Source organism: Euphorbia lathyris, chromosome 1 (assembly GCF_963576675.1).
Source record: "Euphorbia lathyris chromosome 1, ddEupLath1.1, whole genome shotgun sequence".
NCBI classification, from domain to species: Eukaryota; Viridiplantae; Streptophyta; class Magnoliopsida; order Malpighiales; family Euphorbiaceae; genus Euphorbia; species Euphorbia lathyris.
Genome location: NC_088910.1, coordinates 75,727,198 through 75,799,286, shown reverse-complemented (window position 1 = coordinate 75,799,286; position 72,089 = coordinate 75,727,198). Strand labels below are relative to the sequence as shown.

Below are 72,089 nucleotides of genomic sequence, written 5' to 3'. Positions count from 1 at the left end.
CGAAGCACCGCAGCTCGAACTCTGTCGTCAAAATTCTCCGGATCCACCCTTGGGCGACCCCTCCACGGAGATCTGCTTGGAGAAGATGATGAACTAGATCCCGAAGATGGATCTGAGGGTGATTGTCCACCACGTCCGCCTCTGTTTCCACGTCCGCCACCTCCTCCATCTCCACCTCCTCCGTCCGGGGGAGCCTGACCGTTACCCCCTCTAGAGCCTCCTGAAGGAATATGCCCATCATCCCCGTGATGTGGTGGTGGTGGCCCGCTTGGTTGTGGCGTATCTACTGGCCTTTTGCTCTGCCTACGTCCAGTAGGTGGGGGTGATCTGCCTTTGCGGGAGGATCTCGGCCTTCGGGGCGAGGGCGATTCGGACCGCCTATTTTTCTCTTTTCTACGCTTTTTGTGTCTTCGCCCTTCCGATCCGCCTAAGGAGAGATTTGACCATGGCCGTCTTAGGATATCCGATCCGCCCAGATTGATCCCATGGCTGGTAGATCCGCCAGCAAGAGTTTGATTGTTCCTTTGACTCCCTCCTGCGCCAGCAGGGAATAACTCTCGATTGATCGGTCGCTCTCCCAACGCCGCCATGGTAGTTACCATGGATTCTGTATTATGGGCTTGGAGAAATGAAGAATTGTGGGCGTTTGGTCCAAGAGTCATCTGGGGCCAAGAAGATATCATAGACGAAGACGGCAAACTCCAAAATGGGGGAATGGTCATGAACGACCGCAGGCGATCACCTGCTTCAGGGCCAAACCTTTCCCCCATAGCTTCTGCACACATGTTGATGAATGCGTCCGGGGGCATACTACTTTCAGCTTGCGTTATGGGAGAATTAGAATCAGTGCGGCCAGCACTAGTTATTAGTGGTGTTTCAACCCCTGAGGAGGGATTATGATCTCCATTTGTCATATTTTTTATAACCGTGAATGAAAACCCTTTATTTGTTTAAGGATTCCACGTTCACCGCACCAATTGATGACAAGTAGAGAAATTCTGATCAACTTCCGTCCTTGTGGGGGCGTCGTTGGGTTCGACGGGGGGAAGCTCCGATGCCAAAGTCAGTAAGGTAGAACAAGAGGGCAAACGGAATTGACTAAGGGTAGGGAAAGTGTGTACCTGGATAGCCTGAGACGTAGGCTATATATAGCTAGAAAGTTGTAACCTTCAGTAACTAGAAAGTCACCATTAATGTCCCATTAATGGCGGTTACAAGTTATCCTTAAGCTGGCGGTTAACTAATTGATAGCTCATTAATGGTTGTTAGACAAGGTGCCGAACGGCCTCACCCGGGCGGACCGGGGGGTGGACACCTCATGGCGACGTAAACGGTGATTGGCGCCGAAAGCAACCAATCGTGGAATCAAGCTGCTCGGCAGGACCGGAGCTCGGAGTATGGAAGAGTCGCCACCCACGAATGGGAAAATGAACACCGATCCCTTGCGGGAGACCGGTGAGGGTTCGAGAAACTTAGGTACGAGCCGAGAAGGCTAGCTCCTTTCCGGAGAAAGGCTACTAGGCACCCCGACATCGTCCGGTTATGAACCACCGGCCTCCTACTCAGCGTGTTAGGCGATAACGGACTAATCGCATATTTCTTTAAGTTTGAAATTCATTTGAAACCTTTTCTTTCTCGTTTTGAAAACCGTTTTGAGCATATATTATTGAAAGCCATTTTAGTAAAGAATCACCCATTTACACAAATTCAAAATACATAGGAGAGAGAGGGGGAGAAAAGAGGATTGGTTTATTCACAGTGTGATTTTATGCTTTAGACTATACACTAACTCTAAGCTAATCTCACTCCCCGAAAAACGAGTTTATTTACACGGTTTGTACCTTAATCGTCGTTGGAACGATTTAGGTACGTTTCAAAACCCCATTAATTTACATGACATCGACTCGAATCGCCGTTGGAACGACTTGAGCGTTTGAAAACGTTTGAACAAGAAGTCTTAACCGAAAATGTGATTAAGCATACAAGTTCATTTATTTTTGTACAAATCCATTTGAATAAGAAAACGATTCAAAACTCTATTATTTACAACAACACGATTTTAATTACAAGGTTCGCTTAATCCGTCGTTGGAACGAATTAAGGTTTCAACACGTGATATTTTGGAAATGGTTTAAAAATGACAAGAAAACATTATTTACACTTTAGGAATATCTAGAAAAGCTTTAATTTAAACAAACAAATTAAACTCTCTTTTTTGTGGTTTATTTTCCCTTTTTCACTCAATTATCCTTTATGTAAATAAAATGACAACAAGTAATGAATTAAATCTCAAATTCACCCACATCAAATACATTTGAAAGAGTATATATATAAGTAGGAAAATAGAGTAAATATACATAGATATACATATGTACAAAAAGTGAGTAATAATACCCACTAAAATAAAATAGAGAAAATAATACACATTAATAAGTAAAAAAATAGTGATGAAAATACTACTAGGTATAATATGTTTTTATTCTAACTAAAAACATGTAAAGGAAATGAATAAGGTTCATAAACAAGAAAATAGAATTTAACCCCCAAAATGGTTTATGATGAATATGTATAGAAAATAACCCCTAATAACCCCAAAATAACAAATATGTATAGTTTAAATGAATTAAATGGCAAAATCTATATATATATATACATATAACTTTATTAAACCAAATTAAATGAAAACAATATACAAACACATTGAGTAATATATATACAAAATATTTAAAAATAGCTTGAAAGTAAATATTACATAACTATACCTATATATATAAAGGACCTAATGTCTAAAAGTTGAGAAAGGAGGACCAAGACAACATTTTTTACATTCCAGCAGCTTTACGGACGGAAAATCCGTCGGTAAACAGCATTTAGTGACAGAAAATGGGAAATTACAGACTTAGTCCAACAGTTTCCAGATTTATTCTAAATCTTTAGATTAGATCTATTCTATCGTTTTGGGTCCCCGAACTACTAAAATTGGATCATAGTCTATAACGGAGATCCCTAAAACGACGTTTTATTTTTAAAACATTATTTAGAAATATTTTCAAAAACTTATAATTACAACGTTTTTTAATTCCCGAACTACCTTTGAATCGGATCACAGTTCGTATTGGGATATTAAAACGAGGTTTTTATTTCAAAACAAAACCGTACGTTTATTTAACACGTGACGAAAATTAAATAAATACGGAATAATAAATAAAACGTGATAAATAAAAGACTAAATAAATAAAAAACTATAACATAAAAAAATAAATAAAGAAAAATAAATAAAATAAAACGAGTCTAGTCCTCGGATAATACCTTAAGATCAGTATCTGACAGTCGAAGTCGTTTGATTCCACGAGTTATGATTTTTCGGCGTTTTTTTGTGTTTTCGATAAAATATTCAACTTTGGAAAATTTGGATTTTTTTGGGAAAAAAATATTTTCTCCAAAAAATTAACTCTCTCTCTCTAAAAATGTCTAGAGTGAGAAAGCTCCAAAAATTCTCCTCCCTTTTAATGCATGGGGATCCGTGCCTTATATAGGCACGGATCCCGGAGACTTTGGGCGTCGCCCAAACCTGGTTGGGTGGACGCCCAACTCTCGTTGGGCGCACGCCCAACGGGCGTCGGGCATTCGCCCCACCTACGTTGGGCGCTTGCCCCACGTCGTTGGGCGCTCGTCCAACGGCCATCGGGCGCTCGCGCCCAGCGGACGTCAAGCGTGCGCCCCACGCTGCCGGGCGCGCGTCCAACTGTCGTCGGACGCGCGTCGGCTGCCGCTAGGCGTTCGCACCACGTCGCTGAGCACTCCCGAGCCGTCCACTCGACGACCGCGACTCCCATTAACTTCTTCCTTCTTTATTATATATTTTTGTTTTAAAACTTCCGGAACCAACCACTTTGACCGTCTTATTACAGGTTTTCGTCACAGGTCCTCCGACTCGGTGTCTACAGTTGCCCCTACTTTCCTATTTTGACAGTGATGTGTGTGTTTTGAAAACGTTTTTTGGTAACGCAACACATGCAATGTAAATATATTAAAGTAAAAGACACGTAAAGAGTAGGAGGAAGAATACCTGACCTCTGCGCTGCAAGCTCCAGCATCGTCTTCGATCCTCTCCGTCCTTGCCTTCGAATCGGCTGCTGGCGGATGTTCTCCTTAAGGACCCTAACCTAAATTGACTGCGGGTAAAAAGCTCTTTCTAGCGACCCTAATCTCTAAATCGATTACGGGTAAAAATGGCTCAAAAGCAACCCTGGTCCACGACCGCGGGTAAAATGGCTCAAAAACAACCCTGGTCCACGACCGCGGATAAAATGGCTCAAAAGCAACCCTAGTCCACGACCGCGGGTAAAATGGCTCAAAAGAAACCCTGGCCCACGACCGCGGGTAAGATGGCTCAAAAGCAACCCTGGTCCACGACCGCGGGTAAAATGGCTCAAAAGCAACCCTGGTCCACGACCGCGGGTAAGATGGCTCAATAGCAAAGGGTTCTTTCTAACAATTCTGAATTCTAAAGCGCTATCGTCTGTATCTTTACTGGAGCTATCGTCTCGGGTATTTGAGTTGCTTGATAAGAGCGTCCTTATCTTTTCGTCTGGAACGATTTAGACTAACAATTATTTTTCTGTTGACTGGCACCATGGTTCTGTAAAATTTGGCTGTCATCTAGAGTCATATCTTGATGTTATCGGTCATCGCTTGGCAGAAACGCAGGCTGAAACGGACTGCATATCGGAGGTTTGTGCACCTGGTAATTAATTATTTACTTTTTACCTTTATGTCACATCGTACCTTTTTCGCTATTTACGGGAATGTCATTCCCTTTTCTTATATAAGGTGGTGGGGTTTCATTTCAACCCCACACCTTCTCTCCCTTCTCTCTCTCTCTAACTTCTAATTTGGAGCATTCCCGTGATGGATTTGGATAAATACGATGGCACGAAGGGCATGGATGCGGGTTTTGAGAACCTGACTACAGTGGCCCCTTTTCAGGATCCTGCTTCACATCTGAGCCAGACCCACTCTAACCAGGTAAGTACTCTCCTATTCTCTCGTCCTTTGACTAGACTTCTAGGCTTTAGTAGCCCTACTTTGAACATGATTTGCATGCTAACCTCTAAGTCGTTTTAGAAGACTTTTAGCTAGAAAACACGAATTTCTACGCCCATAAGCAACGTTTTATTTATCTTTTGAAAGAATGTGAATTATATGCATGTGAATAGTAAAAACACGAACAATGCATGTCAACAGTAGAAACGTGAATAGCACATGAATAGTGAAAACGTGAATAGTGCACGTGAATAGTAAAAACGCGAATAGTAAAAACATGAATAGTGCACGTGAATAGTAAAAACGTGAATAGTGCACGTGAATAGTGGAAAAGCCTAAACGACCAAATTAAATGTTAAAATTGGATCAATCTCTTTGCCAACACGCGGGAGAGTGGAACACCAAAGAATAATGAACTAGTCAAATCTTATACAAACGACCCTAAGAACAAAATTTCACCAAATGACGGTCCTAATTGACAAAGAGTCTCTAGGTTAGACTTAAGCATGACCGAAAGAACAACTAGGTTAACAAACCTTTATTAGACATAAGCCTAGGAGCGAGATTTAAACTTACCCGTTCCGTTCCTTCCAGGTCATTGGTATTTCCAGGACCACTAAGGAGATTCATGTCTGGTATGCCATGCTGAGCCTGGCGGCTAAAGCCCAGGTTCGAGAGTTGGGCTTTGAGCCCTTTATCCTGGCGTTGCCTCATGCCAACAGCGTGTGTGATCGATTCGGCCTTCGCGCCTTATGTGAGAGATGGGTAGACTCGACCCACACCTTCCACCTTTCGTTCGGGGAGATGACGATCTCGCCCCGTGACTTCTCCTTGCTGACCGGGTTACGGGGGAGCGGTATCCCGGTTCCCCTCTTCTTCGATATGGTGCGTCCCCGGGTCGACCACGACGAGTTAGCTGCTCTGATTGGACCAGGAGTCTATACGGGGGTCAAGTCCACCCCGGCGAAGTTTATTACCACATCCGGACTATTGAGTCGCAGGGACTCCTGCGGGCTAGACGACACTGATCAGGCTGTTCGCAGCTTTCTTCTATACGCCTTAGGCGAGACGATCTTCCGCTCCAAGAGCGGGACGATACATACGGGTCTTATTCAGGCCTTCCGTGATTTAGACGCAGTGTCGTCTTATGATTGGGCAAGAGCCGGCTTGGCTTTTCTGTACAAGTTTTTGGATCTGACTTGCCGGAAGCGCAAGGACTTCGGTGGTTACACCTTTGCTCTCTTGGTACGTCTTTCATCCTTAACTTGTTTCTTTATTCTTTTCGCGATTTCTGTTAGTAACCTTCGTTCCTGCGAGCAGGTTTGGGCCTATGAGAGGCGGATTCTTCCATGCACGCGTCGGCGCAGGCCGCGGGTGGTTAGGCTTCCACTTATGGCTCAGTGGAGTGATTTTGATTTAGGCGCCGAAGAGAGGCGGACAGTGGCGTGATTCCTAGCGTGGATCGACTCGCGGACCTTGGGGCAGGTGAACATCTTCTACCTACGCTAGATTTTCGTTTGATCAGACCTGACTTTTCTTTTTTTCGTTTTCAGATTCGATTCGGATGGGATGACCTTGACTTTGGTCCTGACTACACGTATGTTACCCGCATCCAGGGGCAGCAGTGTGTACTTACAGGCCCCTGCGTGCGGGCATGGTACTTGGGCGATCGGGGCATTACCGGGGTTAGCTCCTCGCACTGGACACCTGGCGAGATTCCAGTGTCCATGTTTGCAGTGAGGACCATGCCTCTGTCGGACATTCGTCGCGACCTGACCCGCCAGTTTGCCCCTCGAGACGTGTGGGACCACGCAGGGGGTCGTGCTCACTATTTATCGACCTTGTTGACCCCAGCGGATGCTCCAGAGGTTGCAATGGAGGTGGATCCTAGGACGGACGTGTTTTCAGCCGAGGCCGTCGCGGCGGTTTTTGGTAGGAAGGAGCTCCCGGTGAGTGCTTGACCCTTTTCATTCTTTATTTGCGAAGTGGTTAGGGGTACTCATTGTGTCTTCATATGCAGGAGGGTTCTTTGAGGAGTGCCCGGATGTCCGACTTCTTTGATGGTGCTCAGGCTCGAACGCATGCGGGCGAGCCCTCCTATTATGCGGGTGAGTCCTCAGGCACCGCCCGGCCGGAGTGACCCCCCTTAGGCGTACCTATCCCTGACTTTGGGAGGGACTTCTCAACAGTTCACTACGACGAGTCCGGAGTGGCCTATGCCGGTGTTGAGATAGCTCCTCCTGCTTTCACATCGAGGATACCGTTTGATCCCCCGGACGCCCTCCAGACTTTGAAGGAGACGTGCACTGACTACGTGGGGTTGTCCGGTTATCTCAGAGAGCGGCTCCACCTGCGCTGTACCAGTCTCCCGGTGAGTATTCTTATTTTATTTTAGTGTAGTGAAATGTATGCACATATGTATGTATGACTTCTGTTGTTGCCTTGTTTCAATGTTCTTTTTCTTTTTTTTTTACAGAGCGATCTCCATGCAAATGAGCAGAGGAGGAGTGAGTCACAGCGGGATGCCGATGCCAGGGTCGGCCAGGTCTATCGGGAGAGAAATGATCATTGGTCCGGGGTGATGCGAGCGGAGACCGAGGGGCGTCTTGCTGCAGAGGAGAGGGCGCGAGTGGAGACCGCGGGGCACCTTGCCGCCGAGGAGAGACTTCGAGTTGCCGAGGAGGCCTTATCTGCGGAGCGGGCTTCCCGTCTGAGGGACTTTGAGGATTACTGGGATCTTCCTCCTTATTAGGCTCATTATTTATAGCTTTGTAACTTTTTATTAGAATTACCCCGATGTATAGCTTGTGTATAGGGAGAGGGGTGGATAGTATGTAGGCTTTTTATGTGAAAAGAGAGATAAGAAATGTATAACTCATGATTCATATTACGATACATTCAGTAAATTGTAATGATTCCAATCATACTCTTCAAATATATTCATGCCTTTATTTATTTACAAACAATAGAAATACTTAGCCGCTTATACATTATTTCCATAATTGCTCAAGATATAACTACCGTTACCAGGACCCGCCTTTTCGGTTTTCAGATCCCAGCGATTTTTCATCTCTCCTTTTACTATCCCGGAATTTTCAAATGAGTGCCCTTTTGGGTTTTCACCCATTGGGATGTCCCTTATTGTTGCATAGGCCGCCCTTTGCGGGTTTTCAACCTATCGGGAATTCTCGTTTTTTTTTTTTTTACGAAAAGTATTTCTTAAGCCTATCCAGATTGGTAGGTTCAGAGAACTCCATGACGTCCATAGTAGTAAGCTTCACCGCCCCTTTGCTCAGGATCTTCTTCACGAAGAACGGTCCTTCCGAGTTAGGCCTAAACTTGCCCCTAGGGTCGGTGTGCGTCACTCGGATCTGTTTCAGCACCAGGTCTCCTTCTTTGATAGGGTTGGCCTTGACCTTTTTGTTGAAGGCTCGGGCCATCCTTCTCTGATATAACTGCACATGGTAAAGGGCCTCCATCCTTTTCTCGTCCACCAATGCTAACTGCTCACATCGCTTCTTCACCCATTCCGTCTCGGGAATCTCTGCTTCTACTGCGATTCTCAACGATCGCTTTTCAATCTCAATCGGGAGAACGGCTTCCGCACCGTATACCAAGGAGAACGGCGTTGCCCCAGTTGATGTTCTAACTGTCGTGCGATAAGCCCATAAAGCGAGCGGAAGCTGTTCGTGCCAGTTCCGGTGCGATTCTACTGTCTTTACGAGAATCCTTTTAAGGTTCTTATTAGCGCCTCTACTGCGCCATTAGCTTGCGGACGATACGGAGAAGACCTATGATGTTCAATACCGTACTCTTGGAAGAGACTTCTCACCTCTCCCTGAAACTGGACCCCATTATCCGTGATCATGTGATGAGGCACTCTGAACCTGGTGATCAAGTGCTTTTCAATGAACTTCCTCATCTGCGTAGACCCCAACTTGCTAAATGATTCTGCCTCTACCCACTTGGTGAAGTAATCAATAGCGACTGCAATGAATTTGTGCCCGTTCGAAGCATTAGGCCTCACCTCTCCGATGATATCAATGCCCCAAGCCGCAAACGGCCAAATGGGTGCTAACACGTGCAGTTCCATAGCTGGTAAATGATTGTAATCTCCGTGGATTTGACAATCATGGCATTTCTTCGCATATTCGTTACAATCTCTTTCCATGGTGAGCCAATAGAAGCCTTGCCTTATGATTTTCTTTGCTAATACTGCTCCTCCCATATGGGCTCCATAAATTCCCGAGTGTACTGACTCCATTGCCTCACGGGCTTCTCCCTCGTCCAAGCATCTCAGTTGTAAACCATCGGCGTGCCTTTTGTAAAGCAAGTCATTGTGGATGACGAACTGCTGAGCTAACCTTCTAATCACAGCCTGATCCCTAAGTTCTGATTCCGCCGGGTATGTCCCACTTTTCATGAAGTTTACGATATCGAAATACCAAGGCTTTTCATCTGCTCCTAATAGCATCACATCTTCATAGCACGGTTTGTGAGACCTCCTCAACACCAATGGCTTCGAGGCGAGGTTCCGAGGGTTATCCCATACTGACACCAAAGTGGCCAAAGCATCCGTTGCCTGGTTCTGTGCTCGAGGAATGTGATAAAAACGACATTCGCTGAATTTCTACGCCAATCCCTCCAACTGGTCTAGGTATGGACGTAACCTTTCTTCCCTCACTTCCCAGTTTCCCTGCGCTTGTTCGATAATCAGTTTTGAGTCGCCCCAAATTTCAACATATGATGCTCCCAGTGCTACTAATGACTCCAACCCATAGATGCACGCTTCATATTCGGCCATATTATTGGTGAGAAGGAAGGATAGCTTCTTTGCCATTGGGATCCTTTCTCCTTCTGGTGAGATAAGCATCACTCCTACTCCGGCTCCATTTGAGTTAACCGCTCCATCGAAGAACATTTTCCATGGTATAACTTCTATTGCATTCAAGTGCTCATCGGGGAAATCATAATTTATCTCCTCCTCTTCTGCGTTTAGAGGTTGATTGGCCAGAAATTCTGCTACGGCTCTCCCCTTAATGACCTTCTTCGTTACATATTCGATATCAAATTCTGATAAAAGCAACAACCATTGGGCCAGCTTCCCCATTAGAGACGGAGTTTGGTACAGATACTTCACGGGATCCATCCGAGAAATAATGATCACTTTGTAAGATTGAAAATAGTGCCGTAGTTTCTTCGTTAGCCATACTACTGCCACGCACGTCTTTTCGATCATGTTATACTTAAGCTCATATTCCAGGAACTTTTTACTCAGATAATACACTGCGTGCTCCACACCGGTGTCCCCTTCCTGGGCCAGCATTGCCCCAATAGATCGCTCTTCGATTGCTACATAGAGGAGAAGCGGTTTTCCAAGTTTAGGCGGTCTCAGGACTGGTGGATTAGACAAGTAGTTCCGGACCTTCTCTAAGGCTTGCTGACACTTATCATTCCAAATCGTGGGTTGATCTTTCCGTAGCAGCTTAAAGATCGGCTCGCAGATTGCAGTGAGTCTTGCTATGAACCGACTGATATACTGAACCTGCCCCAGAAACCCTCTCACCTCTTTCTCATTCTTTGGTGCCGGCATTTCCCGTATGGCCTTCACTTTGTCGGGATCTACCTCAATTCCCTTATTACCGATTACATAGCCTAAGATTTTCCCCGATGAAACGCTAAAGAAGCACTTCTTCGGGTTCAACCTTAGTTTGAATTTTGCAATTCGGGCCAAAAACTTCTCGAGTGCAACGAAATGCCCTTCTCTCGTCTCCGACTTGACCATCATGTCATCCACATAAACCTCTACTTCCTTGTGTATCATATCATGGAACAATGCCGTAGCCATTTGCTGGTAAGTTGCCACGACGTTTTTCAAACCAAACGGCATCACCCTATAACAGTACGTTCCTCATTCAGTTGTGAACGAGGTTTTTGCTTTGTGTTTCTCGGCCATCTGAACTTGCATGTAACCCATGAAACCGTCCACATTCGTGTGTAAGACGCTCGATACCGCACTGTCGATTAATACGTCGATATGAGGCAACGCAAATTCATCTTTGGGGCACGCCTTGTTAAGATCTCTATAATCGACACACATTCTCACTTTGCCATCCTTCTTCGCGATTGGCACTACATTTGTGACCCAAGGAGGATAGTCGATTACTTCGATGAACCCTGCTTCTAACTGCTTCTTCACTTCTTCTCTAATCTTATCTGCCCATTCCGGCCTCATGCGTCGGAGTTTCTGTTTCACGGGCTTAGCCTCGGGGTATGTTGGAATACGGTGAGTTACGATTGATTGATCGATTCTTGGCATGTCTTCGTATGTCCAAGCAAACACTATTTCGTATTTTTTAATTATTCTCTCAAATTCTTTCCTCTCTTCGATAGTTAATTCTTGAGCAATTTGTATAAGTTTAGGATTTTCATCCGTGCCAAGATTGAAAGTTGACATTTCTATTGTATTGATTTCAAATGTAGGCATGTTATATGAATGAGAATGCATGGAATGATCACGATCAACATCAAGCAAGTAATCAAAATCAGAATTCATTTCATTGATAGTATTGGCGAGTATATCGTCGGATTCAAATAAAGCAGTAATACAATTATCATCGACAGGGTTTTCGGGTTTGTCATAAACTTTGGAGGTACTAGGCTCGTCCACCGCTCCCATAGTTGCTTCAATAGTGACGACCTGCTCCTCAGCATTCAGATCTAACATCATGATCTCCTCGACGAAGCAGCTTGCCTTTCCTTTGCCCCAGTGGGTAACATCATTGAAGATCTCAAAACCTGGCAGAATCTTTCCTTCGGTGCTAGTCCATGACTCGGGAGTCCCCGAATAAACCTTTCCGTGACCCTCATTCACAAAATACTTCTTTAGGCCCACCTTTCCTTCACCGCCTGTGTTGGACGGACCCCCCAGCTCATATCCCAAACCCCTCTGGGTTTTCTGACTCTTGAAATCCGGAAATTCTGGCAACCCTTGATGGTGTGCTCCCAAGCCCATACCGGGGATGAAACCCCTTTTCATCATCTTCACCACATCGGTGGTCATGCTAGACTCGTAGATCCCAGAAACTTGGAATCCGGAGAAAAGCTGAGGCTCAATTCCCAATGTCGCCACCGAACTCAATTTCTCAGCTCTGGTCGTCACTATCTCCTCCCCGAAGGGGAATTTGATCATTTGGTGGAGCGTGGAGGGCACACCTCCTAATTTATGGAACCACGGGCGTCCCAACAACACCGCAAAAGTCACCGGTATATCCAACACCGTGAATTCAGTTTCTTCCTCATACGGCCCCACTTTCAACTTAGCCTTAAAAACTCCTTCAATATGCCTACGGCTATCATCATAAGCTCTGATCACGGTTTCCGAGGCAGTCAGATCTCCTCTTTCTACTCCCAACTTGGACAATAGTTTCAGCGGGCAAACATTAATGGCCGATCCATCATCAACCATCACACAGCTAGTCTTCTTCCCGTTAATTTCGGCTCAGATGTACAAAGGCTTGTTGTGAGCCTTACCCTCCTCCTGGAGATCTTCATCGGTGAAGGTGATTTCAGTCTTCTTCCGGGCCATAATTGCCCCTACTAACGCTGCCGGCTCAGTATCGGTAGAAATAACCAAATTCTGCAGGTCTTTCATCAGATTTTCACGGTGGTACTTGGAATGGCATAGGACTTCCCACACCGTAGACTTAGCTTGTGTTTTCTTTAACTGCTCGAGGACTTGGTCATCTGGCTTGGGAGCCGATCTTTCCCCTATCTCAGTCTCACCCACGGGTGCCTTTCCCTCGGCCACTCGACCTGATCTTGTCATGACAGTAATTTCCGGCTCCTCATCAGATTCATCCCAAATATTGATAGGAATTCTCCGATCAGCATCCTCCTCGTCCGAGGAACTTTCCCAGATGTCCTCAACCATTAGGTCCATCACGTGAGGGACGTTTGAATTTAAATACAAGGGATCTGCCGATCCATATATGGCCCAACCTATTAATTCATCATAGTTTCGGAGAAACACCCTGTTCATTCTCCTTGCCGCTAACAGAATAACGCCTCTCTGTATGCACATGATCTGCACCTTATCGCTCATCGTTTCATGACATAACTCGTAGCGGTACCTCCACCTCCTAACATAATCCACGAATGGTTCCTCGGGGAATTGCCTGATCCTATCCAGATCTTCCAGGGATCCCATCCATGGAACATACATCTCATACCTCGACACAAAAGCATCCCTAAGAGGTATCCAATGACCCATTTCTTCTTCTGATAGGCCTTGGTGCCACAACAAGGCTTCTCCCATGAGAGTTTCCGGGAAATGTTCATGTAGTTCACATTGGGGAAATCCAGCGTCATACATGTGGTTGCGGAACAACCTTGCATGCTCAACGGGATCCCAATATCCGCCATATCTGGGCATTGCCAACACCGCCTCGGGTGTTTCATAAGAGGGTGAGTCCGGGGTTTGCTCTGCAAGCATCCATACTGTGTATTCCTTAATGAACCTTTTGGTCATTGCGGCCCAATCGCACTTAATATGCATCGGGAGAGACATATACCACATCAGCGGCTCCCCCATCAGTGAATTGAAAAACAGACTGGTGATCTCTTCTTCCTTAAAACCCAAAGGCCCCATGGCCGACAAGTAGAAGTGAAGGTGTTCCATCGGATCCTTGTTGCCATTATACTTACTGACCCTCGGTAGCGGACGCTTGATAGGCCCAATCTGCATCGCAAAGCGCTCTACGGTCCTATCCTTAGCTTTCTTGTACTTTTCTAGGAATAGATCAGACAGTCGTTCCCAATCATGATTGTAGGAGTCGGACAACGAGTGGAACCATCCCAAAGGCTCGCCTACTAGCGAATGGTGGAACCACTGAGCAATCTCGTCCACCCCGAAAGATTCAACAAACATATCGTGCATATACTCACGCAAGTGCACATCGGGATCCTCTCCTCCACTAAACAGACTCAATTCTGGCACAATAGTCCGAGACGACCCTTCCCCGGTCTCTTCAGCACTATCTTCATCATACGGTGCTCCACCGTCCAACCCTTCATCCATCGGTTCACCCTCATATTCTTTGCCAATGAAGGACACATATACACCATTTCCTACATTGCTCTTCTCATCGGAGTCCAACAACTCCTCTTTATTTTCCCCGAAGGATTCCACAACTATGCTTTCTTTCAGCCTGAGTCCGATCATGCTCACCCTATGATTAGGCAGTGGATTACGCCTAGTGGAAGGGTTCGCCGACGAAGGATCAGCTATCTTCTTCTCCTCAATCAAATCTTGGATCTCGTGCTTTAACCTCTCACAGTTCTCAATAGTATGCCCATAACTGCTGTGGAATTCGCAGTATCCCCTAGCTTGTATCTGCGGAGAAGGTGGTGCTTTGTTATAAGGAGTGAGGGCTTTCAACAATCCCTTTTTCTGCAATCGTTCGAAAACTTTTGCGTAGGTCTGATCAAATTTGGCAAACCGCCTCTTTTCGATAGAATTAAGATCAAGCACTTTCACTGCGGCAGATTCTACATTCGCACTTGGCCCTCCGGCACTATATCCCGACTTCGTCCACTTGGTATAAGCTTTCTTCGGCTCTCCGTCTCCCTCAACTGTCAAGGCGCAGCTATACATCTGATTGAAATCGGTAAAAGGCATATACCGCAGCTCATTCTTAATATACGGCAATGTGTTACCCACTACCATTCAGATCTAATCCTGCTCAAGCGGCTTTTGCTTCATAACCGCGGCCTTGGCCCTCCATCTTCTCACAAAATCGGAAAAAGATTCCCCGGCCTGTTGCTTAGTGCTCTCTAGCTCCTTCAGAGTAACCTCAAGCATAGTGTTGAAACTATACTGAGCGATGAAGGATTTTGCCAACTCCTTCCAATCTCTCTTCGTCACCATCGGCAACGCATGAAACCATATGAGGGCAGCCCCCTCCAGATAAGTATTAAACAGCCCCAGGACTTGATCCTTAGTCAGGATTGTGTGCTTCATCACAGCAACATACTGATTCATGTGGGCCGTAGGATCCCCAGTTCCATCGAACTTTTTCATGTCAGGGAGCCGAAATTTCAAAGGCAAAGCAGTTGCCGACAAACAATTCTTCAAGTTATAAAAGTCCTGACTTCCGGAGCTTCCCCCACGCAGATCCTGCACCTCCTGAGTGATATGCTGCTTCCACTCCTCTTCCTTAGCTTTCTCTTTCTCAAGCTGTTTCTGGATATAATCCTGATAGTCATCCTCATTCCCGAAGCGGGGACCGGTGTTCACTTCATTCTCAACACGCTTACTACCACTCTTGTTGTCCTTCAATGCCAGCTCAGCTAGCTGGGCCAAAATTGTGGCCAGCTGATCATTGATATTGTTCATAGAGTTTTCCAATTCGGCCACCTTTTCGTCGGTCGTAGACATACTGGCTGAAGACTGAGTATACTCGGACGAAGATGATTCAGAAGCCACAACTGCCGATTCAGAACTGTCAATCTGTAGCTGATCAAACTGCCTGACTAACCGGTTACTCTCGCAAAACCACAACCGCTTAATGATGAAGTCTGCGCGAACGGTCATCCATTAGTATGTATGCATGATTTTATATGCATGATTCGTGGTGTGTGCGTTTATTTATTTACGAATATATAAGATAAGAAGAACAAACGTCAGTCTAATTACATGTATCACAACATCTCTCTTCCACCCTTATTCCTCCACACACTCGATGGTCCAAGCCTCTTTCCTAGGATTTTGGTTTGGGGCTCACATTGCGGTCCAGGGGACGCGTGATGCCGTCGATTATTGCGGAAAAGTAAATCATCCATCAGACAATACAGTTCGTTTTAACGTATCAGAGTTCAGTGACTAAGATATCGACCAAATGGATTGCCCTTTTGAATAACTCGTCTTTTGTCATTTCGCGAGATGCATCAGTTCTGGTTTTGACACCTTTTGAACGTATCTCGGATTTTAGACGTGGTACGAGTTATTCCTCTGGTTCAATCGTTCGTTATTGATAATGACTCGTTCCCTTTTGTTCGTGTGGGTTCATGTCTCGATTTTTGGATTACGACGAGATCTTTTGAATCTATCGAGAGACGTAACCACGTGTTTATTTAGTGATGAAAGCACTTTTTATTTTAAGGAACGGACTCATCACGTAACGTGTTTGTTTTTAGCGTTAAGAATCCGTTTGCTCGTTTTGGCTACATGAAAAAGACGGCGAGTCTTATTCGAGCGCACGATAATCCTTCGGCTATTAACAACTCTTTATTTCTTTCCAATTTACGGGATATACCATTCTAGCGTGGTTATAGAAAATCAACGTTTCGTTGAATCGCATGCTTATTCGAAGCGGCGATATCACCGTTCTTTTTCAGTTAGGCACGAGTCAAGCAAACACGCAGATCGGGCCATACTTCTTGTAGTTTTGGTAACAGTCGAAATGATCGAGCCATTAATCAAACCCACAGTTTCGTCCATATGGCGCAATTATGCGGTTTTAGCTTAATTCGACTTTATGATTTTAAACGGCGTACATACCGGCTTGAGGCACGTATTTAACAGCATTGATTCATTTTCTTTAACTACCCTCGGGATGGATATACATCGTAGATACAGAATGACTTTGGTCGTTTGTTTATTTTTGCTTTTCTTTTATTTTCTTAGTCACTTCCGCGGGCACGTCCATTTCTCTTAGGAACGACACAAGGCATAACGCAAGAGCTCGTCTTTTATTCGGAAGGGACGGGCCACGTTTGCGAAACTCTTTACGTTACAACGGGGTCATTCAAAACAGAAATGTTCTTTGTTTTCGTTTCGTCATAATCTCGTTTTATCCCAACCTATTTAAAGAATGTGAATAACGGCTACCATTAATATAGTCTTTTGAATCGAGATATAACTATCCTTAATACCAAACCAATTCGTATTAATACGTGCTTACATCATAACGCATTTCCTGAACATGTGCCTTCTTCGGGACACGGAAAGGGACCAGGCGGGTCGCACAAGTTCATTCATACGAGATGACTAAGTCGTCTTTAGTTCGAATCGTTTCGATGTTTTGGGGTAGTTTGTATATCGGTTTAAGAGTATATATTAACGTACCGTTTCATTTTCTTTACATATTTTAGGATTTAGACACGTATCATGGCAATTTGAAAACACGAACTGATTCATTCATCACATCAAAAATGGTAACGGGTAATCCTATGGCAACTTCTAAGGCTACTATATGCTGACACGGCTGATCGCGGGACCTCACAGGACCGCACAAATTCGCCCCTAACGAATGGATGGGGACCCTTTGGCGCCTTACTGTAAGGGGGAACTTACACTAGCCTCTTTCAAGCGACGAATGGACTCTCGCTAGAGGTTTCGCGGAAATTACCCAAAAGGTTTGCAATAATGCTTATGAATGCATACGAAAAGAAATAATACGATCCGTCCCCGTTAAGGGCTTAATACACGCCTTCCGGAATCAAATTTCTCGTTTCCCCATCAGAGTCGCCACTTGTTAGACAAGGTGCCGAACGGCCTCGCCCGGGCGGACCGGGGGGTGGACACCTCATGGCGACGTAAACAGTGATTGGCGCCGAAAGCAACCAATCATGGAATCAAGCTGCTCGGCAGGACCGGAGCTCGGAGTATGGAAGAGTCGCCACCCACGAATGGGAAAATGAACACCGATCCCTTGCGGGAGACCGGTGAGGGTTCGGAAACTTAGGTACGAGCCGAGAAGGCTAGCTCCTTTCCGGAGAAAGGCTACTAGGCACCCCGACATCGCTCGGTTATGAACCACCGGCCTCCTACTCAGCGTGTTAGGCGATAACGGACTAATCGCATATTTCTTTAAGTTTGAAATTCATTTGAAACCTTTTCTTTCTCGTTTTGAAAACCGTTTTGAGCATATATTATTGAAAGCCATTTTAGTAAAGAATCACCCATTTACACAAATTCAAAATACATAGGAGAGAGAGGGGGAGAAGAGAGGATTGGTTTATTCACAGTGTGATTTTATGCTTTAGACTATACACTAACTCTAAGCTAATCTCACTCCCCGAAAAACGAGTTTATTTACACGGTTCGTACCTTAATCGCCGTTGGAACGATTTAGGTACGTTTCAAAACCCCGTTAATTTACATGACATTGACTCGAATCGCCGTTGGAACGACTCGAGCGTTTGAAAACGTTTGAACAAGAAGTCTTAACCGAAAACGTGATTAAGCATACAAGTTCATTTATTTTTGTACAAATCCATTTGAATAAGAAAACGATTCAAAACTCTATTATTTACAACAACACGATTTTAATTACAAGGTTCGCTTAATCCGTCGTTGGAACGAATTAAGGTTTCAACACGTGATATTTTGGAAATGGTTTAAAAATGACAAGAAAACGTTATTTACACTTTAGGAATATCTAGAAAAGCTTTAATTTAAACAAATAAATTAAACTCTCTTTTTTGTGGTTTATTTTCCCATTTTTCACTCAATTATCCTTTATGTAAATAAAATGACAACAAGTAATGAATTAAATCTCAAATTCACCCACATCAAATACATTTGAAAGAGTATATATATAAGTAGGAAAATAGAGTAAATATACATAGATATACATGTGTACAAAAAGTGAGTAATAATACCCACTAAAATAAAATAGAGAAAATAATACACATTAATAAGTAAAAAAATAGTGATGAAAATACTACTAGGTATAATATATTTTTATTCTAACTAAAAACATGTAAAGGAAATGAATAAGGTTCATAAAGAAGAAAATAGAATTTAACCCCCAAAATGGTTTATGATGAATATGTATAGAAAATAACCCCTAATAACCCCAAAATAACAAATATGTATAGTTTAAATGAATTAAATGGCAAAATCTATATATATATACATATAACTTTATTAAACCAAATTAAATGAAAACAATATACAAACACATTGAGTAATATATATACAAAATATTTAAAAATAGCTTGAAAGTAAATATTACATAACCATACCTATATATATAAAGGACCTAATGCCTAAAAGTTGAGAAAGGAGGACCAAAACAGTATTTTTTAATTCCAGCAGCTTTACCGACGGAAAATCCGTCGGTAAACAGCCTTTAGTGACAGAAAACGGGAAATTACAGACTTAGTCCAACAGTTTCCAGATTTATTCCAAAGCTTTAGATTAGATCTATTCTATCGTTTTGGGTCCTCGAACTACCAAAATTGGATCATAGTCTATAACGGAGATCTCTAAAACGACGTTTTATTTTTAAAACATTATTTAGAAATATTTTCAAAAACTTATAATTACAACGTTTTTTAATTCCCGAACTACCTTTGAATCGGATCACGGTTCGTATTGGGATATTAAAACGAGGTTTTTATTTCAAAACAAAACCGTACGTTTATTTAACACGTGACGAAAATTAAATAAATACGGAATAATAAATAAAACGTGATAAATAAAGACTAAATAAATAAAAAACTATAACATAAAAAATAAATAAAGAAAAATAAATAAAATAAAACGAGTTTAGTCCTCGGATAATACCTTAAGATCGGTATCTGACAGTCGAAGTCGTTTGATTCCACGAGTTATGATTTTCCGGCGTTTTTTTGTGTTTTCGATAAAATATTCAACTTTGGAAAATTTGGATTTTTTTGGAAAAAAAATATTTTCTCTAAAAAATTAACTTTCTCTCTCTAAAAATGTCTAGAGTGAGAAAGCTCCAAAAATTCTCCTCCCTTTTAATGCATGGGGATCCGTGCCTTATATAGGCACGGATCCCGGGGACTTTGGACGTCGCCCAAAGCAGGTTGGGCGGACGCCCAACTTAGGTTGGGCAAACGCCCAACTTACGTTGGGCGGACGCCCCACCTACGTTGGGCACTTGCCCCACGTCGTTGGGTGCTCGCCCAACGGCCATCGGGCGCTCGCGCCCAGCGGACGTCAAGCGTGCGCCCCGCGCTGCCGGGCGCGCGTCCCACTGTCGTCGGACGCGCGTCGGCTGCCGCTAGGCGTTCGCACCACGTCGCTGCGCACTCGCGAGCCGTCCACTCGACGACCGCGACTCCTATTAACTTCTTCCCTTTTTATTATATATTTTTGTTTTAAAACTTCCGGAACCAACCGCTTCGACCGTCTTGTTACATGTTTTCGTCACAGGTCCTCCGACTCGGTGTCTACAATGGTCTTTATGGCTTGGTCGGCCCAGCTGTTATAATGGCGAATGAGTATTCAAGGAGATTCGCCTCATAGGTTCGCCGGCGGGTCTCCTTTGATGGGTCTTTGGAGATCCGGTGATTCGCCAGTCGGATCTCGTCTATACGCGGCGTTTCCTCAGGCGAATATCCCCTTTAGTCCTTGGGATAATATCTCAATGTTATCAAATGGCATATGCAAAGTCTAGTATAACAAAGTCAGTAGGAAAAATAAATTTATCGACTTTAACTAAAACGTCTTCAATTATACCATATGGTTTCTTAGTGGTTTGATCCGCTAATTGCAAAACCATATTAGTACGTTTGATATCTTATTCTACACCTAACTTTTTGAAAATAGACAATGTCATTAAGTTAATGCCCGCTCCTAAGTCATAAAGACAACTTGGGAATTCGATGTCTCCCAATTTACACGGGATGGTGAAACATTCAGGGTCTTTTAGCTTAGTCGGCAAATGACTTGATACGATTGAACTACAATCTTCAGTTAATGCTATGTATGAAATTCCTTCCCAACTAATTTTCTTAGAAATTAAATCCTTTAAAAATTTACCATAGTTAGGAATTTGCGTTATCGCATCCATAAACGTCAAATTAATGTGCAAATTTTTAAGTTTGTCTAAAAACGTTAAAAGGTTGTTTGTCATAGTCCTTATTTCAGACTTTATGTGGAAAAGGTGGTTTTGGCGAATATGTTTTTGCATTAGCATCAACGGGTGAACTCTTTAAATTTACATTCACTTTTGAGGATTTTGTTGTCAAATCACTTCCCTGCAAAATGCTAGTAGAATTTCCAGGCATTTTCGGACCTAAATAGTGTTTTTTCGACCGAAGAGTTATAGCATTAACCTGCTCTTTAGGATTTTCTTCCGTATGGCTAGGTAGACTTCCCTCTAAAGGACATGTATGAGGGAGCATGCACGAGTGTATGTACCAGTGTTGGAAAGACTGAATAGTTCCCTATTACGATTGGAGTGCATCAAGGTTCCACACTGAGCCCATTTCTTTTTGCCATCGTTATGGATGAACTAACGAGTTCACTTCAAGATGGTATACCATGGTGCATGTTGTTTCCAAATGATATTGTGTTGGTGGATTAGACGAAAGAAGGTGTGGAGAGGGAGTTGGAGCTATGGAGACAAACTTTAGAATCTAGAGGCTTTAAGTTGAGCCGAAGTAAGACAGAATATTTGGAGTGTAAGTTTAGCGACGATAGGAGTAGGGAGATAGGGACAATCACCCTAGATGTTAGAGTTGTTCAGGCCTCGAATTGCTTCTGGTATTTAGAATCTATTATCCAGACGGATGGAGATGTTGCTCATAGGATTAAATCTGGTTGGACAAAGTGGAAGAGTGCTACGAGTTTCCTTTGTGATCCCGACATGCCTAATAAATTAAAGGGAAAATTCTACCGCACGACAATCAGACCAGCATTGTTATATGGTACGGAGTGTTGGGCAGTGAAACACTGTCACATTCATAAGATGTAGGTGGCGGAGATGCATATGTTGAGATGGATGTGTGGTAATACGAGAAAGGATCGGGTGAGTAATGAAATATTTAGGACAATAGTAGGGGGTTACATCTATTGAGAATAAAATGAGGGAAAACCGTCTAAGGTGGTTTGGCCATGTAAGACGAAGAGCGTTTGATGCGCCGGTTAGGAGGACTGAATAGTGGAAAAGGGATGTAGTGGTGAGGGGTAGGGGAAGACTTAAGCAAACTTGGAGAAGGGTGATCGAGAGTGACACGAGTTTACTGGGGATTGAGGAAAATATGGTAGTGGTTAGGACAGAGTGGAGGGGGAGAATTTGTGTCGCTGACACGACTTAATTTCATGATTTTATATGATGGTTTATGTTAGCCGATCCCGAATCATTTCGTGACTAAGGCCATCTCCAACCATTCTCTATAATCTATCTTTAGAGTAAAAGTGTACTCCAATGACACTCTAAAACCTTATTCTATTTTTAGAGTAAGGCTTTTGATACTCTATATATAAAGTATCAAAATGTCTTACTTTATTTTTAGAGTAAGGTTTAATGATTGTTTAAGAATAAAAATATCATTTTATATAATAAATGGTATATGAAATTAATATAATAATAATAAAATATTATTTGTTAATAGAAATATTCTTTTAGGATTATAAATGGAGTAGATGGTTGGAGAAGTGTTACTATATTAACTCTATAATTAAAGATGGAGTAAAAAAAATTAGAATTGAAGTAGGAAAAATAGAGTATATAGTTAAAGATGGTCTGCTTTGTTGTTGTTTATCGTTGTATTGTTTGTTTGTAAGAGCATCTCCAATGGTTAAACCATACGACCACTCAATAGATATGTCACATCATTTTATAAGCCCCACTTAATAAACTTTATTCTATCATATTATCTTTTTCTAAGAGCATCCCTAATGAGGTAAAAAGGTTGTAACTTTGAGCCCAAAAGTTGTAACCAACCACTGTGGCATATGTCACCAAAAATAGTTTGTAACTTAAATTGTTTACAACTGATTATCTTTCTTCCGATTTTAAAGTCCCAAAACCATTTGCACTGCCCATCACGCACAGTGGCGTCTGATTGGCTGCGTCAGGTGCGTGTCTGACACGTGCCAGACACAGCGCGTCAGACGCCTGTGTTTGTGTCTTGGGAAGTGATAAAGTGGGAATCATCCCATACTTCTACGAACCCATCCCTCATCCCATTCTTTATTTTTATATTTCACCTATATACCTATATACCTGCAATATTTCACCTTTATTTTTTTATTTATTCCAGGGAGCAAAAGTTAATTCCATTTAAAGTTCCACAATGCCAATTCCAAAATTCCAACAGTAATATTACCGTTTGATGAAAAAAATTTTAAAAAATCCTTATTGTTTTTTTTACAATCAACAGCTATATATTTGAAATTTGTAAAATTAAACTATAAAAGCAACATAAATCTTCATTTCTTCTTACAAAAAATTTCTACTCTCCCTAACTTTTTCTTTCTTTTATCTTAGTTATCAATGGATAACAATTCTGATTATTTTAGCCAATATTATTCTCAAGTTCCAAATTAAACTAAACTCAACCAACATATTTATTTCAACTAACATATTAAATATAGTCAAACAAACACATTAATGACAACCAAGATATTTACTACATTCAAACAAAGACATTAATTTCAACCAACATATTTACTACATTCAACAAATCCCATTAAATTCAACCAACATATTTACTACATTCAACCATCAAACTTCTTCTATATATTCAATTAGATGTTTTCAGATTTAGACCACAACATTTTACAAAAAAAAAAGAAAAATGTCAAATTCAGATCGTAACAATTTTTACCAAGCGAGAGTAGATGCTATTAGAAATATGTGGGACGAAACAGATGAGCAAATGAAACACGAGTTCTTGCAACAAATAGAAGAACCATCTGCACCACCGCGACGTAGAAAATATATGGATCGAAAACGTGAAGAAGGTGCAGAACGTTTATATAAAGATTACTTTGCTGACAAACCCGTATACAATGACAACTTTTTTCGAAGAAGGTTTCGCATGAGTCGAACAACGACCTCAATGTTTTAAACAGATCACACTTATTTCGTGACAAATTACAAGGAGTAGCCCCAGAAGAGCAATACATTGTCAACAACAAATCATACAAGATGGGATACTACCTGACAGATGGTATATATCCCGACTGGGCTGCATTTGCGAAAAGCTTTCCACATGCGGTTGAACCTAAGAAAATCACTTTCAAACAGAAGCACGAGAGTGCAAGAAAGGATGTTGAACGAGCATTTAGGGTACTACAAGCCCGCTTTGCAATTGTTCGTGGACCAGCTAAGTTTTGGGGCCAAAGTAAATTGCATGATATTATGGAAGCTTGTATTATACTGCATAACATGATTGTCGAAGATGAGCGACACCCCTACTCCAGAACTTATCCTGTAGAAGTATATGAACCAATCGGTATTGAAGACCTTCGACAAGGACCTGCTCCTGATTTTACGGCTTACCTCGCACGGGATTTACAACTCCGTAGTAGAGTCACCCATATGAATCTAAAACTCGATCTAGTTGAACATATATGGCAACATTTCGGAGTCACCGACCTTAATGCATGATTCTCGTAAAAAAATTATGTTATTTTGTCGTATGTAACTCGTATTTTAATCAATTAATGAGACTTATTCCAAGAGTGTTTTTTGATAAATAATTAGGCACATAATAATTTAAATTTATTTCATAATAATTATTTGTTTATTTAATTTTATGAAAATAATATTACGTACTAAATTAATTATTATATTGGATAAATATTTTGGTTGTATTAATAATTAGTATTGGATACGGCTTGTGGTTTGGTTATTTTGAGTTTTGTTTTCTCTCTCTCAGAACTGTCTTCTCTCTCTCAGATCTGTCTTCATTCTATTTCGGATCTATTCTCTCTCTCAGATCGATCTTCTCTCTCTCAGATCTGTCTTCTCTCTCTCAGATCTGTCTTCATTCGATCTCAGATCTATTTTCTCTCTCTCAGATCTGTCTTCTCTTTCTCAAATCTGTCTTCTCTCTCTCTCAGATTCGTCTTCTCTATCTCAGATCTGTCTTCATTCGATCTCATATCTGTTTTCTCTTTCTCAGATCTATCTTATCTCTCTCAGATCTGTCTTCTCTCTCGCAGATCTGATGGCGAAAGACAGACAGAGAGAGAGAGACCTAGGGTTAGGCGGACCTTGGACGGGGGCGGTGATGGCGGCAATTCCGATCTTGGTGAGGCGGATCGGGCGGCTGGGGTAGGGCGAGCGTCGGATCTGGTGCAGGATAGAGTGTCGGCTGGCGGCGTTGTGGCTTCGGCAGGGGATGCAAGGGAGAAGAGGGGGCATGGCGAGCGGGTGAGCGACCGCTCCCGAGAGCGGGGTCGGGGTCTTGACAAGGGTCCGATGGGTTAGATCCGGCAGGATGCGGCGCCGGTTTAGGGGATTGGGGGGCTGGAGGGGCCTGGGATCGTGGGGACAGGGGCGTGGCGCCTGGATCGGTTGCCTTGCTTGCGGATTCGGCTGGGACGCAGGCGGCACCGCTGGAGGGGGATTCATCGGCAGGGAGGTTGGACGAGCGGTGCCCTGTGCCTGGGGCAGTGGTTGCAGGATGTTTGGGGGGTGGGCGCATGGGATCGGGTGACGCGGTTGCCCGCCCCTTGCTCCCCGCGATCCCGGATGGACGGGTGGGCAAGTTGCCGCCTACGAACTGTGCGGCGCCTGTCCTCCATGCCGATGGCGCCGAGCACCGCAGGGGGCCTGCCGATGCTGGGGCTGGGCGTTGGCCTGGTTTTTCCGGCATTATGCCTGGCATTGATTGTCCTATTCCGATCAGTGCTGGGCAGGCTGAGGCTGTATTTGGGGGGCAGGTTGCCTCGAGTCAGAGCCCTTTTGAGGCTGGGCATGATATTCAGGGACAGGGGAACATGGCCTCCCCCAGGACTGCAGTTGGCAATAACGGGATAGGTAAAGGGTCTTGGAAAGACACTGTTATGGGAGTGGTTGAGGAGGAGCTCTGCTTTGAGGAAGTGGAGATGGTAGGGGATTCTGCGGATCTTTTCTGATTCGGACGAGGAGGATGGTGTCCAGGATGATCCTCTTTGTCCGGTTATTAGACTGTCTTCGGAAGAGAAGAGGGAACTCAGAGAGAAGTGGAAGGTGTCTTTGATAGTTAAGGTGTTGGGGAAGAGGATAAGCTTTAATTATTTTGCCCAAAGGATTCAAGCCCAGTGAGCTAGGAAAGGGAAAGTCAGTATTACTGACCTTGAAAATGACTTCTATGTCATCAAGTTTACTAGAGTTGAGGATTACAATACTGTGATCAAGGGGGGCCCATATATTATTTCCAACCACGTTCTGGCTTTACGGCCTTGGGTTCCTAATTTTAATCCCCATGATTCTACTGTTAACAAGATTTTGACTTGGGTTAGGTTTCCGTGCCTTCCCATTGAGTATTACAGTGAGAAATTCCTAAGCAAAATAGGAGGCATGGTTGGGAAGGTCCACCATGTGGATAAGACTACTATTGGTGCCATTAGGGGCAAGTTTGCTAGGGTTTGTGTGGATGTGGATCTTGCGAAACCCTTATTATCTAAGTTCTGTGTTCAGAACAAGGTGTTCTTTATCGAATATGAAGGCTTACATAACATTTGTTATGATTGTGGCATTTATGGTCATTCTCAGGAAGGTTGCCCCAAAAGGGAGAGTGTTTTGAATGAGACTGTTATGGAGAGTGGGAGTATTTCTGTAGGTAACCAAGGGAATGAAGGAAACTTCGATCCTTGGATGGTAGCTAAACGGACTACTCGTCGTAGAACTCAGCCTCCTATTATGCAGAATCTTCCTCCTGATATTATCAAGAAGGGGATTTCCGCTCCTTCTAAGCCTATGGCTGCCCCTAGTGTGAAGGAGAAGCCTATCCCCAAGGCTAGGGAGGAGGCTGGTACCAGCTTAGCTCTTAGGTCTGGCTCTAGGTTTGGTGCCCTATCTATTGAAGACGTTCATGAGCCTGTCCAGGGAGATGAGCTTATGGAACACAGTTTGCCGGGTCTGGAGTCTGTTGTGTCTTCTGAGCTAGTGGTTGATTCTGTTAATCCCCGCTTTGCTTCCAAGAATGAAGCTCAGGGGGCCCCCTGGTTCAGGCGGCCCGAAAGATGAAGGAAACTATTGAGGGTAGTTCTTCTATTCTTACTGGTGGACCTGGAATTGGGAATCCAATGGGGGTTATTAAACCTGGCTTGAAAAAGCCAAAGGGCAAACAAAAAAGCATCCAGAATTCCTTGGCTTTTTCAGAGAAGAGGGGACCTGCGGGTACCTCGGTGAGGCTCTTAGGAGCCCCTAGTAAATACCTGGCTTAGGTAGGTTGGTGCGGTCAGTCTCCTCCTTTCTATGGACTTATTGTGCTGGAATGTTAGAGGTGCGGCTAGTAAGGCTACCCGTATCCATATTAATGACCTAATTAAACAGTTTAACCCCCTCGTGTTTTGCTTTACTGGAAACTAAGATTAGTGGAGAGAAAGCAGATGAGGTGGTTAATAAGTTTAAGAACTGGAGGTGTGTTAGATCGGAGGCTACTGGCCGAGCTGGTGGGATCTGGCTTTTCTAGAGGCCAGATCGGATTCATTTTGATGTTATTAGTATCGATAAGCAGTTCATTCACTGTAAAGTGAGCATTTCTGGTATTACTCCCTTCTTGACTACCCTTGTGTATGCTGATCTGATCTTAGTTAATCGCAAACGGCTGTGGGAGATCCTCTTTTCGATGAGTGGCAGCATCTCTGAGCCCTGGTTTATTGCGGGAGACTTTAATGATATCGGCCTTATGAGTGACCAGAGAGGAGGTTCCAATCATTATGTTAATCGCTGTCTTCACCAAAAAAATAATATGGATTTATGTGGGCTTTCCGACTTGGGGGCTTCGGGTCATAGATTCACTTGGAAACGCAATAGTACCTTTGTTCGTTTGGACAAGGTCTATGCTAATGTGGCTGCCCTGACTTCTTTCCCTGAGTGTTCTGTTTTAAATCTTCCGTTCCATCATTCGGACTGTTAAGCCCAAAATATACCTAAAATATCATTAATATTTACATCAATATTGTTACGAATTTATGTTATTTATATCTATTTAGAGTACTTTTACTTCTGAATATCTTTCTTTCTTGCAAGGTGCCTGAATATTTGGTAAAATCCAAATAGGAACGAAAAAGGATCTAAAACAGAAGAAAAACCCTACAAAAGGAGTCAAAGACGACGTAAATCGAAAGCGCCAAGTCGAGGACACGAACGAAAGCAAGAAGTAAGAAAACCTGCCGGGCCGCGACAGTGGATCCTCAACCCGCGGCCGCGACACGAGTGGTTTAACTATTTCTCCCCTTCGTCCGTCGCTCAGCTCAGTGCTACGTCATTCACGGCCGCGGATTACTATCCTCGGTAAGTGCAGAAAATTTACAAAGAGCATTTTACACATGCTGAAAATCCAAGAAACGCGTTCGTTCAAGTGGATAAAGACGTCCTTTCACAACGGACACGACTCTAAACTAAGGAACACATCACTTCAAACACAACCCTTCAACACCTATAAATAAAGAGTTGATATGGAGAGAAAGGGTTGATATGAAATGTTATAATATAGATATAGAATCAGAGCGTAGAACTTATGTCTAAGTTCTAAGTAAAACATTTCGAAAGTTAGAAGTTCGATTCTGTAAAAAGCAATATGATGTACACACATTGTTTATAGTATAATTACAAACACAGTAGCGTTTAGATTTAGTCTTATTAGTTTACATTTTGGTAGAGGCCGTCCGCATCCCTATAACGAAGATACAACGAGAAGATTGAGTAGAGGATCCGCCCCGGAGTCTGACAAACTCTAACGAAGCCCAAGGGAAGAATTGACAACCTTTCACTTGCAATCGTCAAAATTTTCCATGCTTTCTGTTCTCTGTAAACTTGTTTCAATTCATATTTCATCTAATAAAGTTGGTTCTCTTCAATTCATTTTTAAGTAGCACTTACGGTAACCAATCCACTAAAGTGAGTTCTGGTGTTTTCATTAAAACGTAGTTAAATTCAAAATCATTACAAGGAAACTTTGTTGAACAACCTAAACGAGTTGGTACTTTTAATGTTAAAGATTAGTACCAGGTTGATTAGGGCACGATACTTTGGATTAAGATCGAAAGCAGTTCAAAGCCCAATACATTGAAGGAGCTTATGATATTACATTTTCATAATGTACAAAGTTTAAAGTTGACTTCTTTGCTTAATGTAAATGAATACATTTAATCGTTTTTCTAAAAAGAACTAAATGTTCTTGTTTTGTAAATTCATCCCTAAATCAGAAGACATTTCTAACACTCTACACATTCTACCCTAATTCTTGTTCAATCAATTTCAAAACCAAACCAATTTCAAATAACGTTTATTTATTTTATAAACCTTAAATTGTATTTAAACTGAATTAATATAAGTTTTCGTTAAAAAGCGTTCTCTGTGGGATCGATATCTTTTTATTACTACAAGCGAAGCCGTGCACTTGCGGAAATCGCCCAACAAGTTTTTGGCGCCGTTGCCGGGGAACGCCAAATTTTTAACAAAAATTTATATTATTCGTGTTTTATTTCGAACTTTGGTTTACATATCTATTTATTTATTTTTATAGTTTTTATTTAGTTTTTGAGGATGGTCACTAGGACTAAATCCTCGTTGTTATTTAACGTTTGCAATTAAATGTTTGCAGATAAGAAAATCCAAGTTTTTTCAAAGATAAACTGGAGATTTGATCATCAGTATAAATACACAGAAGGAGTCTACAGAAAAGAAATTCAGTATACAGATACATCAGAGAGGAAAGCAAATTTTTGAAACAGGATGTCAGACGTGACATATGACTTTTCCAGAAAATTTACCTTTTCCCAAACACCTTTATCTCTTTTCTATACACTTAACCCTTCACCAAAATATCATATCTCTTTGTTAAGAAATTTATTCAATTCCTACACATAACCCAAATAATTTCCTTCTTATCATTTCCTTCAACACCTACATTTATCTCTCTAAGAAACAGCCGATCAACTCTTCTCAGACAGATATATCAGAAGTAGGAAGAAATTACCTTATCCTCCAGGAAGGAATTGTATACTTTTAAAATAGTTTTGAAAGTTTCGGTTCATGTGCGTAGTTTTTGTTCAAGGCCAGAACCAGAAGTTCGGACATTCAACCGAAATCACTAGATCCTTAAAATGAGAAAACGTTAAAAAGAAAGCACTTAAAAAAATGCTAAAAAAAGAAAGATAAAAAAAATATAAAAAATCTATTTCCAGGTAAGTTTTCAAACCTTTTGTTGTTTATCTTTAGTCTTATTTGTTGTTTTATTTTCATCTTTACTTGTTTTAAATTTAATTTACATTTGTTTATAATTTATAATTTTTAGTTTTTAAATATGCGTATGTCAAGTTTTAAATCAATAAAATTTATTTAAGTCATGTTCTAAGTTTGTCCAAGCAAAAGGAAGAAAAAAATATATTTCTGAACTTACTAAGAATGTGAATTCTCAGTTGAGAATTTTATTTTCAAAGCCTTAAATGTTTCTGAACTTACAGAGAATCTGAATTCTCAGTTGAGAATTCAGAATTTCAAAATTTCAAGGGAAATGAAGAGAAAATAAAAATTTCTGAACTTACCGAGGATTGAAATCCTCGGCCGCGAATCAGAATTCTCTGTAACTTCAGCGGAAATTTTTTTTATTAAAATTAGCATGCCGCGACCGCGGCTCAGTATCCTCGGTCGCGACACGGTGAATTCCTGCAGAATCAGACCTGTATTCTTCTTTTCCTACAGACACAACTTTTCAGAAACGAAATATTGAGTCTCTTCATCTTTAGGAGGTTTGATTAACACCTTTTCACATCAAAACAACACCTACTTTCATCCTATGATTTTATAACTAAGTTATAGAGGATCAAAGTTCTATTACATTCTTTTCATCTCTGTCATAAATCTCTGATTTTCTTATATCTTTATTAACCAGAAACAAAGTTCAGAGAACTTTGCTTCCTTACCTATTTTCAAACACCATGACTTCTGTTTCAGACAATAAACGTCCTGACTTATCAGCACGCTATGGTTGTTTCTTTCCGGCGTATAATCATGATGAGGGACGCCGTTATTATCAATTTCGATATACAATGCCCGTCGGGATGTTATATATGGACGAGTTCTTGAATGATGAACTCGGAATAAGCGACGATATGAATCGCTATTTAGAGAAATTGGGGTGGACTAAGTTTGCTCATATGAAATTTCCAATAATTAGAGATTGGATTTTGGAATTTCTCTGTTCTGTACGTTTTGTTAACAAACGTCGGATGCGTCTTAGTTTTCGCCACGACGGCAAAACTTACACATTTGGTTACCCAGAGTTACATGCCTGGTTTGGTTTTCCCCTACGGAATACATCCACACATCGTCCTGGCAGAAATATGACGTCTAGAGAAATCTGGCGAATGCTAACTAGTTTTGGCATTTCAATCCCAGCCTCGCCTACAATAAGAGTATCAAATCCAATTCTATGGTTTATTTACATAAATTTTTATGTCACAGTTTGTTTGGACGCACTTCTAGTAGTATGGTCCAAGACACAGACCTGTATTTCTTAGGCGACATCTTCCGAGGCAATACCGTGAATTCATCGAAGATTTTGATGGACGGTCTGGTTGCCGCTTCTAGGTTGAAAGGGAGAGAGTCAACGGGATATGGGAATATAATCTGTGGCATTATACTCGGAGCGAAAGGATTAGTCGATGTTCCGTGGACCGATCCAGAACCCTTTCCATTTCTGGATTATGAATACATGGAAAAAGAGGGTCTGGTTAAAAATGTTTTTAGGATTGGTCCACAATTTCTTTCTGCAGAAGAAAGACAGATCTTCGTGCAGGCGAAGATTGATCGTTATCGGGCCTGGTTAAAAAAGTTTTCAGGATTGGCCCACAATTCAACGGGATGATGTTTTAATTTGCCTTTGTGTTGTTTAGTATTTTTGTTTTCACACAGTATGTAAATAGGTTTGTTTGTTTATAATTGAATTCATATTTGATATTTTATTTTATTTGTTCATGCAATTATAATAAATCCATTTTTTTTATTATTTCGTCTGAGTACCGGTTTTATGTCTGTTTGAATTTTATCAGAGATAATTAATCGATGACGATAATTCTCAGTTTATATTTAACATCTTATGAATCTATTAAATAAGACATTAATAAGTACATGACTAAATTAAATGTAAATGACTAAATTTAGATTCATTTTTACATAATTAAATGCACATAAATGCTTCAATTAATTTTAGTTCAAAACCTTTCATATTTCTAATTTTAACATTCATTAATTAAAGCATTTTCATTTATTTTTTCATTAATAAGGATAAACCTTTGGTTTTCCTTATCATTTAATGTTTTACATTTATGTTCTTAAGTACAGATTACATTGTCCAAGAGTCCAGGATCAAATTTATCAAAGAAATTACACGAATTGGAGTTAATATGCAGAATTGGGTGACCAAAGGGTGATCCGCGGCCGAGAAATAATGGATTCTCGGTAACTTCAGCAAATTCACTCCAAATTCAGACAAAAAATTCGCTGCCATACGCGATTCGTGGCCGCGAATAGTGGATTCTCGGTAACTTCAGCGAATTCCCACAACAATTCAAAGAAAAAATTGGCTGGACAACGCGATCCGCGGCCGCGGATACACATCCACGACCGCGACACGCGTGTTAGAGGCAACTCCAAGTCCGGATTTTTGGCCTATTTTTCAACCTTTTTCCTATTCAACCTCTACTTACACCTTTTCCTATTCCAACTATACTAATTACTCTTCCTATTCCTACTTCACCTATTAAACTTCCTATTCCACCCTATATATACCTATCCCTTACACAAACCTAACATCACCTTAATTCTAATTTTACCCAAATTACACAATCCAAACTCTTCCCAGTACAAATTAATTCCACACCATTTCACCTTTACTTTTACCAAATTTATTGTTTTGGATGCTACGGGTATCGTGGAATTGTTTTCAATCACTTACTCCTCATTATTTTCCAATGTTGGATTATGCCTCATATTTTTACACATTCATTTAGTGGTTACGCCAATGTTGGTTAGTTTAGAAGTTCAATTTTGGTACTACAAGTTCACATGGTAATGGTATTAAAGAGGATGGTAATGAGCAGACCCTTTTTTTTTTTTTTGGGGGGATGACGATATGCATTATGATGATGGAACTGTAGAGCATGCAACGCACAAGAGCATGTTGTTTCCTACACACAAGCACAAAAGTATGGTTAGATGATATCGTTACAAGCATTCCAAAGATGATCCGTGGTGGGCACCAATATCATCCTTTAAGGAGAGAACACACGTCAACCCGACGTCGGTTATTATCATTTTTCCATCGTCAAGGCGTAGTGACCACACCATCTCCACCAGATTCACGTTCACGTAATCAGGTTATATCTAAACTTTTCTTTCCTCCTTTATTTTGTTTTGTTACCATACACCTATTTTATATTATGTTTGGTACACTTTTAATATCTTAATTTGGATACTTTAATTTCATACTTTTTCTTTCTTCATTCGTATGATTTCTTTTCGTACCATTTTTCGTGTTTTATCAATTTTTGCACCAATGAGGACATGGTCCAATTTAAGTGTGGGAGGAGATATATACATATATCATTTTTATACAAACGAATGAATGAATGAATGTATGCAAATGAATGAATGTATGCAACACTCACTTGTTTTCAAAAATATATTGCAACACTTTTAAATATATATATTGCAACAAATGAAAAAACTTAACATTTTTATGAAATATCATTTTTATACATTTATAATTTAATCATAAATTAAAAACATAACTTATGATTATTTTTAGGTTATCATTATCGATAGAAATAATATTTCTATACGGGTAATATCTTTCGAAATCTTTCACAAATCTTCGACACGATTTTAAGTAAAAATTGTCTCGAGTAAATGTATTTAAGTAAAAAATTCTTTATTTTCAATCTCTATTTCATATCATGAAATTCATGATACAATAAATCTTATTTTAAATTTTCAATTAGGTTTATAGGCATTAAATTGAACTAACAATTTTTAGCTCGGTTTTGATTTTGTCTTACATTAACACCAATTGAAGTTTTTAAGGAAACTTTAGCCATAATACATGTTGAATTTTAAGTTAATATAGGATGAATGTGCTAACTTTCTTTTTCCCAATTCATATTAATTAATCAATAAATCGTATTCTTAACTTTTGGCCACGATTGAGACCAACCTTATCACAGTCGAGGTATGAAAGGGAAGAAAAGTTAAGTACCGTTTACTTTTGGCCACGGTTGCGACCACCCTTATCACAATCGAGGTATGGAAGGAACGTTTAAATAAGAAAAATTAAGCGTGTTTAAAGTTTAAAGTAACGATTGCGTCCACCCATGGCATGGTCGGTACCTCTTAAGCGAACACAAAACAAATGCATATAAAGTTACGATCGAGACCACCCTTATCACGGGCGTAACTAAGCAAATAAATTAAACTTAATACTCATATATAATAATTCAAGTTTGGGAAAGGAAATTTGGTGCTTTGAAATGCCTTGAGATGAAAGACTCAATAACATGCGTGCTTACATCGTCCCGAATACTTCAATTTAAACATTGAAATACAAGACGAATGATATATCGTATTTATACTAAGTTAGTTTGATATTTTGCGTATAAATTTGCCATGCGAAGTTAGTCTTTTCGGCTTAACTAATTTAAAAGGTAAACACAAAGATATATGTTTTATTTTCAAAAAAGAGATTAGTTAAAGAATAAGTTCAGTGAAATTTTGCTCGGGACTAGCAAAAGATTAAGTGTGGAGATTTGTTAAGCCCAAAATATACCTAAAATATCATTAATATTTACATCAATATTGTTACGAATTTATGTTATTTATATCTATTTAGAGTACTTTTACTTCGGAATATCTTTCTTTCTTGCAAGGTGCCTGAATATTTGGTAAAATCCAAATAGGAACGAAAAAGGATCTAAAACAGAAGAAAAACCCTACAAAAGGAGTCAAAGACGACGTAAATCGAAAGCGCCAAGTCGAGGACACGAACGAAAGCAAGAAGTAAGAAAACCTGCCGGGCCGCGACAGTGGATCCTCAACCCGCGGCCGCGACACGCGTGGTTTAACTATTTCTCCCCTTCGTCCGTCGCTCAGCTCAGTGCTACGTCATTCACGGTCGCGGATTACTATCCTCGGTAAGTGCATAAAATTTACAAAGAGCATTTTACACATGCTGAAAATCCAAGAAACGCGTTCGTTCAAGTGGATAAAGACGTCCTTTCACAACGGACACGACTCTAAACTAAGGAACACATCACTTCAAACACAACCCTTCAACACCTATAAATAAAGAGTTGATATGGAGAGAAAGGGTTGATATGAAATGTTATAATATAGATATAGAATCAGAGCGTAGAACTTATATCTAAGTTCTAAGTAAAACATTTCGAAAGTTAGAAGTTCGATTCTGTAAAAAGCAATATGATGTACACACATTGTTTATAGTATAATTACAAACACAGTAGCGTTTAGATTCAGTCTTATTAGTTTACATTTTGGTAGCGGCCGTCCGCATCCCTATAACGAAGATACAACGAGAAGATTGAGTAGAGGATCCGCCCCGGAGTCTGACAAACTCTAACGAAGCCCAAGGGAAGAATTGACAACCTTTCACTTGCAATCGTCAAAAGTTTCCATGCTTTCTGTTCTCTGTAAACTTGTTTCAATTCATATTTCATCTAATAAAGTTGGTTCTCTTCAATTCATTTTTAAGTAGCACTTATGGTAACCAATCCACTAAAGTGAGTTCTGGTGTTTTCATTAAAACGTAGTTAAATTCAAAATCATTACAAGGAAACTTTGTTGAACAACCTAAACGAGTTGGTACTTTTAATGTTAAAGATTAGTACCAGGTTGATTAGGGCACGATACTTTGGATTAAGATCGAAAGCAGTTCAAAGCCCAATACATTGAAGGAGCTTATGATATTACATTTTCATAATGTACAAAGTTTAAAGTTGACTTCTTTGCTTAATGTAAATGAATACATTTAATCGTTTTTCTAAAAAGAACTAAATGTTCTTGTTTTGTAAATTCATCCCTAAATCAGAAGACATTTCTAACACTCTACACATTCTACCCTAATTCTTGTTCAATCAATTTCAAAACCAAACCAATTTCAAATAACGTTTATTTATTTTATAAACCTTAAATTGTATTTAAACTGAATTAATATAAGTTTTCGTTAAAAAGCGTTCTCTGTGGGATCGATATCTTTTTATTACTACAAGCGAAACCGTGCACTTGCGGAAATCGCTCAACACGGACCATTGCCCTATTTTGTTTAGACTTTTGAGAGGCAACCGGCCTAGGGGGAAGAGACCGTTCCGGTACCAGCTGGCGTGGGAGTCCCATCCTAAGTTTAAGGAGTTAGTCCAAGATAATTGGAAACCTCGTTCGAATGTCCTGCAATCTTCTAAAGGGTTCAGGAAGAAGGTGCTTGGTTGGGATAAGAATGTCTTTGGGCACATTATTAGAAGAAAGAATAAGTTGTTAAAAAGGATGGAGGGCGTTCAGCGTAGGTTGGATGTGAGGTTTGATCACAGTTTAGATGGCCTCCTTAGAACCCTTCAGAAGGAGCTGGAAGCTGTGCTTAGGCAGGAGGAGCTTCTCTGGTTCTAGAAGTCTAGGAAATCCTGGATTAGGGATAGGGATCGTAATACCAAGTACTTCCATCTGTCTACTATGATCAGGCGGTAGAGGAATAGAATTGAGGCTATCAAAGATTTTGATGGGGAGTGGGTGTATGAAGATGAGGTGATTCGGAATTTGGCTCTGGAGTTCTATAAGGAGCTTTTCAAAGAGGATCCTGTTCAGCTGAAGAGGGCTCACTCTATTGCTACCTTTCCTTTGATCAGTGAGGATATCAGTCAGAGTGCCTTTCTTCCTATTTCCCGAAAAGAGATTGACCATGCCATCTTCAGCATTGGGGCGTCTAAAGCGCCTGGTATTGATGGTCTTCCAGCTGGCTTCTACCACAAGCACTGGGGTGTTGTGAATGAGGGTATCTATGAGTTTATCATAGGTGTGTTCAATGGGTCTAAGGATATTGAGCTGGTTAATAGAACTCTCCTGGTCCTTATTCCTAAAATTGATAAGCCTTCTTCCTTTTTGCATATGAGACCCATCAGTCTTTGTAATGTTCTTTACAAGACGATTACAAAAATTATGGCTAATAGAATCCGTGGCATTCTTCCGGACATCATTTGTCAGAATCAGGGTAGTTTTGTACCCGGTAGACAAATGATGGATAATGTGGTGATTGCCCAAGAAATGGTGCACACTATGAAGATTAGGAAAGGGAAGAAAGACATTGTGGCTCTTAAGCTGGATTTGGAGAAGGCCTATGATCGCATCAACTGGAACTTCCTGATGGAGAGTCTATAGAGAGCTAGGATCCCGGACAGTTGGAGAAATCTTATTAAGGTTTGTATTACTTCTCTTGTGTTTTAGGTTATGGTGAATGGGGATATGTCGGAGGAGTTATCTCCGGGTCGGGGCATCCGTCAAGGTGGTCCTATGAGTCCCATCCTTTTCGTTATTGCTATGGAGAGGCTGTCCCACCTTATTCAAGATGCCATTGATATTGGGAGTTTCCACCCCGTGGCCATCAACAGTTTCTGTCCCCAGGTGACCCACTTATTCTTTGCGGACGATGTCCTTATCTTTCTTGAAGGTAATGAGGAGCAGTTGAGTGTCATTATGGATATTCTGGATTGTTTTTGTTCGGCCTCTAGTCAGAGACTTAATATCCAGAAATCTAGGATGATGTGCTCTAAGAATATGAATCCGAGAATTTGTAAAAGATTAAGTGATTTGTCTGGTATTCCTCTTACTAATTCTCTTGGGAAGTATCTGGGGATTCCTCTCCATAGTGAGAGAGTGTCTAAAGTTTCTTTTAAAGATACTTTGGACAAAGCCAATACGAGGTGTGCCACGTGGAAAGCCAAGACTCTCTCCCTCGCTGGCCGTCTGACTTTAATTTAATCTGTGAATTCCGCTGCTCCCAACCACATCATGCAGGCTTGTCAGCTTCCGAATCCTGTGCTTAATGATCTTGATAAGATTAACCAAAGGTTCCTGTGGGGGGAAGCTGCGGAGGGAAGAAAGATCCACCTGGTGCCTTGGAGTGAGGTTTGTCAGCCCAAAGATTCAGGGGGTTTGGGCATTAGGAGAGCTAAGGATAATAATAAAGTTTTATTAATGAAACTCCTTTGGCATATGTGGCAATGCCCCTCCTCTCTCTGGGTTCGCCTTCTTTGTGGTAAGTATCGAAAAGATAAGATCTTTGGGGGCCCGAAAGAGAGAGTTATCAATTGTTCCTTCCTCTGGAAAGGGCTTAGCGCTGTTTTTGCTGAGTTTTGCTCGGGGGTTGGTCTGGATGTGGGTAACGGTAAGTCCATAAGCTTCTGGTTTGATACCTGGATTGGGGATAAACCTTTAGTGGATGTGTGCACTTCCCCCCCGCCTAGTGATATCCAAAACTGGAGGTTAGCCGATGTGGTGGACTCTGAAGGGGACTGGGTTTGGCCTAAATTTGATTCTTTCTTTAGCCTTGAGACTCTCCTTAGAATTAGAGGAGTGAAGGTGAGTAATCAAGAGGAAGACATGGATAAGCATTGTTGGGCGCTGACTAACAATGGAGTCTGTTGAAACTAGAACAAGGAAATACAAAAATTGACCGAACAAAAAAATGGGCAGAGTCGCGGACTATGTCGATTTCTTTAAGACGTTCGCGGAACTGCCAGAAAGTGCAAGCAGATTAAATTCCGGTCGCCTCCAGGATAAAACAGCCCTCTCGTAATACGAATTCGTATTGCACAGTACGAACCCGATCTATCTACACTCAAATTAATTGCTCAATAGTTTTTCAACAAAAAAAATTGATATTTAGGAATAAACAAAAGAATAAGAACTAGGAAAGCTGAGTTTTTTTTTCTTGCTCTGTGCTGAGTTTCTTTTTTTTCTTGCTCTGTGCCTTATTCGACCAAAGCTCTCATCAATTTATAGTGGATGAGCAGCGAAAACTATAACGGCACATAAAACTCTTTTTGATATATTAAAAAGATATGGTCAAGAGAAGAAGAGCAAAAATAGTGGCTGAAGAATAGGAAATGAGACCAACTCAACCTTGACTGAACCATTAAAACAATTCTTTAATATATCTTCCACCAACAGAAATGAAAAAACGTAATCATGACCTTTTCTTTTCCTTTTTTTTTGTTTTTCAAACATGATCATGACCTATTCTAGTATAATAAAATAATATAAGAATTAAATAATCTAATTCAATGAAACTTAAATATCATTTCTATGTAAATGTCCAAATAAAGATAGTGTGGGCCTTTAACACTAAAACTTAGAAATGATTTTGGTCTCAAAAGAAAAATTCATATAAGGGCCTAGCCCAACAATCCCCCACTTGAATTTTTAAAAATTTATTTATTGAGCATAAACATAAGATTAAGCATAGACAAAGGTATCTTTCGATTTGAACCCTTGCGTAGTGAGTACAATTCAGATTTTACTAAAGTGACTCGTAGTCTTGAACTCTATCTCTGACATTGTACCACGCTATAACCTTTTCAGAGTGTAGTTCTCGTAGCCCGTGCGTTTATGGCCGTGCACGTCTATCCCGGTATAATGAATGCTCTAGAGTTTTGCCCTAAACTCATAGGAAGCGGCCTCACTTCCACATTCATATAGGTGAGTCTATCAAGAGTACTCCTGTAGCTATGTACTTCACTCCAACTGGAGTATAGACTTCATTAAGAGTTTCTATTATCTCAACCTCGAATCGCTTCAGGATATTCATGCTTCAAATTGCATGATCTGACGCATATTACAACACAACTTGTTATTACCCATTGAACCTATTTCTTGGGATCTCCAGTCTATAGGTTGGGTTACCATTGTGTGTAACTCATCACTGTAGGGGCATAAGTCCCATACTCTTTGCCGTATTATGGACTTTCTCTCTAGCTAATCCTTTCGTCAAAGGATCGGCTAAATTCTCTTCTGAGCGTATGTGATCCACTCTAACAGCTCCTTTAGTGAGTAGCTCTCTCACAGTGCTGTGCTTACGACGTATCTGTCGTTTCTTATCGTTGTAATAACGATTCTGAATCTTAGCAATAGCCGCGGTACTATCGCAGTGGATCAATACAGCCGGAATCGGTTTTTCCCATAGGGGAATCTCAGCTAATAGACTTCTCAACCAACTTGCTTCTTCACTAGCCACAGCTAGTGCAATCAGTTCTGATTCCATAGTTGATTGAGCTAGAATAGTCTGTTTTTTTTATTTCCATGAAACTGCACCACCAGCTATATTGAAAATATAGCCACTAGTAGCCTTGGAATCATCTGATAAGGTATTCCAGTCAGCATCACTATATCCTTCAAGGACTGCTGAAAACCTTTGATAATGTAATCCAAGTTTCATGGTTCTTTTAAGGTATCTCATGACCCTTTCTATAGCATTCCAATGCTCCACACTAGGTCTACTAGTAAATCTGTATAGCAATCCTACGACATACGCGATGTCGGGTCTAGTACAATCAGTGGCATAGCGAAGGCTGCCAATTATGCTAGCATACTCTGATTGTCTTACACTGTCTCCAGTGTTCTTAAAAAGTTTTATGCTCGGGTCATAAGGTGTACATGCAGGTTTACAATCAAAGTAGTTATATTTCTTTAGAATCTTCTCAATGTAGTGAGATTGATCTAAAGAAATTCCAGTTTCAGACCTAGTTATCTTTATGCCAAGAATGACGTTCGCTTCTCCTAGATCTTTCATATCAAAGTGTTCACATAGCATAGACTTAACAGCATTCACAACATGAATATTAGATCCAAAAATAAGCAAGTCATCAACATATAGGCATATAATGGTGCAGAGACCATTTTCATATTTATAGTAGATACACTTATCACTTTCATTCACCTTAAAACCATTTGAAATAATCAAGTTATCAAACTTTGCATGCCATTGCTTAGGTGCTTGTTTTAGCCCATATAAGGACTTATCTAACTTACATACCTTATGGGCTTGATCCAAAACTACAAAGCCCTCAGGTTGATCCATATAGACCTCTTCTTCTAATTCACCATTCAAAAACGCAGTTTTAACATCCATTTGGTGCAGCACTGGATTGTGCACCGAAGCAAAAGCAATCAAAACATGTATAGACGTAATCCTAGTGACATGTGAATACGTATCAAAGAAATCAACATTTTCTCTTTGTCTAAAGCCTTTAGCTACAAGGCGAGCCTTAAATTTATCTACTGAACCATCAGGTTTAAGTTTCTTCTTAAGGATCCATTTACAGCCTATTGGTTTACAACCTGGTGGTAAGTCTACTAAGTGCCAAGTTTGGTTTGACTCAAGCGAGTCCATTTCATCATTAATGGCTTCTTGCCATAAATCAGCATCTAATGAGGTTAAGGCTTCTTGTATAGTAAGTGGATCCTCTTCTACTGTGAAAGTATAAAAGTCAGAACCAAAGTCTTTAGATACTCTAGGTCTCTTACTTCTCCTAGGTTCAGATTCCTCAATCTCTTTTTGCACTAAAGGTCTAATAGCAGGTATGCTACTAGATGATGCACCCCCACTATTTCTCAATTTAAAAGGAAACCTATCTTCATAGAAGTCAGCATCATTTGACTCTAAGATGACTTTTGCATTCAAATCATAGAACCTATATGCTTTGCTATTCACAGCATATCCAATAAACACACATTCATAAGCCCTACTAGCAAGTTTGACTCTCTTAGGGTCAGGGATCCTAACATAAGCCAAACAACCCCAAGTTCTAAAATATGATAGGCTAGGTGTTTTATTTTTCAAGATCTCATAAGGGGAGATTTTGCTCCTTGATTTAGGGACCCTATTTAGCACATAGCAAACAGTCAAAAGGATTTCTCCCCACCAATGTGAGGCGGCACCTGAACTAAGCATAATAGCTACTACAGATTCGGTAAGTGTCCTATTTTTCCTTTCAGCCTTTCCATTCATTTCTGGTGAATAAGGTGCTGTGGTTTCATGTATAATGCCATGTGTTTTATAGAAATCAATAAACATGCTAGAACCATATTCTGTGCCTCAATCGCTACGAAGTCTCTTGACTTTCCTATTGTATTGATTTTCTATTTCAACTATGAACAGCTTAAATGTGTCAAACGCTTCACTTTTATTTTTCATAAGATAAACAAAAGTAAAGTCAGAACAATCATCAATGAAGGTTATAAAGTACCGTTTGTCATTTCTAGTCAATTTTCCATCTAATTCACATATATCTGAATGAATTAAATCTAGAGGTTCAGAATCCCTAACGACAGATTTATGAGGTGTTTTTGTGATTTTTGCCTGACTACAATAATCACATTTAAGAAATTCATTCAAATTCAATTTTGGAATTAACCCTAAGTTACTCATATTTTTAATGATTCGCTTATCAACATGACAAAAACGAGCATGCCAAACATTAAAAGTACACAAGGAGTAAACAGAAGCATTCACTTTATTAATCTCAACATTCAACTTAAACATGCCTTCAGTAGCATAACCTTTTCCTACAAATACATTGTTCTTAGTCAAAGTAAATAAATCTGCTCCTATAGTCTGAGTAAAACCAGCCTTGTTGAGAAGATAGCCCGAAACCAAATTTTTTCTCATTTCTGGAGTGTGCATCACATCCTTCAAAGTTAAGGTTTTTCCAGATGTGAAGTTCAATTCCACACTACCAATTCCAGCAACAATAGTGGTATGAGAATCACCCAATAACACTTTCTTATCTTCGGTCACAGCACTGTATGTTTTGAACATACTTCTATCATAGCAAACATGGCGAGAGGCACCAGTGTCTACCCACCACCCATCTGATCCACCTATGAGGTTGATCTCAGAAATCATAGCAACAAAGTTATGTTGCTCTTCAGTCAGGTTAACACTAGGAGTAGTGTTTGGCCTGTTCCTGCACTTACGTGCCATATGACCTGGTTTCCCACAATTAAAGCATAGGAAAGCAGCATCATTTCTAGGTGGTTGTTGCTGTGGCCTAATTTGGTTCCTTTGAAGGTTCCAATTCAAATTAACTCGGGTGTTGCGGTTTTGGATTGGTTTGCGGTTCTGATTCTTAAAATTCTTTTGAGTGGGTTTCAGAACCGCAGTGGACTTTTTAGTGTTATTTGAAACAATAAGCACTTCTTCTTTTAAATCTTGTTTTCGAGCTTCCTCCTCAATTCGGAGGCGTGTAATCAGACTTTCCATCGAAAATTCTTTTGTTTTGTGCCTCAAAACATTTTTAAAATCTTTCCACGAAGGAGGCAATTTGTCAATAATGACAGCAACTTGAAATTGATCATTTAGAGGCATACCTTCCGAAATGATTTCATGTGCTATCTTTTGCAATTCATGAGATTGAATTTCCACCGACTTGTCATCCGTCATTTGAAATTTGAGGTAGCGGCTTACAGCGTACTTTTTCGATCCGGCCTCCTCAGTGTCATACTTCCTCTGTAGAGCTTCCCAAATTTCTTTTGCAGTTTTTTCTTCAGCAGTGTAGTAATCATACAAGTCATCTGTCAGCCCATTGAGGATGTAATTTTTGCACAGAAAGTCAGTTTCTGTCCATTTTTCAGCAGCACGAACAGCAGCACGAACATCTGCCTCGTCACCTTCTTCAGGAACAATTGGTTTTTCAGAAGTCAGAACAGAAGCTACCTTTTTTTGTTGTGAGGTAGAACAACATCTTCTGTCTCCATCTTCGAAAATGAGCTCCTTCAAACCGGAATGGTTTGTTAATCTCAGAAATACCATTTGATTGTTCGGTAGCCATCAGCAGTAATTGAACCGTCTTAAAATTGTTGAAACTAGAACAAGGAAATACAAAAATTGACCGAACAAAAAAATGGGCAGAGTCGCGGACTATGTCGCTTTCTTTAAGACGTTCGCGGAACTGCCAGAAAGTACAAGCAGATTAAATTCCGGTCGCCTCCAGGATAAAACAGCCCTCTCGTAGTACGAATTCGTATTGCACAGTACGAACCCGATCTATCTACACTCAAATTAATTGCTCAATAGTTTTTCAACAAAAAAAAATTGATATTTAGAAATAAATAAAAGAATAAGAACTAGGAAAGCTGAGTTTTTTTTTTCTTGCTCTGTGCTGAGTTTCTTTTTTTTCTTGCTCTGTGCCTTATTCGACCAAAGCTCTCATCAATTTATAGTGGATGAGCAGCGAAAACTACAACGGCACATAAAACTCTTTTTGATATATTAAAAAGATATGGTCAAGAGAAGAAGAGCAAAAATAGTGGCTGAAGAATAGGAAATGAGACCAACTCAACCTTGACTGAACCATTAAAACAATTCTTTAATATATCTTCCACCAACAGAAATGAAAAAACGTAATCATGACCTTTTCTTTTCCTTTTTTTTTTTGTTTTTCAAACATGATCATGACCTATTCTAGTATAATAAAATAATATAAGAATTAAATAATCTAATTCAATGAAACTTAAATATCATTTCTATGTAAATGTCCAAATAAAGATAGTGTGGGCCTTTAACACTAAAACTTAGAAATGATTTTGGTCTCAAAAGAAAAATTCATATAAGGGCCTAGCCCAACAGAGTCTATTCTTGCAAATCTGTCTTTGAAGCTTTTTCCCTTAACAGGACTGATAATCCCTCGGATATTTGGAAGACCATTTGGTCCCTTAAAATCCCCTACCGCATGAGGAGTTTCCTATGGCTGGGCGTTAAAGACATATTACTTACTAACTCAGATAGATACAGAAGGCATTTGGCGACCTCTGGAGCTTGCGGTAGATGTAGAGGCCATGTTGAATCGTTGTGCCACGCTCTTAGGGATTGCCCTAAGAGTGAAGAGGTTTGGAAGAAAATTCTCCCTCATTATACTTTCTCTTCCTTCATGTCCCATTCTGTGAACGACTGGTTCTCAGATGGTATTAGGGGAAAGTTATTGTCTTATATGGAGCATGGGGACATTTTCTTTGCCATTATCTGTCATCAAGTGTGGAAATGGAGGAACGAGGAGATTTTTGATAATAAAGCTATGCTTTTGCCTAACTTAGCTGAGTTCTTCTTGAAGAAACTCTCCTCTATTATTGATAGTTTCAAAGGTGAGTCCCTTGCCAGATCTTCCCCGAGTAGTGATGTCCACCTCGTGAGCTGGAGCAGGCCGAGAGAGGGGGTTGTGAAGCTGAATACTGATGGTTCCTGCCTCAGTAATGGTAAGATTGCTGCCGAAGGTGTTCTTAAGGAAGCGGGAGGCGCCTGGCTTTCTGGGTTTACCCAAAATTTGGGTTTGGGTTCTTCCTTCTCCGCGGAGCTCTGGGGCATTCTCTCTGGGATCCAGCTGGCGATTAGGCTGGGTGTTAAGAGGCTTTCTGTGGAGTCAGATAACTTGGAGGCCATCAATATGATTTTGGGTAGTCATGCCATGGGTCTTCATAGCCGCAACCTTATTAAAGCTATTAAGAGGCTTAACCCCTCATTTGATATCCTTGAGTTCAGCCACATTTTCCGGGAGCAGAACCGTGTTGCAGATCACTTGGCGGCGGCAGGCCATGAGGGGGTGTTAGGTGTTTCTACCCTTACCATTCCCCATATCGCTCTTTCTCTTCTTCTTTTAGAGGATAGGATTGGGGCTAGCTTTCCTAGGCTAATCCCGGTGTAGTTGCTTGTTTTGCTTTGCTTTCATTTCCTTTTCTACCAAAAAAAAATTGTATATTAATTTAGTAAAATATGAAGTGTTTTATGACAAGTGGGGTCCACTAAAAATTGAAGTAAGAAGGTGTTATGGTGGTATGTAACTTTGGGGTGTTATTTGTGATGATATGGAGGCTCAAAGTTACAAACTTTGTAACCAAGGACTAAAGTTGCTCTAATGGTTAAACACTAGAACCATTCAATCATATGGACCCACTATTAAATAACATTTTTTTTATTATTTTCCATACTACTAAACTAAATAATTAATTTTCTCACAAAATGATATATATTTTCTAACAAAATAATTTTTTTATATAAATTAACAATAATTTTAATTTCTAGATCAGTAATAAACGACACAACAATGGAACGATAATTTAAATAATTAATAACAATAATTCAACTCTTACACATTAAATACTACAAAATTAAAAATATTTTTTTATACTAATTTTCTCTTTCAGAATCTTCAAAATGTTGCCAAATATGCTCCACCAAGTCATTTCGAATGTCACTATGTATTTCTCGGTCACGTAATGCCGCATTTCTTTGAAGATATTGTTGGAAATTTTGAATTGAACCTTGATTTACCGTGATAGGAGCTTCTCATTCGTCATCATCCCAATTATTTAAACCTTCTCCTTAATCTTCAACGATCATATTATGCAATATGATGCATGCATACATTATATTACTCAACTTGTCTCGATGCCAAAAACGTGCAGGCCCCCGAACAATTGCCCATCGAGATTGTAACACACCAAATGCTCGTTCGACATCTTTTCTTGCAGCCTCTTGCATTTGTTTGAACTTGATCCTTTTTGCATCTTCCGGAAATGAAAAACTTTTAACAAATGTTGCCCACTCCGAATATATCCCATCAGCTAAATAATATCCTTTCGTATAATTATTGTTATTCACCATGAATTGAATGTGAGGACCAACTCCATTCAAAACATCATTAAATAATGGAGATTGATTAAGTACGTTGATATCATTGTTTGATCCCGCAACTCCAAAAAAAGCATGCCAAATCCATAAATCTGTTGAAGCAACTGCTTCTAGCATTATTGTTGGAGCCCCTTGATCACCTATAGCAAACTGACATTTCCATGCGATTGGACAATTTTTCCACTTCCAATGCATACAATCAATACTACCAAGCATACCGGGAAAACCATGACGCTCCGAATGCAATTGAAGTAGTCATTGAATATCTTCACTATTAGGCCTTCGAAGATATTTTGGTGCAAATATCTTAATAACGCATCGACAAAATTTTTCCAAACACTCAATAGCTGTACTCTCACCGATTCGTATGTACTCATCATATTGATCAGCTGCCGCACCATATGCTAATTGTCGAATAGCTGCAGTACATTCTTGAATGGGAGAAAGACCCCTTTTACCAGTTGCGTCGCATCGAATTTGAAAATATTCTGAATGATTTCGTAGAGCTTCCACAATCCGCATGAATAATTGTTTTCTCATCCTATATCTTCGGCGAAAAATATTTGCAGGATATACTGGTGCATCAGAAAAATAGTCATTGAAAAGACGATCATGACCTGCTTCACGCTCCCGGTTGAGATGCCTCCATTTGTTCCTTTGACGGGTTGATGCTTCATTCATTCTTGCCCACTTTGCCATTATCAGTAACTCTTCCTCGTCGTCTGAATCGTCTAAATATTCATTTAATAAAAATTCTTCAATTTTTTCAAACTCAATTGGATTCATTTAAGTGTATGAATGTAGAATATAGAAATGATAATAGTAATGGTGGTAGTAAAAGAACACTCAATGATGTTTATATAAGCCATGTTGTAACGACTAGTTTTTTGAAAAGTGATAGTATTTAATTAAAGCATTCAATTATTAGTAATTAATTAGGGTAGTTTGATTTAATTGTTTTGAATTGGTAATTAAAATGAGATTTTACATATTTTTTAAAATATTTTTAAAAAATAAAGTATAATTTAAAAATAAAAAATAAAAAAAGCATTACCGTTGGAGAGGGTCGGAAAACCCTCTCCAACAGTAATAAAAGCAAAAAAAATTAAAAAAAATGAAAAAAAAATAATTGAGGGCTCAACTTTTATTGCCAGTTGCTGCTATTTGGCAATAAAAGTGAGCCCATCAACCGATTGATATATCAATCGGTTGATATATATGATTTTCTATCATACTTTCTCTGATGGAAGAGTATGATACAATGAGATATATTAAGTGGTTGAATATAATATATCAACAAATATGTTAAAGTAAGAATCAAATAACAAAAGTCTTTTAAAAAAAAAAAACCCACATAACAAGGTGAAAATAACGAATAACAAATAAATAAAAATTACTAATAATTGTCGCCAAGAGAATCCTTGAGGAGTAAAGGAAAGAAAAGCGAAAACACGTGTAATAATGTAAGAGGGGGGTGAAAAAACGAGTGATGGGGAAGAAGATAGACATAAAAAGCCCTAAAAAAAAAGCAAACGACGGAACACATCCTTAATTCAGCGTCTGTGAAGGATTTTTGTAGCTTTCTCCGCAACTCACAATCTTCCCGTCTGAATCAAATCCCCTTTAGAGTTGAATTTCCGTTTCCTCTTTAGGAAAAGTCTCCGCAAATTATTTATTCCCTTTCTCTCTTCTGACCCTTTCAGATCAATCCGCAATCCTCCAAAACCCTAATCGCTCCTCCCTTCCCTCTGTATCATTAGATCTTTCTCCGATAGCTTGATTCTCTGCAGGTACGGCTTTTTGTTCGCTTTATCCTTATCCCGTATTGCGCATGTTTGTGTTGCTTAGGGTTTCGATTTGTACTTTTCAGCCTGTGAGGTGTTGTGCTTTGATTTTCGCAAGCCCATCTTGATATTTGTGGTTTTAACCTTTTTTTGGGATCGAGGTTCTACGTTATTAGATCCGCGTGTTTAGAGCAATTTAGGTGCTTAATTAGGTTAGACATGTTAGTTTTCCTTGACTATATCAAGGAGAAACCTTTAGCAAGAGAAGAACTTCTATTTTTTCGGTGTATTATGCTATTTTACTTTTGTCTGCTGGTTTTTTCTCTATCTTATTAACTTGACAACTTTCATGGGCTTTTTGTTGAGAAATTTTTGTCCAAATCTGAAAAGGTGTTGTTTAATTGATGGCTTTGTAGCAATTTTTTTTTTGATACTCTTGATTTGATTTTACCCCCTACTGAACACAGTTTAGATAGATTGGTGTACTTGTTATATATATGCGCACATGAAGGTTGATTTCTGATCTGAAGAGATAATGAACAGATTAAGCCGATGATTTATTTGTATTCTGGTGTAAATAATTTACCCTTCCTCCTTTTGTCTTTTGCAGTATTTACAGGTTCTAGACGATTTCTCTTACTTCTACTGCTTCATAATTGATGGCGACATCTGTGGATATGTCTCTTGATGACATAATAAAAAAGAGCAGAGAGAGAGGTAGAGGCCGTGGTAGGGCCCGTCGAGGACGTGGCTTAGCTGGGTCTTTCAATGGTGGAAGAATGCCAGGAGCTGTGCGTAAAGGTCCTCTCTCAGTGAATCCTCGGCCATCACAATACAAAATAGCCAAGGCAAGCTCAAAACTGTTGATGGTATATGCATGTCATTGAGAACCTGAAAATTCTTAAGAAATCCAACTGCAAGAGGATCTCCACTAATGATTTAGAAACACGAAAATACAGTGGATCTGTAACCTTATATATTATTCTCAGTTCTTGGAGAAGCTAATTTCGGCCTCAGCCTATAAAGTATTGCTGGCCCCTGCATGTTTAATTATCCTTGGGATTTTCTAGTACTTGTGGGTTATTTGGGCTATATATTGGGGATTTGCCACAGATCTGATCTCATATAGTATATGCTGAAGTGTTCTTTCGGATATTTATTAAGTAATTATGCTAATCACTAGCATTTAATGAAAAGGGGCTTCATTAGTTGAACTTTCTGGAATAGCGCTTTCACCAGTAGCATAACATCAGTTAACCGTTAGATCCACATGTAACTGGGGCTATATAGTTGTAGTGCTTGATTTGCTGCTTGTTTAGAAGAGGAGTTTGTGATGGATCCTCTTGCTATGTGGAATTTCTTCAATGCGGGATCTCTGTTCTCTCCTAGTTCATGGTGTTTTTGCAAAGGAGCTTCCTTCGCTTAACTTCAGAACTGGAGTTCAAAAGACATACTATAGCACCAGTGTATCACATGCAGTGGGTTGAATTCTTACTCCTGTCTATCATTTGTTAGCGCAGTTTCCTGAAGTCTGCTGCATGGTTGTTTTTTTTACTAAATGACAGTTTTTTAATCTTGTGGGAATCTTGCTGAGATTGATTTTGAAGAATGGTCGTCTTGTTCTGTGGTTATAATCTGATGTGCTCTATTTGCTGTCATCAGCCTCCTCGCAGAATCAGGAATTTGCCTTGGCAGCATGATTTGCTTGAAGATAGTATTAGAGCTGCTGGGATCACTGGAGTAGAAGTTGGTACCAAGATATATGTTTCTAACTTGGATTATGGAGTATCCAATGAAGATATAAGGGTACAACAAAAGCTATATGTTTTCTTCATCCTTAGTGTTATCTTCAATGCATTGCAATGGGTATCTAAAATTCCTCTTGCTCAAATTCAGGAGCTCTTCTCTGAGGTGGGGGATCTGAAACGATATGCTGTTCACTATGATAAAACTGGCCGCTCTAGTGTGAGTTATATGACTGTCAATTTGTATTTAACTGCAAATGTGATATCTTTTTAGTTTGATGGGTTATATCTTCCATGACAAGCCTCCGAAAAATGAGGGCTTTTTTATCATATTAATATGTTTTTACTGGAATGACCGCAAATGTGGAACATGTACCATAAATTATCTATTTATTAGTTGGATTAGCTAAAGAGATTGTTGAATGTACTGCTTATGCAATAGTGATTTTTTTTTTTATTTGAAGGCGTTTATGGCAATTGAGAAGTTCTTAGACGCTTAAGGTGTATTGACTGTTTGGTAGTTTTCTACAACTCAGTAATGCATGATTGACATTTTTTAACACTAATAATTATCCATTTTTGTTGAGTTGTTAAAATAAACATGGGAACATTAAAGAGGGAATTTTCAATTGTAAAGTTGTTGTGTCAACATCTGGAATTTTGCTGCTCTTACCTATTCAAGAGGATTTCATTTTCCTTGAACGTACTGTTTAAAGCATGTTCAGCATGTTTTTGAGTGGGTCTGATGTATGTTTGGTTCCTGTTGAATTAATGTTCTGGTTTTACTGATTTGATTAATTTTAGTTGGTTGTCGTGTGTAGTCCTATTCTTTTTTTATGGTTAGTGATATTTTTGAGAACTAATTTAATGTTTAATGCTTGTTTTACAGGGCTCAGCTGAAGTAGTTTATACAAGAAGAAGTGATGCATTTGCGGCTCTCAAAAAATATAACAATGTTTTATTAGATGGAAAACCCATGAAGCTAGAAGTTGTGGGTGCCACTGCAGAAGTGCCTCTCTCAGCTCGAGTTAATGTAACTGGAGTAAATGGAAGGAGGAAGAGGACAGTAGTTATGACGTATGTGATTCTTTTTTTTGTCTTCTAAATTATGCTATAATTGAGAAGATACATTGTGGGTGCCAATTTTTTCGAACATCAGATATATACTAGTCGAATGTCAAATTGCACTAGATAGATAGAAATTTGTTCATTTTGTCTTCAGCAGCTGTTTGAAATGGTACTCATTGTTACTTGCATGTTTTGAGTTTTTCAGTATCATTTAGATCACTAAATTTTGGTTTATCTTTGAAGTTGTGGTAACAAAAATCGGTATTTAGTACTAACATTTCTTGAAGTATTTGTAAATTTGCTTCTGTACAACTGTGCTTGTGAAGTTATTCTTGGAATATGCACTGTACTTTTCTTTAAAAGCTTGTTGAATTTCATTAACATTTTGCAATATGACTATACAGACCTGGGCAAGGTCGTGGAAGAGGCTCGGCTACTAATAATCGAGGATCTGGGTAAGCCTTCTCTTTTTTAAATGCATTATTGACAAAGAGTATCCTTTATGTACTACTTAGCTTTTGCAGTTGTGCCTGTCTTTCAGAATGGGCTAATATGCCAGTTTGGTGAGCCTGTAGTGAAATGAAATTGTGATTCCTTGAATTTTCTTGTGAAGCTTCTTTTTGAAGGAACTTAGTTCTTACCTTCTTTGTCAATATAAAATGTTCATTGAAAATGGTGTTTGTCTTATTTATATGCTTCTCAGATAGATTGCATATTTTGTTAGGCTGTCATCATATAAAATATGTGATCATACTATGAGGAATGATATTTATTATTTATGTATTATTTTTACCTTGATGCAGTCCAAGCCGTCGTGGGGGTCTGAGAAACGGTGGAGGTTTGAGAAATGAAGGAGGGCGAGGCCGTGGGCGAGGAGGCCGTGGGCGAGGAGGGGGCCGAGGGAAGAAACAGCCGGTTGAGAAGTCAGCAGATGAGCTAGACAAGGAATTAGAGAATTACCATGCTGAAGCAATGCAAACCTAACCTGTGCTTTGTTATCTGAAAAGAAAGATAGTATGGGCTGGGGGTGGTTTTATTTTGTGTAATTTTAGTAACTTCAGATCTGCAGGCTATGTAAATGAAGATGTTGGTTGGTTTCTGGATCTGTTTTGTTATCTTCTCTTAAACTATAATCGACATTTGAGAGTGTTTTTTAGTTAACAATCTGAAGGATTTTAGTCAACAGGGCATTACAAAACGTTGTTAACAATGGCATGCTGATGATATTCGATAGTTAGTTCTTGGCTTTTGTATATGAAGTAGCAGGTGCCTAATCTTAAAGCTGGGAAGGAGAAATTAGTTATATCTGCATTATGGCAATGCTGTTTTTTTCTTGCTTTGTTGAAGGTGGGATTTTATGTTATATTTTAGTTGGAGTCTAAAAAGGTGTGCTTGTTATGATCCATCAGTTAGTTATTTGTGTATGAAGAGTTTGGATTAAAAACCAATTCCAAGTCTCTATTCTCTCCCTCACTACTGATAAATATGGAAAAAGCTGTTTTCATCTCTCTTCCCTTGGGACTTTAGCGAAGATAGTTTACTTCCCATTTTTCAGTCAGTGGATCTGAATTCTTTTTTTTTTTGGTGAAATTCATCTCTCTTCCAGTGGTACTTTAGTTAGGGCTGTAATCGAGCCGAGCCGAGTTTTGGTCTGGCTCGCTATAAAATTAACGAGCTGAGCTCGAGCCGAGCTTTGGCTTGCTCAACGAGCTTGAGCCGAGCTTCGAGCTTGTTTCGAGCCCAAAATCCTTTTTTGGACTTGGTTCATTAAGAAAATTATCTAACCATGAATTATTTGTGAGTAAATTGTTAATTATATTTGTGAAGTTTGCTCGCAAATAACCCTTTAATTGTGTACATGAACAAGCTCACAAGCAAAGTTCGTGAATAAATAAACAAGATGCTTACAAATAGTTCGTCTATTACTCATTTATTATGTTTGTGAACGAACTCATCTAATAGCAAATGAAATAATATTAAGTTTAGATATTTGTGAACTAACATAAAACTATATAGTTTTCTACAAAACTAAAATTTGTTCATAAATGTTCTAATCGAGCCTGCTCGCGAGCTTTCGAGCTGAGCTTTGACCTGCTCAAGCTTGACTTGTTTACGAACCGAGCCAGTAAATCATGTTCATGAACGGCTCGTTTACAAATCGAGCTGAGTCAAGCCGAGTTTTTTTATCGAGCCGATCACCGAGCTGCTCATGAGCGGCTCTGTTCATTTACAACCCTAACTTTAGTGGAGATAGTTTACTTCCCATTTCTCAGCCAGTAGATCTGAATTTCTTCTGGATTTCTTTTTTGGTGAGAATATTTTCATTATTTTTTTATGTACTACAACCCTATCCTTGTAGGTTTGGATGTAATAATAAGTCCAGATTTGAAGATGAATGATTAAATTCATTTAGTAACTTTACTTTGTTTTTCACAAAAACAAAATAAGTTCATCTAATGGTGGTAAAAACAAAGTAAAGTTTACTTTGTCAAAAACAAAGTAAGCATATCCTTAACCCATTATTTTTATCCTATATTCACATTGTTTTTGCTTAAAGTTGTATTTTCAAGTTTTGTAATTTTTTTTTCAAATGGGGATCGACGAAGATCTTAATTTGATATTAAAAAAATGACCGTTAATAATCATTTTCATTTGTTTTTTTTGTAACGGAAAAGTATAGAGAGAGTATCCCAAGTCTAGTCCACTTTGAATTTTTTTATTCTAATTCCAATAACAAAGTTCAAACTAATTTAACCAATGCTCTAGAAAAAATTCCTATGGTAATAGCAAAATTTAAAGTAATTTAAATGAAATGCTCTAGAAATTGGGATGATTTGATAAGCACATCACATCACATCAATGGGTAATCAAAAGAACAACAAAGAGAAAGATGTCACCATTAGATCAAATTAATACTTTGGAGATTACTATGCACGTTTAAATGAGCCATCTCTCAATTAGATAAACCTTAAAAATATAAACAAACATCCAGGTAATGAGGTAAAAAAGCTACAAATGGTGGAAATGTTATTTGTATGAAACCTTACAAGTTACAAACATATTGGTATTAAATGAATGAAAAAAAACCTATTAAGTTGAAAAGTGTTAGTTTAAAACTTGGTTTGGAGCATCATTCTGTAGCACCTGTTGAAGCAGTTGATGCCAGTTGGTCCTCGCTGAAGTAGGATGTGATTTAGGTAGCGGAATAGACTCAGGCTCCTCCTCCTTCTCCGTATCTAAGTTGGTTACAACATGAGGTATGTTGAGGGTTGCAGCTCTTTGTAAAGCATCCTTGTGTTCTTTTTCAAAAGTTTGCAGCCTCTCCAGTTTCTGTACTTTTGGAGGTGTTGTAATTGTCTCATTACTCCCTTGTTCCTTCAACACCTACAAAAAGCTTGTTTTATCTGTGCATTATACCAATATAATAATATTATTATTGTGAACATCTACATACCTGCAAGGCCTTCTCTGACTCCCTTTTTATCCAAAGAATTGCATGATCTGATGTTGCATTACAAGATAAGACTATGTGTTCAAATCTTCCATCTACAGGAATAGCCGTTCTCACCTCTGGAGGATATCTCCCACATCTGTTACATTTATTTAACAGTGGTGTGTTGAGCAGGACACAAATAGAGAACAGAGTGAGTGTACAAATTCAGACTTACCTGCAAAATTTTCTCTCAACAATATGATACATTCGTCCAGGTGCATAAAGCCTTCTTGGATCTCTAAGTTTTCTTCCTTCAGGTATGAAGGTATCTCTCAAGCAAACCAAAAACAACAAGCAAGGCAAGCTGTCCAAAGCATCAATCAACACCTGATAATCATGATACATTCACTCCAATCCAATAACATTCATAAAACTACTTGTCTACAATAATACTAACCAAAAAACTGACTTGAAAATATCCTCCAATGGCGTCGCTGTTCTTGCTAAGAAATCATCCTGAAAACAATAATATAAACATAGGACCCTACAATTCTACAAAACAATTTTGAATCAGTTATGATTTGTTTTGTACCTGTAACACAATGGAGTTAATGACATCTGCGTACTTAACAGCCAAGTTAAGGGACATACATCTAGCTGGAGCCAAAGCATAACATCTAATCTTGTCTCTAGGAATTCCTCCTAATTGATCTCTATGATTAACAACAATAACACTCATTAAAGAAGCCACACCTGAACCCAATGAATGCCCTGCAAAAACTATACTATACTCCTTCCCACTCTCCTCCCATAAATTTCTCAATGTTTCATTCTCTTCATTTAACAACCAGAGAGCAGACTTAAACAACCCATGATGCACATAACCTCCATCAAACATCTGCATCCCCAATCTGTTATCCAACAGCAATTTGTAGTCACTTTCCTTAATCAAGTTCAACCCACGAATTGCAACCACAATTTCTTTGTGTGGGTGGTCCACATAGATTATATAAGGCGGCGCTCGCCCGAGGGTCTGCTCATAAGCAACCCGTTTGATCAAGGATTTTGGGTCAAGATTGGGTGAACAAATTTGTGGATGTTCCACATCTGTTTCATATACAGCTAGAATTAGGTTGCAGATGCGGGGAATGGGTTCGAATTCTTCAGGAATTGCAGATGCCCAAGAAGCACTATCGTCGGAACCCACATAAGTGCAGCGTTTCCAGGCCCATCTCAGGCAGCCTAAAACCACCACGCATTCTACCCCACAGGTTACTGACATTTAAACAATTGCAGAGCTACAAACCCGGAGAAAGAAACTAAAGTGGGATGTTCAATTGAATTTGAGAGGGTTGATTAGCTGTAGAATAATAGAGAAAGAGAGTATGATTGAGGGTTGAATTCACATGGAAGATGAGCTGGAGAGACGCAATTAAACTGGAAAGTTGTAGAAGGAGAAGAAAGAAAAGTAGGGAACTTGATGGAGAAGAATGTGAATTTTCAATGGAGATTCTGGGTGCTTGCCTTGACCCTCAGGACAAAACATAAATCATCCTCAGAGTTTGATTTTGTTAACAACTTTTGATGGCCTAATACATTCTCCCTTAACTTGTCACAACAGTAATTCACTGCTAAATTTGATAAGTCTCCACCAACTTTCTAAATTTACTTTATTTGGATATCATCACCTTCCAAAACTTGCACATACAAATTTATTATAAATTTATTAGCTTTCTGAATTTTGCAAATGTCTCAACAGCTCACTAAACTTGCTTATTTCGTATCATCAGCTTTCTAAATTTAACAACTAAATACAAATTTTTTTTATTAAATCTAAATTTTAAAAATACATTTCATCTATTTGTGAGGTAATTTTTTCTTTTCCCCTATCTTTCAACCTATTATAAGAGTTACTATTGCAGGATTGAGAGATCGAAATGATGAGAATCGAGAGTTAGTAGGGTTAAGGTGCAAAAATATCCCTAATATTTTGGGTCAGAAGTAATTTTACCCATAACGTCTAAAATAGTGTAGTTTTACCCCTAACGTTAGTAGCCAAGAGCAAATTTACCCCTAACGTTGATAATTTGATTCAATTTGAGACACTATTCTAAAACACAAATATTTTTGTTCATTATTTTGCACCAATTGCATATCGATTCGTTCTAAAAAAGATTTCATGTTTGTTTATAATTTGATAATAGAATTAGAGATTGATATTTATAAATTTGGTGAATTTTTGAATTTTTTTGTCCAATTCGTACAAAAGACAGTATTTTTTTTCACATCCCAACATATGTTTGTGATTTGTTACTGATAAAATGACGCACATGCGAAGTGTAGATGACAAGATTCATGACCGATAAGACATTTTGATGAATTATTTATCAAATTAACCAAATTTATCAATGTTAGGGGTAAAATTCTCTTGGCTTCCAATGTTAGGGGTAAAATTACACCATTTTAGACGTTATGGATAAAATTACTCCTAACTCAAAACGTTAGGGGTATTTTTACACCATATTCCGAGTTGGTATTATGGTTTTTGTATTTAGTTGTTACAGAATAAGCAAGTTTAGTAAGTTGATGAGACACTTGCAAAGTTCAAGAAGACAATAAATTTTTATGGACAAGTTTAGGGAACTGGTGATTCACTTGCAAAGTTCAGGAAGCCGACAATTTCAGAGAGCTAGTGATGTATTAGGCCAACTTTTGATTGTTTCTACTAGGGGTGCACACAATAATCCGAAAAACCGAAAAACCAAACCGAAACCGAACCGAAAATAAGGTTAATCGAAACCGATGGACTAGTGTACGGTTTTTAATTTTAAAAATAGTGGTTAATGGTTACGGTTACGGTTTTTATGTTCCAAAAACCGCGGTTAACCGAAACCGACCGAATTCAATTAAATATATAAAAAATATAATATATAGTTTCATCAATTATATTAATAATATTAATCAACTCCACTTCACCAATTATATTATGCAATTCCTCAATTATCAATTTATTATTGTGTTATTTTAGTTATACTAACTAAGTTACACAATTTTATATAAAAAAAACTAAGTTACAAATTATCAATCGTAAGCTTTTTATAGCTAATCATTGATCTTTTATTATTTGAAATTTTAGTGTTTTGAAATAGAAAATTCTACTTGTGTCCCTACTCTTTTTTATTATAACTCACCCTTCAAGTATCAAAAATATTTTTTTTATTCCAACCCGAGAGACAACTTCCCCAGATTAATTGGGGTAAATAATTTCAATAACAATAACCCAAATATATGAATACTAATATATAATTTTAGCAAAGTCTCTTCTCAGTTCCATTAAATTAATCACTGTCATACTTACTAAAAAAATTACTACCATATTCTTTGTATTAACTAATTATATTTATTTGCATTTCTTATCTTCAAATGCCTAAGTATTTAAATTGATGAAAATTTATGAGCTATTTTGAAACATTAAACTTTGATTTGATTAGTAGTGAATGTTAGAGACTTTATAATACTTTAGTTAATTTTATTTGGCACTAAACTTTCATTTCAATTCTTTTATTATTTTTTACTAATGGTTAGAAACCGAAATAAAAGGTTAACCGACCGAATAATTGGTTAACCGATTAGTGATTAACCAAATTTAATGGACTAGTGTATGGTTAATATATTTAAAAAACCGATGAAATGGTTAACCGACCGAATTAACCTTAATGGACTGGTTAACCGACCACGTGCACCCCTAGTTTCTACAGTTTGGCTTAATACATCATTTGCTACCTTAACCTGTGTAAAAAAAACTGATTCGCCTCCTGAATTTTTAAAGTGTCTCGATAGTCCCTTAACTTGCATAAAATGTTCAAATAACCACCTCAACTTGCGTAAAATGTAATCAATTAATCACTTGGTTGTAAAGAAAGTAAGATGTATGCAAAAGATGTATTGCACACACCTTAAAATGTTATTACATAATTCAGAGAATGAATTAAAACATACTAAAAAAGAACTTTTTAATTGTTCAACTGTAAAACTTATCTTCTCTAATATTAGAACCGAATACCCAAACCTTGGTTGTTTTACTTTTCTAAAGTGCGTGTAACACACCTTTCGCATGTAACTTACTTTTTTTTTACAACCGAATAATTAATTGATTACATTTTATACAAATTTAGGAGGTTATGTGAATATTTTATGCAAATTGAAGGGATTATCAAGATACTTTAAAAGTTTAAAAAACCAATTAACTTTTTTTTTTTTAAGACAAGTTGAGGTGTAAAATAATATATTAAACCCTTTGTTTTATAGTTTTAAAATTGGAGAATTGTATAACATACTTATTGTCTGCTATTCTTATGTTTATTTTTGTGATTTACTAAACCCAGCCCTAAATTTATACTTCTAGCCCCGTGAATAGACCGAAATACCCTTTGCACTAAATTTCAAAAAACCCAAAACCTCTCAAGAAGCCGAAACGATTTTTGCTCAAATCCGGACAAATTAGTGAACCGAATCATGGATGGTGATAGAAACCGTAAAGGAAAAGCTAAAATGGTAAGATTTACCGCTTTATTTCGTTGATTTTTGCATCGAATTGAATCTGTTGTGATTTTTAAAAATTCGGCCGGAATCGCAGTCGGGCGTATGAACATCACGCCCGATCTGCGGTTCGGGCGTATGAGTATCACGCCCGACCAGTGGTGCGGGCGTGATAGCCACATGCCCGAACCACTGGTAGGGCGTGATACGCATGCGCCCTAAGCACTGGTCGGGCGTGATACGCATACGTCCACACCACTGATAGGGCGTGATGCGCATACGTCCGACCAATGGTTCGGGCGTGATTCCCTTACGCCCACGTTTTTTTAATAAAAATTAATATTTTTTAAAATTTTAGTAATTTAGTGTAATTTTAGTTTAATTTTAGTAAACATTTAGTATAAATTTTAGTATAAAAATTAATATTTTTTAAAATTTTAGTAATTTAGTGTAATTTTAGTTTAATTTTAGTAAACATTTTAGTAATTTAGTGTAATTTTAGTATAATTTAGTATAAATTGAGTATAACTTTAGTATAATTTATTATAATTTTATTAATTTAGTAGTATTTTAGCATAATTTTATAAATTTAGTATAATTTACATTATTTACAATTTTATTAATTTAGTGTAATTTTTTTTGTAGACGGAGCGGCCTACTAGGGGTGGGAAATCCATCCCGTCATCTGCTCGTCGTCTAGATATGGACGACGAGGATGATACACCACGGCATACGAGATTGCGTGGTATAGATATATCTGGTCGTAGGCGGAGAGGGGCTGCGACGGAGCAGGTAAGGAGGGGGCCGATTGCGGATCAGGCCGATATTCATGGATCAGTGGGGGCGACTGATTTTGATGACAAAGAGCCCGATAGCGATTCTTTTCAGGACTACCTGGATGTGGCAGCCCGGACAGTGCGACAGTCCACTGTTGCACATGATCACGAGGTTGAGGAGAGCGATGAGCAGCCGACCCCGGGGAGACAGCCAACCCAACGCGTAGGAGGTCGTACGCGCAGCACATTACGATTAGATATGGTACTGCAGTGGGTTTTTCCCAATTTACTTTTGTATATGGAAACAATTATTTTGGTCGACGGCGTCTGCTTTGGGATTCTGTCAGTGCTATTGATGATAGCAGAAAAAAAATGGTTATTGGAGATTTCAATGCGATTACAGGGGCTCACGAAAAAACCGAACGCATTCCGTCTGATATTAGCTGCAGGGAGTTCCGTGATTTTATTAACAACAATGAGCTTATCGAAGTGGCTAATGCAGGCTTGCAGTACACTTGGTCAAACGGTCGGTTTGGCACTGAGCATGTTGAAAGTAGACTTGATAGGGCTCTTGTGTCTGAGGATTTTGTTGATTCCTGGAGTACTATCAGCTGTACGGCTCTCTCCCGCTACCAATCAGATCATAGTCCTTTGTTATTAGTTTGCAAAAATGGTATAGTAAGGCATTCCCGGTTTCGGTTCTTTTCCATGTGGACTACTCATATCTCGCTGCCGGAGTTGGTTCTTACGCACTGGCAAGGTACTCATGTCTCTTTACCTCCAGCACAACTTTTCTGCTACAAACTAAAATCTTTAAGGGCTAAGCTCCGGGTCTGGAACAAAGAAATCTTTAGCAGAGTTGAGAATAATATAGCAGCTGCAAATTTGCGCCTCTCGAGTGTACATCAAGTTATTTCTTCTCAGGGTCTGAATGAGGTAAACCGTGTGCAGGAAGTGGAAGCAAAACAAGATTTAGATCTTCAGCTATTCAGACATGAGCTTCTCCTTCGGGATAAAAGTAGAGAAAAATGGCTTGAAGCGGGGGATCGTAACTCGAGCTATTTCCATCGCGCAGTTAAGGGTAGGAAAACTCATTCCTCTCTTGATACCCTTCTTATTGATGGTGTCATGGTCAACGATGAGAATGTGATCACACAGCATGTCGTGGATTATTATTCAAGTCTGTTCACAAGCAGCAGGCCTCTAGTCGACCATGCCCCAATCACTGAGGTAATTCCGGTTTGCGTCACATCGATGGATAATGAGCTTTTAACTCGGCAACCTTCGATTGATGATATTAGGTCTGCAGTCTTTGATCTGAACCGAGATAGCTCTCCGGGACCTGACGGTTTCGGGGGAGTATTCTATCAACAGTATTGGGACATAATTAGCACGGATCTTTGTAAGATGGTTCAGAGTTTTTTTGCTTCGGGCTGCATGTTGCCAGGGATGAATTCCAGTATTATGACTCTGCTTCCCAAATCTGCTGATGCTATAGAAATTCAACAGTTTAGGCCAATTGCTATGGGTAATTTCAATTATAAAATTATCTCGAAAATTCTCGCAGACAAACTAGCCCCTATTGCTTCTCGTATTGTGTCTGACAATCAATTCAGATTCATTTCTGGTCGAAGTATTCATCATTGTATTGCTGCAGCTTCTGAAGGTATTAACATGTTGAATAAAAACTGTTATGGTGGTAACATGGCCTTGAAGATTGATATTAGAAAGGCTTTTGATACACTTGATTGGAACTTCCTCTTGGCTGTTCTGGAAGCATTTGGTTTCTCATTGCAATTTAGAGACTGGATTTTGGAAGTTCTTCGATCAGCTAGAATCTCCATTGCTCTGGGAGGCGAAATTAAGGGGTTTTTTGGCTGTTCTTGTAGTGTGCGACAGGGCGATCCTCTTTCCCCGATTCTTTTTGGCATTGCTGAAGACTTTTTTAGCCGATGGCTGACTAAGCTGGTCAGGAACAATCAGTTTCAGACTATGACATATAACAGGCAAGCTTCTTTTCCTTCGCACCTCCTCTATGCAGATGATATGTTGTTGTTTGCCAGGGCTACCCTAAAGAACATGAAGTGCATCAAGGATCTTTTTAATTTCTATGCAGCAATTTCGGGTCAGATGGTTAATTGGGAAAAATCTGAGGTGTTTTTTGGGAATCGGATCAACATTCAGCGCCAAAACAGACTTGTCGGCATATTGGGAAAAATCTGAGGTGTTTTTTGGGAATCGGATCAACATTCAGCGCCAAAACAGACTTGTCGGCATATTGGGAATTCGGCGTGCGAGCTTACCTTTCAATTACCTTGGTGTTTCGCTTTTTCAGGGGGCCCCGAAGGCAAGGTTTTTGCAACCTTTAATGGATCACTTTATTGCTAAATTCAATCTCTGGAAAGGGCAAACGCTTTCTCTAGCGGGCAGACTCACTCTAATTAAATCTGCTTTAACGGGAGCTTTGATCCACTCATTCATGGTTTATAGACGGCCTGTCTCGCTTATCACAAAAATTGATAAAGCCCTTCGAAATTTTCTTTGGACGGGAAATAGGGATCAGCGGAAACTTTGCACTGTTTCATGGCGTATCTGTTGTCAACCTTTAGAGTGTGGTGGATTGGGAATTAAAAACATGGGTATGTTTAATTCAGCACTTCTTGGAAAGTTCAGTTGGGAACTTTTAAAGGGCGACGGCTTCATCCCTAAGCTTCTGATTACTCGCTTTCACACGCATTCGGGCTTACCAAATCCATACATCTCAAACTCGTCGGTTCGGTCTTCCATGAGGAGGGTATATGAACAAGTTAGAGAGGACATTGTGTGGTGGTTTGGAGACAACTCCCGGCTAAATTTCTGGACCGACTCGTGGATATCCCCGTCTATCGCTGATCAGCTTGGCATTCTGCCTAAAAATCAGCGCACACTTTTTGAGCCAGTGCGAAATTACAGGTTGGATAACTCGTGGAATAACTTGGATCAGCTTCCCGAACAAGTCCAGACTCGTATTCTTCGGGTTCAAGGTAATCGGGATGGAACCGACACCTGCATTTGGAAACATTCCATGTCAGGAGAACTTACGACAAAATCCCTGTACAGCTCGCTCTGCTCTGTTTCGCCGGCGGTTCCCTGGAATCGCTTTATCTGGAATGCATTTGTCCCTCCCCGACGTTCGTTTGCCTGCTGGCTGGTAATTTATGGGAAAATTTCAGTTCAGGTTAATCTTCAGGTACGCGGCTTCTCTCTTGCTTCGAGATGTGCCTTGTGTAATTGCAATATCGAGACTTTGGATCATCTTTTTGTTACGTGTTGGATTGCGAGACGTCTTTGGGCGATGGTCTTTAATAACTTTGCGGTTACTCTCTGCTTTGTGACTACTTTTGAGGCTTTATTTAGCGTTATAAGAGCGGTTGGCTTCCGATTGAAGAAACGCCGATTGTGGAACTTGGCGACGGTTAATACGGTTTGGTATATTTGGCATATCAGGAACCTGGCTGTGTTTGAAAACAAACTCCCTTCAATCCAAGTTCTTCTGAACCGTCTGTTTTTCCTCTTCCATGAGCCTAAATGGACCTCCTCTTCAACGTCTCGGGTCAGGCCACCTCCGGAACCGGACTTCATTACGGTGCGCTGGTGTCTGCCCCCGATAGGCTGGATTAAGGTTAACACCGACGGGGCTGCTGAGGGTGCTCCTGGCATCGCTGGCGCTGGGGGGATTTTCAGAAACGGAAGAGGTTTTGTAATGGGCTGTTTCGCCTTTCCCATTGCCGATTCTTATGCTCATACGGCTGAGCTGATGGCGATCGTCTTTGCTATTGAAGCTGCCTGGGAAAGAGGCTGGCACAATTTGTGGATTGAATCTGACTCGGCATATGCGGTTAAGTTGCTCAGTGAAAAATCTACTGCGGTTCCATGGAGGGTTAAGCAAGAATGGTTAAGCTGCTTATCACGTTGTTCGTCTATGAACTGCAAAATCACTCATATCTTCAGGGAAGGTAATCAAGCTGCGGATCGTCTTGCCTGTTTTGGCAAATCTGCATCAGCGCTCCACTGGTGGCACTCTGCGCCTTATTTTTGCCAATTTCATGTTTTCGATGACCTTTGTAATGTTGCTCATATTCGTTTCCTTTAATTTTCTCTCCCTTTTGTAATTTTCATTTTTTTATTAATAATATTCAGGGTTGGTTAAGTGCGTTAGGGGTGCCAACCTAGTTGGGCTGTCTAACCTCTTAATCGCGTCCCAATCTTTCATTAAAAAAAGTATAATTTAGTATAATCTAGTATAATTTTAGTATAATCTAGTATAATTTTAGTATAATTTAGTATTTTTTAGTATACTTTTAGTATAATTTAGTATTTTTTAGTATAATTTTAGTATAATCTAGTATAATTTAGTATTTTTTAGTATAATTTTTTAGTATTTTTTAGTATAATTTAGTATAATTTTAGTATAATTTTTAGTATAATTTTAGTATAATTTTTAGTATAATTTTAGTATAATTTAGTATTTTTTAGTATAATTTAGTATAATTTTAGTATAATTTAGTATTTTTTAGTATAATTTAGTATAATTTAGTATAATCTAGTATAATTTTAGTATAATTTAGTGACTCGCTACTGACTCGCTTCATGCCATGTGCATGATGATGTTTGGGGTGAGTCAGGCTGAGCTTCTGTTGCCGACTAGTCATTTATGGGCAGGTGGAGGTGTATTTTTTGGGGCTGTACAGGGGCTTCTCGCTGAGGGTAGGGATGACGCTACTCGGGCCACAGCGTGGATGTGGCTGATGCTTGGATCCACTCTGTTTGTTGACAAGAGTGGAGATAGGATTAGGCCGGTCCATCTTGCTGAGGTTTACAGCGGTGTCAGCGGGGCAGCTGGACTATCATGGGGGTCTGCTACACTAGCCATGTTGTACCGGCAGCTGGGGATAGCGAGCAGAGGAGACTGTTCAGGTATATGCGGATGTTTGACCCTTCTGCAGGCATGGATATATGAGTATTTTCCGGTTTTCCGGCCGCATAGAGGAGCTCACTTGATCCCAGCTGACCATGCCCGTGCACTGAGATGGGAGGTCGGGGTACCAGGCAAGACGACCACCCGACTAGATACCATACGCGGGCAGCTGGACCGTATGACGGCGGCAGAGGTATTTTAATAAATTTTAGAATTAATTTGAGTATTATTTATAGTATATTATTATTTTTTATTGAGTATTACTTTTTTTTATGATGATCGGATTCGAGTGTCCTACACCGGTTGGATACGGTGTAGAGACATCGTCGAGTCGTATATGCCCGATCGAGCGTTGCGACAGGTCGGATATACTCAGCCTATCCCAGCTGAGCGTATTAGACCTGATAAAGCAGTACGACCATGGAAGTCGTTATCGTACAGGCTCACGCATTCCTTAGTCACAGTTGAGGACACCTAGCGGAGATTTCCATCGGCTCGGGGCATTGATCGGAGGAGATGCTGACCAGTTGGATACGATCCCACTGCCTGTGATCCTGCTTATATGGATTGGTATAGGCGATATTCGCATCCCCATCTCCTTCATGCACCACAGGCTGGACCGGTACAGCATGCTCGCGCCAACAGCGAATTTGTAAGTTTATTATTATTTAATATTATTATTTAGTATTAGTTTATATGTGTTTAATTTTTAATATTTATTTGTTACTTTTTTTTATTTTTTTGCAGTGGGTTAGCTGGTTGTAGCGTGTCACCCAACTATCGGCTACCCACCGATCTGACGAGGATGTTCCACGCATTAAGAGGGAGATGGATGAGTTTATGGATGCGTGGCGTCGGGCGAGCTGATTTTTTATTGTAGACATTCATACATTTAAACACTTTTTGTTGTAGATATTAAATTTACTCTTTTACGTTTATAAATGTTTATGTTTATTTTAATTTTTATGTTTTTAAATTTTATTTGTTAAGTACATTTATGTAGTTACGGGCTTAACGGACTATTTACGGGTTTAACGGCCTATTTACGGGATACAGAAGCTATTTTTTTTGCTCTCTCGATACACGGGCGTGTGAACATCACGCCTCACCGTGTGGTCGGGCGTGATAGCCCCACGCCTCACCGTGTGGTCGGACGTGATAGTCCCACGTCCGACCACACGGTGTGGCGTGGGGCTATCACGCCCGACCACACGGTGAGGCGTGATGTCCATACGCCCGTGTATCGAGAGAGTAAAAAAAAAAAACTTTTTCCACCCCAAAACCCATGAAAGGGTAATTTCATCCTTTCACGGGGCTAGGGGTGGGAAATTGGGGCTGGGTTTAACAACACCCTTCTTTTTTCATAAATTTTGGTTTGGTGAAAGAAGGCTGCCTTTGCACACTTCCTTTTTGTCGTCTCCAATAAAAATCCCATAGTTTGTAAAGATACATCATACTTTTCTTTTTTCTTCGAGCGATTTCAGCTTCCCTTACCTTATTGAAATCTCTACTCTAGCCTTTAGACTTTACTTGGTCCTGAACTAGAGTTATCTCTCCTCTCTCTCTGAATTTATTATAACAAAAATAAGATAATTAAACTCAAAATCAATTATGGAGTGAAGGTTTTTCTTTGAAAGTTAGCAATATTAGTGGCAGACCTACTGAGGATCTCTTCAAGGGCCCTTTAATTGCGTAGATTAATTAATTCAAAAGTACATCCCTTCATTCCAAATTAATTATAAATATATATATCTGTAGAGATAAAATGTAATCTCCTCACTAGAATTACACTATGTATCATAACACGTTGATACAAGTTCCAATTGTTTTCATTAGCATAGGTGAGAATGTACTATCACTATCAATGCTATCTTAAACAAAAAGAACTTCACCCTTCTTGGCATAGCCTCCAACTCAATAATTATATTACACATATAGGTATATAAAAAGAATATAGAGAACACAAGTAAAAATATAATCACTATTGTATTAACATTTTATACATCCTCGTTAGTCACTTGGTTCATCCATTATACTAACCAATGATTAATTATTACATTTAAGATGACATACCTAAAATGACATTAAGTGCATTACATCCTGCTCCACTAATTAGAAATACAAACATATGTGTTATGGAGGAGTTTAACTCAACTCACATAGACTGCTATGGATATAATTTAAAATATGTGCTTGTGGCTCACTAATTCAGATAATCTTCTCAACTAGGATCATTTCACATATCAACCTAAGGAAGATCACATTCTTTTCCCATCCTACCATTATTCAATTCAATCATGTGTAGAAGGCTCAACATATCATATTTCAGCTCATAACATTGCAACTTTCTTCGTCGCCTACTTTTCATATCTATGACAACCATATCACAAATGTTCACAATATATTTTATCACATTATTCACATTATATTCAATCACATTCCATACTCAACAAGTTCAAAACCACAATACATTTATACACATATAATATAAGTAACATATGTTATCTCGTATCAATATCGCACTTTTAATTCCTTTATTTTACTCGCATTAGCTTAAATAAAATTAAATTATCTAGCAAAATTTTTATAACAACGTTAGAGACCTAAGATGGACTTTTTCAATTTTTGCATTCCTCGCAAATCGTTTCGTTTAGATTTCAAGTTTTGGCACGCAAATTCCATAAACCTAACCCATTTTAATTGAGAAGCAACTTCTCTGGCACACCCACACCCTAACCACACGTGACAAGGTTAAAAATTAGCATTATTTGCAAAATATCGCTAACACTTAGTTATTAAAAAAATTAATTGGAGGATAGATAACCTTTGATGTGATTAGCGAAGAACAGATAACTATCATATTACCAATCATGGTTCGACAACATCGAGGTTAATCGGGAGAAAAAATGATAGATCCACGAACTAAGAGCGATTTCCCGTGAGAGAGAGAGAGAGGGGACGGGACGCGTATTACTAGGGAGAGATGGAGGCAAACGTTTTGTCTCCTATCTTGTTAGAGTGATCAAGATTTTTTTTAATAAACAATAAGTGTCTCATTGGCCGCATAATTCCAACAGAAACCAACATTTTGCAAAGTTTTATCTCTAAACATCCACTTTATCTTCTAATCAAACGTCACTTAAATTATTTCAAATCCAAAAAATTTGAGAAATAAAGTTAGTTAGAATTCATCTTGATTAATGGTAAAAGGGACTATTATGAAATAATGTATAAAGTTGAGGAGCCATAATGTTTGGTTTTGAAATTCAGGGATAAAAATGAAAGTAAAAGTAAAGATTAAGGGCCATGGTTGTAATTTACCCTATAATTTATATCTAATAATAACATAAATAATTAAAATATATTTTTTTGAAGGAGAAAAGGAATGCAAGTTTATGAGGTAAAAATATTTGAATTGGTTGAGCTCATTCTTTGTTGTCATCTAATTGCAAATAATAAAATGAAAAGGAGAAAACAGTGCAGGAAAGGTAGATCCGAAAATTGAAGGCATTATCGTTTACCACTGGCATTATTACCAAGGGTAAGGTGAGTTTGGTGATCTGCTATTATACATCTTCTGTAGTTAAGAAAATAATCACCTACTGCCATGACTAAACATTACTATATATATAATAAACAACTATCAAATACAAACAATGGCAATGGCAATGGCAATTGTTCTAGTTTTACTTGTTGCAGCAGCAGAACTAGCTGCTTCTGCTTCTGGCAATTCACTTGTCACTTACGTCTTTGGTGATTCTTTAACTGAAGTTGGAAACAACAATCACCTTCAGTATTCTCTTGCAAGGTCTGATTATCCATGGTATGGCATTGATTTTACCGGCGCTCAGCCCACCGGAAGGTTCACTAATGGCAGGACTATTGGTGATATAATATGTACGTATATTTCCATCATTTACTTAGAGATATGGAATTGCACTTATTTATTGGAGTTTCTTTTATCATTGAAGCTGAAAAGCTTGGGATCTCATCACCACCACCTTATCTTTCTGTGCAAGAGAATGATGAAGCATTACTAAAAGGAGTGAATTATGCCTCCGGTGGAGCTGGAATTCTTAATGAAACTGGCCTTTATTTTGTAATTTCCCTTTCTTTTCATCTTATTCTTCAATACAGAGTTGAAGTTTCTTAGTCTGCTATAATGTAAATTGCAGATTCAAAGACTATCCTTTAATGATCAGATAAATTACTTCAACATTACAAGACAAGTAATCAAGTCAAAACTAGGAGCAGCAGCTGCAAACAGACACTGCAATAAGGCCTTGTACTTGGTTGGAATTGGTAGGCTCTAATCAACCACTTACTTTTTGTCAAGTTCTCTAGTAGAGAGTAATCAAGTTATTGGGTGATGATGCCTACAGGAAGCAATGATTATGTCAACAATTTCTTGCAGCCATTCTTAGCAGATGCACAACAATACACACATGATGAATTTGTGCAACTCCTAGTCTCTAATTTAGATCAACAATTTACGGTGAATCAACTAACCTATTTTGCCTTGGTTTCATGTTTAATCAATGCAATAAACTGAATTGGTATGATATAAATGCAGAAACTATACCAACTGGGTGCAAGGAAGATGGTATTTCATGGGTTAGGTCCATTGGGTTGCATTCCTTCACAGAGAGTAAAATCCAAAACAGGGGAATGCTTGAAAAGAGTTAATGAATGGGTTTTAGAATTCAATTCCAAAGTACACAACCTTATTTCCAGATTAAACCAAACACTCCCAAATGCCAATTTCTTATTTGCAGACACTTATGGAGATATTATGGATTTGATCAACAAACCCACTGCTTATGGTAATACTAACTGGTTTATTTTTTTTTTTAATGAAATTTTTTAGACTAAAACATTTGAAAATTCAGGTATGAAGGTATCAAACACATCATGCTGCAATGTAGATACAAGCATAGGAGGATTATGCCTGCCCAACTCAAAACTATGCAAAAACAGAAAGGATTATGTTTTCTGGGACGGATTTCATCCTACTGATGCAGCTAATCAAATCCTTGCTCACAAGTTCTTCTTCATCCTTTTCCCTTCTCTCCCCAACTCCTCTTCCATTGCACCATCTCCATCAATGCCCATAAAATACATGTACTAATTGTAATTAACAATCACACTCATGCTATGTATTAAGGAATTTAACTAATTGCTAAATTGAGATTTCCACCAGATGAAAATGCTCGTTAACTTTCTAAATTCAATGCTCTCAGTTGAAAGGCCAAAAAATTTCCACAAGAGAGGACATTAAAGGAGTAGTAAGAAACCTTCCTTCAATTCAACCAAAGAAGTTGTAAATGATTGATAGAGAAGAGAGCCTTCTTCTTCGATCTAAAGGAGGGGAACTGAATCCCACAATTCTAGAGAAAAGAGTCATTAAGCATAATAATCCATCAATCATAAACAAGTATTAGAAAGTACATGGCTTAATCAAAGGCTGATTACAAACACTACCTCTAAGCCTCTATTAGGTGTGGTTAAAGCATAATCAATCATCATCGAGCACCAAATCAAACCATTCAATATTCAACAAAAAGAAAATATCATAAGAAAAAGCAAAATTAATGGAATATGGAACCTACGAGAAAAAGCAAGAACTCATTGATAAGTAATTGAAATCCGCTTGTCCAGAGGTACATTTTTATTTGGCATCGCTTCGTATTCTCTGAGCTATCTGGATTAACGCAGAGAATCATAGGCTGATGCTTCTTTTTATTTAACAAAAATCAATTCAGAAAGAAAGGAGGAACTACAGAAACAGATTTCTGAGGTTGAAGATGTAAAACAAAATGTGGATTTATAGCTGCACGGATTAGGGTTTCATTGTAAAACGGGTTGATTTTGAGGTATAAGGTACAAATCCGACCCGCTTCGAACTAGGAGCCTTCCTTTTGTTTTTTTGGGTAAATAATTTATTAGTCCTCTAGTTTTTACCTAACACACTGTTTAGTCCCTATATTTTGAAAAACACATTTTAAGGTCCATATCTTCTGTCCATATTAACCTTGTGGTCCTTTTATTTATTTTTTTAGATTTTTAACCGAACATATCTTAGCTTTTAGGACAACCACGGTACAATACAAGTTGACCATATTACTCTATTATTTTATATATATCTGTTTATGCTAAAATATAACGATTACAAGTATAAAAAAACTAGACAAAAAGACCAAAGAGTTAATATTGATAAAAGTTAGGTACCTTATAATGTGTTTTTCAAAATAGGGGGACTAAACAGTGTGTTAGGTAAAAACTATGAGACTAATAAATTATTTACCTTTTTTTTTACAATAAGGAGGAATTAATTGATGATTAGAAAGCACATTACATAAGAATTCAGGGGATAGAAAACCAAACCCTTTCACCAGACATAGAATCAGCTGCACGGGCTAATACATGAGCAGACTGGTTCGTTGATCGAGAAATGAATACAAGGTTACATTTGCCAATTTTGTCCATCAAGGACTTACAATCACCAATAATAACACCTACCAAGGAACTAGGAATAGAGGATCGAGTGCAAAGTTGAGAGAGGACTTGCGAGTCCGTCTCAAGTAAAATATTATTCCAACCGTTCCGATAAACCCAACTCAATGCTTCTTTAAAAGCCAAAGCTTCATCAATTAACGCATCCAGGGAACCAATACTCACACCGTTACCACAACTAATAAACGAGCCTGTAGAATTTCTTGCCACAAAGCCGAAACCAAGAAGGTTCGATTACTGAAAAACAGCAGCGTCGAACGTAACTGAGATCTGATTGGTAAGGGGAGGCTGCCAAGATGTTCTCGCCGGCAGAATAGAGGAAGTTGGGCATAAATTTGCTACACGGGCATGCTGCCAAGCCGAGAGGAAGCTGGTACCATTATTGAGAAGAATTGAAGGGATAGTGTATTTATTATTCCACTGCTATTGATTGCGGTCAGACCAAATGCTCCAACAAATTACAGCAGCGAGGTCCAAGTCATGCCTTGAGAAGTTTTGATTCAAGTAGCACCAAAAGGAAGGGAAATCATGATGCAAATGGCTTAAATCACCCATTGAAGA

General features: G+C 39.2%; 3 protein-coding genes and 1 pseudogene across 3 annotated transcripts; 2 read left to right on the top strand and 2 right to left on the bottom strand.

The window, feature by feature from the left end:
- Positions 1-46,209: 46,209 nt before the first annotated feature.
- LOC136218417 (uncharacterized) lies at positions 46,210-47,499 on the bottom strand (annotated as a pseudogene).
- Positions 47,500-48,245: 746 nt separating this feature from the next.
- On the top strand, positions 48,246-52,563 carry LOC136202392 (THO complex subunit 4D-like). Its single transcript, XM_065992981.1, has 7 exons — positions 48,246-48,503; positions 49,108-49,345; positions 50,160-50,303; positions 50,394-50,462; positions 51,132-51,319; positions 51,715-51,765; positions 52,114-52,563. Exons 2-7 carry the CDS (start codon positions 49,157-49,159, stop codon positions 52,292-52,294), a joined length of 822 nt encoding a protein of 273 aa, XP_065849053.1. The 5' UTR covers positions 48,246-48,503; positions 49,108-49,156; the 3' UTR covers positions 52,295-52,563.
- A 1,704-nt stretch (positions 52,564-54,267) lies between these two features.
- Positions 54,268-56,339, bottom strand: LOC136202384 (uncharacterized). Its single transcript, XM_065992970.1, has 5 exons — positions 55,336-56,339; positions 55,201-55,259; positions 54,979-55,107; positions 54,765-54,900; positions 54,268-54,694 (listed from the first exon to the last, which is right to left on the bottom strand). Exons 1-5 carry the CDS (start codon positions 56,023-56,025, stop codon positions 54,416-54,418), a joined length of 1,293 nt encoding a protein of 430 aa, XP_065849042.1. The 5' UTR covers positions 56,026-56,339; the 3' UTR covers positions 54,268-54,415.
- A 12,344-nt stretch (positions 56,340-68,683) lies between these two features.
- On the top strand, positions 68,684-70,143 carry LOC136218408 (GDSL esterase/lipase At5g37690). Its single transcript, XM_066005264.1, has 6 exons — positions 68,684-68,912; positions 68,987-69,114; positions 69,191-69,317; positions 69,398-69,510; positions 69,589-69,838; positions 69,905-70,143. The coding sequence occupies exons 1-6, from the start codon at positions 68,684-68,686 to the stop codon at positions 70,141-70,143; spliced, it is 1,086 nt and encodes a 361-aa protein (XP_065861336.1).
- The last annotated feature ends 1,946 nt before the right edge of the window (positions 70,144-72,089 follow it).

Excerpts from the sequence above, each read along its gene's own strand:
- LOC136218408 (XM_066005264.1), top strand. The coding sequence starts at position 68,684 with ATGGCAATTGTTCTAGTTTTACTTGTTGCAGCAGCAGAACTAGCTGCT. Across the intron at positions 69,318-69,397 it reads CTTGTACTTGGTTGGAATTG|GAAGCAATGATTATGTCAAC; the intron begins GTAGGCTCTAAT and ends TGATGCCTACAG. Across the intron at positions 69,839-69,904 it reads CAACAAACCCACTGCTTATG|GTATGAAGGTATCAAACACA; the intron begins GTAATACTAACT and ends TTGAAAATTCAG.
- LOC136202384 (XM_065992970.1), bottom strand. The coding sequence starts at position 56,025 with ATGTCAGTAACCTGTGGGGTAGAATGCGTGGTGGTTTTAGGCTGCCTG. Across the intron at positions 55,260-55,335 it reads TTAACTCCATTGTGTTACAG|GATGATTTCTTAGCAAGAAC; the intron begins GTACAAAACAAA and ends TATTGTTTTCAG. Across the intron at positions 55,108-55,200 it reads ATTTTCAAGTCAGTTTTTTG|CTTGCCTTGCTTGTTGTTTT; the intron begins GTTAGTATTATT and ends TGCTTTGGACAG.
- LOC136202392 (XM_065992981.1), top strand. The coding sequence starts at position 49,157 with ATGGCGACATCTGTGGATATGTCTCTTGATGACATAATAAAAAAGAGC. Across the intron at positions 51,320-51,714 it reads AAGAGGACAGTAGTTATGAC|ACCTGGGCAAGGTCGTGGAA; the intron begins GTATGTGATTCT and ends ATGACTATACAG. Across the intron at positions 51,766-52,113 it reads ACTAATAATCGAGGATCTGG|TCCAAGCCGTCGTGGGGGTC; the intron begins GTAAGCCTTCTC and ends ACCTTGATGCAG.